The following is a 67,806-nucleotide window of genomic DNA, read 5'->3' on the forward strand; positions in this document are numbered from 1 at the left end:
GGATGGCTGCTTGTGGTTCTTTATTTCCTGGCTCCCGAAGGGAAATCAACCAGTTATGTGTAAAAGAAAAAGAAAAACAAAACAAAACAATCAAATGAAAGAAAGGAAGAAGAGGCGAGGGACACCCCCCCCCAAAAAAAGGGGTGGGGAACCAAGTCCGGCCAGGGGTTCGGGACTGGTGGGCTCTCGGAGCAGGCGGCTGTGGCGGCACACTCAGGACAGTCGCATTCCAAGACACAAAGACCCGGAAGAAGAGCAGTGTGGCAGGGATTTCGCCGGACCATAAACTGTAGAGATATCCCCTCCGCCCTCTAAAAGATAAGGTGCAGGCTCCAGAGCAGACCGGCCTGCCAGCCTCCTCTTCCCAGGCCAGGAGGAGAAAGTATTTATGACAGTCCCTGGTCATCCAGATGCTGGAAGCCCAGAGTCCGCCCGATCAGCTCAGCGCTGCAGAGCAGGCTCAGCGAAGGCAGGGCTGGAACCGAGGCTGGAGCGTGCTCACCCCTGTCTGTCCTCCACTCTCCTGGGCCCCGGGGAGACCACAGCCTTCCTCTGACCCTCCCCTCCCGCTGCCCCAGGGTCCTTGCTCTGGGCAGCCCGGACTCAGATGGGGGTGGGTTCTCTGGATTCAGAGAATAGAGGAAGCATCGCTTGTTTGGGCACCCATGAATCTCCTTGGAGAATTTGGCTGAGGGTGGCCTTTTCCCCAGCAATTATGAAGATAATAGAGGGATGGGGTGGGGAGGCTCATTCTCTCAGCGCCACCCGCCCCTGCACTGCCATTCCTCCCTCCCTGCCCAGAGCTGGCTTCCAGATGGGGAAGGAAAAGATCTGGTTTCCTACTGCCTCCTTCCTCCTTCAGGATGTGGAGGGCTCAGGATGTGGATGGAAAATAGGTGGCAAATTTGTCCGTGACGCAAAGAGCAAAGAGCTAAGGCTGCGTGTGTATTCGCCAGGTATTGTTTTCCTAAGCGCCTGGGTGTGCATGTGTGTGCACAGTATCTGTGGAGTGACAGGGGTGCTACAAGGCATGGTGGGAGGTAGCAGGTACAGTGTCTGTATATCCTCAGCGTACCTCAGTGCTGCCCTGTGTGCCACCACCTCACACCCTGTACAGGGAGAGGACCAGAAAAATCATTCTTCCTCTTGCTCATTTCTATGCACACAGCACACATCTCTGCAGCCCTCTCGCACTCTCCCTTTTCTCTCTGTGCTCAGCCCACATCACCGCGGAAAAAATGGCCAGAGAAAGGTGCTGATGAACTAAGGTTATTCATTAGGATTGACTTGAATGGACCCTGTCTTGGGGATGGGGGAAACCGCCCAGAGAAAGTGTGGGTAAATATTTAAAGAGTGTCTGTTGACAGTTCTCATCCACATCCTGGCCTGGGCAGCCTGCCTGGGGAAGTGGGGAGGGGGTGGAGCCAGGGGGTGCCCAGGGCAGGCTGGCACTTCTGGTGGTGGGGCAGGGTATGTGGGGACAAGAGAGAGGCCTGCTCCAGTCCCCACCAGCCTTGGGACAAGCAGCCTCCCAAGAAGAGACGCCCTGAATCACCCCAGCCAGCGGCCAGAGGTCCACCAGCTGCCCCCTCCTCTGTCCCCACTGTCTCCTCTGCTCGCAGAACCCCCAGCCAAGCTCCTGGCCATTGCCTGGCTTCGTGCCTCAGGCAGGAGCTGGTGTCTGAAGGGGCAGTGCAGCCCCACTGGGTCTATGCAGTGACCCCGCCTCTTCTCTACCCACAGCAGGCAGCAAGAGAGCCTTAAGGACCGAGGGAACAAGGGGCAGGGGAGGGGCGAGAGGCATGGAGATCTCTGATGCCTGAAGAATTTGGGGGAATAGGATGTGCTTGTTCCTTCTGCAAAGTCCCCAGACTTCAGGATCCCTTAGGATCCCGTTTTTTGGCTCAGGGAGCCTGCTCTCCCTCGCTGGCATTCATGCCCCTGGGGTCGTGTACCTGTTGAGGTAACCTGAGTTGACCTGCTGGCTCAGGTATCTCTCCAAGAGGAAGGAAGAGAGAAGAAGGGGGGAGAGGCACCTTCAGATCTGAATGCGCACCTTGGAAAAACTGGCCCCAGCCATTAGCTTGGGCTGGCTCACCACCCCCCCCCACACACACACACACACATATACACCACACCCCCATCCCTCCCCCTTCCTCTCCTCCCAGCACCAGGTCCCCCCCCCCCAGCTCTGAACCCCTCAACCCCCCCACCATCCCTTCCTCTCTCTCTCTCTCTCTCTCTCTCTCTCTCTCTCTCTCTCTCTCTCTCTCTCTCTCTCTCTCTCTCTCTCTCTCTCTCTCTCTCTCTCGCCTGTCTTCATGTCGTGGATTGATGAACGCGAATCGCGTGTAAGCGCCGCCACCGCCGGGAGTCTGAGGAATTCGCCTGGGCTGTTAAAGGAAAGAGCTAAGTGAGGGAGCGCGAGCTCTACCTACCGACAGTGAGGAGAGCCGCCGCGCCGCCGCCGCCGCCGCCGCCGCCCAGCCCGGGAGCTGCTGAGCCGGCCGGCCGGCCCCGGCCCCAGCGCCCGCCCAGCCCGGCCCAGCCCGGGGACCAGCCGGCCGGGGGTTCGCTCCCGGGGGGAGGGGAGTTTCGGGGGTCCCGGGCGGGGGAAGGCTCGAGCCAGAGGGGAGGGGGCGGCGGGTTTTCATGTGCCCAGCATGAGCTCCTACTTCGTCAACCCCCTGTTCTCCAAGTACAAAGGCGGCGAGTCCCTGGAGCCGGCCTACTACGACTGCCGGTTCCCCCAGAGCGTGGGCAGGAGCCATGCGCTGGTGTACGGGCCCGGCGGCTCGGCGCCCGGCTTCCAGCACGCCTCGCACCACGTCCAGGACTTCTTCCACCACGGCACCTCCGGCATCTCCAACTCGGGCTACCAGCAGAACCCGTGCTCGCTGAGCTGCCACGGAGACGCCTCCAAATTCTATGGCTACGAGGCGCTCCCCAGACAGTCCCTTTATGGGGCTCAGCAAGAGGCGAGCGTGGTGCAATATCCCGACTGTAAATCCTCCGCCAACACTAACAGTAGCGAAGGACAAGGCCACTTAAATCAAAACTCGTCTCCCAGCCTCATGTTTCCATGGATGAGACCCCACGGTGAGAAGCCTTTTCTCTTTCCCCCTCCTCGGTCTCCCGCGCTCCGGGGTCCTCCCCCTCCCTCGCCTCCTTTTTGTCTGTCCCCGGCTTTCCCTCCCGGCGGTGGGGTCTCCCCCGGCCCCACCTAGGTGCCTGAGTGGGTTTCTGGAGGTGGGGAGGTCCAGCTTTGGGGGGTGAGGCACGGGGCTTGCCTGGGATGTTGGGGGGACTGGGGGGAAGGGGGAGAGGTGGTGCCTGGGTGCAAAGGGTTAAAAAACCATCGTTTTCTCACCTCTGTCTGTCTGTCCGTCTCTCTCCCTCTTACCATCTCTAAGATCAAAGTTGGTGACGTGGCTGGGAAGGGGCCTGAGGACCCTGAGGTGATGGCCTTTGGGGGCAAATCAGTGTCTCCATAAGGCACAGAGCCTTAGTCCAGGCTTTCTTGGGGTGAAGAGAGACCCCTGTTTCCCTCCCCTAGCTGGGTCAGAGGGCGGTAAGACCCCAAGAACAGGTGCTCTGGCTCTCTGGGGGCACCGAGCACCTCCTGTCAGGGAGCTGGCCTTAGGGCCACTGCCCCAACTTTGCAGTACTTCCCTCCATTGAAGAGAAGAGAGGAAGCCAGAGAGGAGAGGGGAAAAAGGAGAGAGAGAGACCATACAGATTAGAGGGCTCTGAGGTCCTGCAGCTCCTAGCCAACCTACCCCCTCCCAAAGGCTGGCTGGGTCTCCTGGAGACCCTCAGAGCGACTCAGGTCATGTGCCCTCCAGGGGTGGCCCCTCCTGGCCCAATTTCGAAGTAAAAGGGGAAGCAAGAAAGCGACAAGTTCCAGCGGGGATGGCCCGTGATTTATTTGCTGGTCTCTAGTTAGCCATCAGGCCAAGCGGTGATACATTCCAGGAGATCAATTATTTTTTTCTTCCTGGCAAAGCAACTCCTCATCAACAGTGAGCAAAGCCCCTCGTCTTTACCCCAGACCTTTTTTCCTTTTTGGGGGGGAAGCAGGCTGTCCCCAGCCCTGCTCACCAAATGCCACTCTGTACTTGTAAACAAAGCTGCGAGGGCCCTTTTCCTGGGACTGCAGGCCCTGCAGTGATCCCTGCAGCGATGCCCAGCCGCTGCCATCCCCGGGTTCCAGACAGACCCCGTCCAGCCCCCACCTCCCAAGGTGAAGCAAACCAAAACCAGCGCCCAAACTTTCCTGCCCTTGCCTGCTCTCCCCCTCTGCCCTTGCCTGTCTGCGGGAGGAAGGGGACAGGGAGACCAGGAGGAGGACTTTAGGGGAGAAAGGATGGCAGGGGGAAGCTGAGCCCCCACCCAAACATAACAAGCCTGGGGTTCTGTTCTGTCCAGCTCCCGGGCGGCGCAGCGGAAGGCAAACTTACAGCCGGTATCAGACCTTGGAACTAGAAAAGGAGTTTCTCTTTAATCCTTATTTGACACGAAAGCGCCGGATTGAAGTCTCACACGCCCTGGGACTGACTGAGAGACAAGTGAAGATCTGGTTCCAAAACCGAAGGATGAAGTGGAAAAAGGAGAACAACAAGGATAAACTGCCCGGAGCCAGAGATGAGGAGAAGGTGGAGGAAGAAGGAAACGAGGAAGAGGAGAAAGAAGAGGAGGAAAAGGAAGAAAACAAGGACTAAGCAAAAAAAGAGAGACCCCCCCCCCAACCCCTTTAGCAACTCCCTTGAAGTTTCGTTTTATGGTAGCGGATAAATTGAGAAGTTTACGACTGTCATTTGCTTTTATAGAGAATAGAATGACACTCACAACTCTAACTACCTGTCAGATACTTGCAGTTCTGGTTTTATTACCTTTGGACTTCCCCCATCTTTATTTGTTGGGGTTGGGGGGAGACCGAGACACAGCGAAAAGTTCGGAGTCTCTGTCTCAGTCTTTGCCCCGACACACACATACCCTGGTCCCTACCCCCACCCTTCAGAGACCAGCCAGGATTTTAAGGTCTGAGACCTCCCTCTTTGCCCCCTCTCTCGCCCCTTTTTGCCACACTCCCCCCTCCCTGCTCCTTTGGTATTTATTTTAGAGGGGAGCCCCCCTGAAAATGAAGAAGACTCATGGCTTTGTGTTTATGCTAGGATTAGGTTATTAGATTTACTTCTTTTCAAAGGAAAAGAAAGAAAAGAAGGAAGGAAAGGAAAGGAGAAATGTTGAAAGAAATAAAAAGGCGATAGTAAGGAATATTCCTTCTCCCTTTTGGGGGCTCCCCCCCTCCATTAGAGAGACCATCCCCCTACCCCCACCCTTTCCAGAGGGTAGACAGGAACCTGCAGTTGCTGAAAATGCTACCTAGCCATCCCATGGTCACCCAGGCCCATGCCTCCCTCCCCTTCGCTCTCTGATTTCTGTTGTTGGGCCTAGCTTCCCTTGAGCTGCATTAGTGTTAGTGCTCAGAAATCACCATAATCATGAAAATGATAATACTGATAATAATAATACTGATAATAATGATACTGATATCTTTAACATACTACCTAAAGGGAACCTGCAATAATCTTGAAAAATAAAAAAAGACATTTTTAGAAATCCTCATATGGGAGAAAAAAAAAAAGAGAAAAATTTTAAAATGAAAAAAAAAATAAACCTCCAACGTATTTTATCACTACCTATAGAGAGAAATCCTGCTTTGAGAGTATTCGTAATGCGGTTTTGTTGTCGTTTGTTGCTGCTTATTTCACTAAGAAAACCCAACAACTGAGACTGCCTAGCTCGCCGGTCCTGTGCGCTTTTATTGTGCTTCTAACCCCAGTAGAGTAGAACTAAATTGCACTGAATGTATAGTTAACTCTGTCTTGAATTCTCTGTTTATGCAATGTGCTCGAAAGGAAAAAAAAAACACGTTAAAAATATATCTATAATAATAATTTTTGGTCATTTGTCTTTATGTCCAGCTATGAATGTAGATTTTGTGTCCCGGCAGCCCTGTTCCTGGTCCAAGTACTTTGTATTGTATACGTGAGTCATAATAAAATAAAAAAAAGGAGAAAAATATTTGAATCTGGAATGACTTGCTTCTTTCTCCAAAACCCCCTCCCTAGAATCTGTCCCTTCCCTGTCCTCATCCCCTTTTCTCAATCCTCTGGCAAAGGTCTCTTCCACGGACCTGGCTTTGGGGTGGAGGGGTGTGGAACTCATGTAGAGTTGAGAAGGCAGGCTGGGCTGGGAGGGCAGGTGAAAGGAGGGAGGCGAAGAGGAGGAGGAAGAGCACTATGCTCTGGGGAAAACCCTGGCTCCAGACACAGTGGGTTTCTGGGAGCCAGGATCCCAAATGGGGAAAATGGGGGGAAAGCACCTCCCCGCTTATCCACCTTACTCCTCCTCGGCCCTGGGCTGGGCCTAGACAAAGAATCTGCCCCATGCCCTTCCAAGGCTAGGCCTTTTATTTCCAGGGCTGGGGCTGAGGATGAGGCCTCGAGGTTCTTTCTGATGGCCACATGCCCCTCCTGGCCAGCTGTGGGCAGCCAGCACCCACCACCAGAGCAGTGAACACGACGGGGAAAATATGAGGTGCAAGGCAGCCTGGAGGACTTGGCTGGGAGGTAGCTATGGATGAGGAGGCTTATGCCTTGGGGTGAAGGCCAGAAGAAGGGGCGAGTGAGTGAGCTGGCACACCCAGCAGAGTGGGACCCATTCATAAATTCAAATTCAGTCAGCAGAGCCATCACTCACTTAACCCACTTGCTCCCACTCCAGCCTCTGTTCTAGCTGTTTCACACCCAGTCCAGGCTTCACCTTGGCATTTGGGCAGCCTGCCCTGCCCTCATGGTGTAGGCCATTGGCCTGGGGAGAAGGGATAGGCCTGCTGAGTGGACAGTCCCTCTACTCCAGCCACAGTAGGGTAAGGAGAGTCTTCATTGGACTCCTCATTCTCCAAAATAAAGGGTCAAAGGCTAAGGGACTCAGGGGGGCAAAGCGGTCTCTCACTTCCTTGTGGGGGGGGCAGTCTTAGAGAAATCTGTTTATGCCAGTAAGATTCTGGTCAAATAATACCAAATTCCAGAGATAAAAGTCAGTCATCTGGTTCAGTCAGGAGAGGAGGAAAGGGGAGGGGATGAGATCTTCTGGTCTTAAAAACCAGATTCCCAAAGACTGAAACATTTTGAGGCCAGATTCTCCCTCTCTCTCTCTCTCTCTCTCTCTCTCTCTCTCTCTCTCTCTCTCTCTCTCTCTCTCTCTCTCTCTCTCAATGATTTTCCCAGACTTAGGCTCAGGCCAACTTTTGTTTTCTGTAATTCCACTCTGTGTCCTGGCTCCCACCAAAGTGATTCTGAAAACAGGGTTGAGTCGGGGATGGTGGATAGGGAACCACTGCAGCGGGAGACTGGGTGCGAGAGGGTACCATTTGAAAGCCCACGCTGGGGGCAGCCGGGAAGAGCTTTGAGCAGCTTTGGGGGAAATCTTTCGGAACCTGGGGTCCCCACGGAGGGCTACAGAGCCAGCCAGGTAACCCGGTTTGCTGCGCGAGACACTACCCGCGACACTACCCGCCGGGAAAGTCCTAACAGACAGCGTTTAGCTCCCACCGCAGGCCTTCCCACGCGCGGCGCGTCCTCTCCCGCCTCCCAGCCTGGCAGAGGCTGTTTCGTTTTTAAATGTGGAGTTATGAATGCTATTCATAAAAACTGCTGGTCCAGGAGTGGAGGGGGTTGAACCCTACACTAAGTGGCTGGGAAGGATCTCACCTCATTTCCCCCCAATGTCCCATTCATCCCTGGCCCTGCTCGGCAATGCCCGTGGCCCCAAGCCGGGCGTCGGAGGGCGGGCCGGGTGCATCTGGAGCGGGTGTCGCTTGAGACGTGGGCCAAACTCAGAGATCTCTGGCCGCCCCCTCTGGCGGCACCCGCTCCCCCACCCCTCCTGCCCATCGCCTCCGTTTTCTCGTTTGGAGAGAAAAGAAGGTAAAACCCGTTTTATGGGGGAATTTAATTGCGAGCAGGATGCGCTCTTTTTAGAAACGCGCGTCTCCCAAACGCTCCCGCCGTCCCATTACGGGAATGGGGACCATTCGGCTGAGGCAGTTAGAACTCTCTCCCATTCTTTACTTTTTTATTAGCCAATCAAAGTGGCTTCCGAAAGCGATTTGTGATTTGTGAAAAATAGTATCTTTTAAAATGCTGAGTGGAAGCATCTCCCTCATTTTGCCGTGAATTTATTATTCTAATCTCAACCGTGGAGACGAGATAATGCAGCTATTAAGTTGGGGGGCAAATTCGTTTCTGTGGATTTAAAAAATCCCTCATCATTTTCTCTCTCTTCCGCTTCACTGCCGAAGCCAGGGGAGGTGCAGGCCTGCGGGGAATGGGGAAGGAGGGAGGCGGGGTGGGCACTGGATGTCCTAAAAGGCTCCTTGAGGACCCTAGGACGGGAGTGTGGATTGGCCTCTCCATCCTCATCTTTTCCAAATGAGATGCCCCCGCGGCTGGGAGCGGCTGGAGCGGTCACCGCGCCCCAATTAGAGCGAACTCGGGACAGGTTGTGTCACAGACGAGAAGGAAAATTTCCGGCGAGCTGCCTGCCGCAGTACCGTCCCATTCTCCCTGTGGCCCATTGTGAAAAGCTGGGCCAGCGCTTCCTTGTTGTAATTTTTAACTACCTGTTATAAAATTTATGGGTGGGTTTGTAAAAGAAACGAGTCCCTGCATCCGGCGGAGGGAACTGCTTCGCTGATGTGGAGGAAGCTTGGGGAGGGGACCAGGGACCCCTGTCGGTTGGGGTAGGGCGCCCAGCCCTGAGAGTCCCCAAGCCAGCCCCCTGCGGTGCAGGGGGAGAGCTTTGGGCCTTCAAACCTCCAGCCGGTGGGAAGGGTGACTGGGCGATGACTGATGGGCAAGCAGTCTCTATGGGGGCTTTATTCCGAGCTCCCCCACACTGGACACATCGCCAAAATTTGGGGTCTGGAGAAGTGTGGGGGTGCCTCGGGTGCTCAGAGTTTAGTAAGAAAGGCGGAATTTAGGGAGGGATAAGGTTCTGTATTCCGTGCCTCCAAGGTGTGTCTCAGCTGCCCGGATGCGGGAGATTTTTCTGAATAAAGGCGGCCGGGTGTGGGCTACCAGACGGGACAGAAAGGGCTTCAAACTGCCTTGCACCTAAAGGAGAAAGAAGTGGGAACCAAGGTTTGGGGCCTTAGTTTTATTTTGAATTCTAAAAAGATTGAGAGTAACTGCCATCTCGACCTTGGAATTGAGAAGACTGGACAGTAGGGGTGGTTTGGGGGGGAATGTATTTTCTCTGAAAAAGGAACCTGGGGGTGAGAGGTGCTTTGGAGGTTCTAGAAGCCGCTCCCAGTGCCCATCCTGTCCTGCTGTCTGTGCAGGACTGCCCAGACCAGCCTCAGCCCTCCCTGCTCTGCAGACCACGGCCAGTGCAGGCTTGCCAGAGGTTTCCAGGGGCCTGCCCCTCCCATTCCTGTTTGGGGTGCAGTGGGGGGCTGCCCAGACACCCCATTGGGAAGGATATTGTTCACTTACCAGGAGGAAAAAAAAAGGCAGGGGTGAGGAGCGCACCCTTTCTCAGTCCCTTCCCCCCGCCAGCCCTCACTGCCCCAATGTCACAAACCTTTGCCAGGCTTCAGTTCCCCCAGATCCAACCCTAAAAACTTATTTATTAAGGAAAATATTTTAAAATCGCCATGGCAAAGGGAGGCAGCCGGCTCAGCGCCCGAATCCATCCTTACCTCCTCTCGCATCCCCCTTGCCCTGTCTGCGCGGCCGAGGCGCGGGCCCTGGGGGAGCGGGCGGTGGGTGGGGGTGCGCGGGGAGTCGGGGGCTGCTCCCTCTCAGAGAGAATTGGGTAAACATGGCGACCGCGGCGCCCATTTGCACACGCTACACAAATGCATCGCATTCCCGGTTGTTTGCAGAAAATTTACAGCTGAGTAATAAAAGTTTACGATCGACTCACAAGTTGGATTGGCCACAAGAAGTCATGTGGATTCCATCCATGAACGTGAACTTTTTATTGTGGTTTGTCCGTTCGGAGCGCTCCTCAGAACAGTCCTCCCCGTAAGAGCCTAACCATTGCCAGGGAAACCTGCGCAGGGCGCTCCCTTCATTATCAGTATTTTTTTTTATTAATCTGATTAATAATTATTTTCTCCCCCCCCCATTTAATTTTCCCCCCCTCCCAGGTGGAGTCGCCGGAAGCTGGGGGCACCTGGGGCGGGGGGCGGGGGAGAGGCAGGAGTGGGGGGCACCCCTCTCCCTCCCTCCCGGCCCCCCCCCCCGGCCCCCCAGGGGCGGAGGACTGCGGCGGGGAGTTGAGGTAGTAGCTGCAGCCGCCTCCCCTCCCCTCTCCCGGGCGCTCCCGCCTGCCCCCTTCTTGCAACGCTCCTTAATTTTTTATTTGGGTTTTCGGTTATTAGGGTTCATTTATTTTTTTAAAAATGTCTGTAAAGTATAGATGCGTGTGTGGAGCTGAGGCAGGCTCGGCGGCGGCACGGGATGAGGACAGACGAGGAGGAGAGGGAGAGGGAGAGAGAGGGAGCGAGGGAGAGGGAGAGTGACAGCAGCGCCCGGTAAGTGTTTCCTTATTGGTTCAAATATGTAACTAATGGTCCGTAGCTGGGTGGCGGTTTGGAGATAAGGACGGCCGCGGCTGGCCTCGGTTAGGGAGGAGAGGGGGTGCGAGGGGGTGGGCGCGTGGGCACTTATGGGGAGGAAACGTGGAGGGGGGCGAAATCGGGTTAAACTGGGATATTAGGTAGTATGTGTATGTGTCCTGATGTCACTGATGTCACTGTGCGCCGAAGTTGGGGGTGCGGGGTGCGGGCCGGAGGCTGCGCCCTTGGGGCTCAAGGCCGGGTCTAGGGCGCCGCCCGCCGCCCGCCGGCGCTCACCGCGGCCTTACCTGCTGTTTGACTGTGCGGCCTCTGGACTAACGGGGCCGGGGCCGAGGGGGCCCAGAGGCACACTCTCCGGGGCGCAGGAGGGAACCTGTAGGCTGTAGCCGTCGCCCCGGAGCACCATCGGCCCCCCAACCCCCAAACAAACTTTCGCGCGCCCCTCCCCGCCGCGCGCCCCCTCCCTCCCGGAGCGCGCGGCCGCCGGGCTCGCACATGCGCAGTGCGGGCCCAGGGCCGGGCGCGGAGCAGGAAGCGCGCGCCGCCGGGCGGGCGGGCGGCGGGGCCTGTTAATTGGCAATTACGGGGGGTTTGGGGGTTGGGGGGGAGCGAGGCTGGTGGCTGGTGAGCGTCAGCGGAGGGCAGAGCGTCTGCGCACCCCCAGCTCCCGCTCCCATTCGAGCGGCTGGGAGGATGGGAGGTGCCCGGCGCCGCGGGCAGATGGGTGGGGGTGGGGGCCTCCTGCTCCTCCGGCGCTGGGAGCACAGGGGCCTGTTCGTCTGCTCTGCCCCGGAGCGCGCCCCCCGCCCCCAACAGCGGCCACCCCACCCGGGATCCGTGCCGGACAGCCTAACCCGCCTCGGCCTGGCCGCTCTGGGCGAGGAGCGGCCCAGCCTGGGCGGACGTGGGCATTGGGGAGGCCCCAGCCTGGGTGCACAGCCCAGGCCTCGCCGGCTGGCGGGCCTCCGTCCGGGGTGAGTGGAGGCACTGAGGCTCCAGGCGTGGCCGGCTCCCGGGGTCCGAACGTCAGCCTCGGGCGGCCCCGGAGGGTTTGGGGCGCCCGGGCTCTTCCTAATAATTGGTGCTAATGGCGTGTTGTATAGTCCTAACCCGACACATATGGTTTCATAACACAGTGGCTTAATTTCTTCCAAATGTACGTGGCCCTGAATGTGTTGTCATGTGATATATGACCCGCCCTGCTCCCTGGCCTGGGTCCGAGGCGGCCCCTGTATGTGTGGTGAGCTTCTGTTTATAAAGGGCAACGCGCACGCAGGCGCCTGCACACCCAGGCGGACACACCCCAGGGCTGGGAGAGGGGGCGCCTGCTCCTCCAGAGGGCGTTGAGCCTGGGGGCCAGACTCACCTCCAGTCCGAGGCAGGAGCCGCCCCCGCTAACCCCCCAGAGGCCCGACCGGCCTCCACCAGCCCGAGTGGGGGAGGGGATCGCTCCTCGATTTCCTGTTTAAACCCTGACCCGTCGCCTGGGGGCGGGGGTGGGGGGGGGGGAGGAAGAGAACCTGTTTTTATCAAATTCCTAAAAAATATAGTTCGACTGCGTTCAAATCAAACCCCTTGGGCTCGGGTTGACGGTGAATCTTCCCTCCCCTCCCCCCCGCAATCCCCTTCCCTTCTTCTCCTGCCCCCCCAAAATTCCCCTTTCGCAGACGACATAAAGGCCTCTGAGGTATTCTCCCGGGGGAAGCAATGGCACTTTCTCCCCCCCTTCCCTCCACCCCCCCAATAGGGCTGTGTGTGTCGGCAGAGGCGTCTGCCGAGGGGCTAATTTCGCGTTCCTTGTTTACGATCGCGGAAAGCGCTCGGCTCTCCCCAAATGGGCCCAGCCCGCCGCCGGCTCCGGCTGCCGCGCGCTCTCCCGCCGCTCGGGCGCGGCCTCCGGGAGCCAGGCCGCGGCCACCGAGATCCCCGAGTCTGAGAGGCCTGGAAAGGGCAAGGGGAGGCCAGTGGGCCCGTGGAGGGGCCCCCCGGAGGCCTGAACATGGGAGCTTTCCTCCTGTCGTAATGTGGGAACCCGCCGACCGGTGAGGCCTCTATTTCTCTCTTTTGCCTGTATTTTATCCGCCCCCGCCCCTGCAGATGGCCATACCCTCTGGAGGGGGGGGGGGGGCTCACGAGCTCCTTTGTTTGTCCCTGGGGAAAGGGTTTCTAAAGAAGGCCACTGGGGCCGTGGGGATACTAGAGGGTCCGGTCCCTTCCCTTTGGAGCGGTGGGCCTGGGCGAGGCGGGGTATTTCTCTAGGCTGCAGGGGGGTCTCACAGAATGTGCTGCTGGTGAGGTTTCAGGGTGTTAGGGTTCCAGTTGACGGGTGAATAGCACCATCCTGAGATGTCCTTGTATAATATTTTTATCAATTGATTTTCTGTCTCTTCTCTGACGAGGGTCCTATGGGCGCCCAAACCCTTCATCCCTAGACTCCTGATGAGCAGAAAACGCCATGGGGACTGGCCTTGGTTTTCCAGTTCTCTAGTCTGGCCAGGGGATAAAGACAGCCCCAAACGCCAGCCCCTTCCTTCCCTCCTTACTTTCGATTTTCACTCCCTTCCTTCTTCCCCTCTCTGGCGCTCAAACAGAGGCACACGAGGGGCTACCAGTGGCAGCTCTCAACCGCCTCGCAGGCCAGATCCTCGGTGCAGGCGAGTTCTGCAGCGATTATCTAATAATAGCCTGGGCTGCTGAGAATAGAAGCTGGCTCAGGGACTCTGCTCACCAGGGGCTCGGGGCTGGGCAGAGGCACTGAACCTGTGTGCTCCCGCCTGGCGATGCTGATACAAGCCCCCAGGATTTAGCTCTGAGTCCACTCTCTGGGCACGCCAGGCCTGCCCCTCACAGGCTCTGTCAGCCCTGGCACGGGCTGTATTTCATGCACCAGCTCCTAGCGAGGGAGAACTGGGCAGAGCAAACCCTTTCTCTCCCCGATCTGACAGTTGTGATCCCCGTGAAGAATGCGACCTTGTTTGGAGAAGGCGGCCTTGTTGGGTTGGCTGTTGTGTTCGAAAACCAGGCTTGGTAGCTTTGTACACATGTATAGGGGCTCAAGTGTACAGACTCGGACTTTTGCGTGAATATGCACAGACTCGTATTTCCTCATTGGTTTGATTGTATGTTACCATGCCTGTATTCGCTCAGACACCGTTTTATGTGCATGCAAAATTTTATTAGCCCTCCCGAGGTGGGCAAGGGCTCCAGGGGACACTGGGTGCACGAAGAAGGCTCTCTGTGCGTGCTCGATGGAAATGTGTACAATTGTATGTGCTGCCATTGGAGTATGCAGGTTCCAGTCAACACTACAAAAGCTTTCTCGGACCTTAATACCCTGGCTGTCCCAGCAGCTGGGCTGGGGAAATACTGATCTGTTCTGTTTTCTCTCCACACCTCCCCCCAAACTTCCCCAACTCAGAGACTGTTTTACCCAGCAGTGTTGTGAGTTTTGTGGGAAAACCTTCTGTAGGGTTCTGTGTGCCTTGCTTGGAGCAGTGGGCTGGGCCCTCGTGCTTACAGCCTTGCTGGGGCAGCGAAGGTGATTTGGTGGCCTCTGGGCCGTGGCCTGGGGCAGTTGTGGGCTTGGGCCCTCGGACAGGCCTGCCTGAACGGGTAGGAGTGCGGTGAACACCTACCCTCCAGCCTTGCTCACTCTGTCCGTTTACCGGGTCCAAGATTTGCCTGCGTTCGTTGTCATTGTCTCTGGGACGGATTAGGGGTTCTCTTAAGTTCCCCAAATTCCGATATCTGGTTACAAATGAGACTTTGTTTGAATCCAGTCCGCCCCATAAGCTATGAGAAGGCTGATGGGGCAATGCCAGAAGGTCTGGCCCCTGTGGGCCTGGAGCATTGAGTATGGGCCAGGGCAGGCAATTAACCAGCCTCCTTTCCTAGCCTTTCTCCCTTCTGGGGCCACAAAAAGACAGAGCACGGGGAAATAAAAATGTCCTTAAAAAAAAAAAACCCTCATAAAAGAAAGTAAGGACAGGAGAGGGGCTGGTGGCGTTTTCCTCTGCTCCTAGGCGATCAGGTTCCTACCGAGACTCTCCTGTCCAGACATGCTGTGGGCGCAGAGGCACGCTGCTTTCTCCCACCTTCTCTCCGTTGGCACCAAGAGCGGCCTTGGGTTTTCAGGCCTTGGACACCCCTGGGTGCCGGTGTGACATTACCCCCCAATTGTGCCCCTCTCCTGGCCCACGGCCTCTGCCACGGCGGCGGCGGTGCAGCTGCCCGGTTTATTGTGTCTGTGAGGAGTTGTTTACTTGTTTTGTCTGCTGCCACCCTGCGTCTGAAACCCGCCAAACCAGCAAACTCACCCGGGAGAACAAAGTGCAGTGCTATCCTGACTCCCTCCCCTTTCCAGCACCGCGGCCCGGGGCCCTTCCAGCCCTCACCTCCTCCCTCACCCTCTCTTTCTGAAGGGAGGAAGCAGAAATTGTACTAAAATAGGGCAGCTGTTTATAGGGTTGGGGGATTATGGGGACACCATAAACCTTCGGTGTCCTGGTGGTAGAGAGACTTGGAGCAGCCCTCCCCTCGCCTCCAGCTTTTCTTCCTTTCCCCTGGCAACTGCCTGGTTAAGGGGGCCACAGTCATTGAGAAAGCTGAGCCCCCCTCATTCCTCTCCCCCACTCCTTTCTGCAGGAGTTTTCCCTGAGACACAGGTTGTTGGGTTTTAAATCAGGGTAATGTTGGCAGATTCGTAAAGCTAGATAAAGCATGGCGCTCACCTTCCCTTCTCCTCGGCCCCCCAAAATAGCAGTGAATTTAAGCAAATCCTACAAAATTAAATTGCCCCTTCGCTAAAGATCCTATAAATTTCCAATCCCGCCAGGTGTAGAGTCAGAGAGGCGGCTCGGCTTGCCTCTAATTTTGCTCCTGGCTATCAAATCTAAAAGAGTATCATTGAAGTAAGTAATATTCTCCTTTCTGAAATTAATTCCCCCCTCCCCATCTCTCTCCCTCTTTTCGCCAGCACAGATTAAATGGTTCTTTCAAATCTGCAAACAATAAAGGATAAAATTATTTATAGGGAAATGAGGACTATGTTTCATTGTTGGCTTATTGTTCCAGAACATAATAACATTTTATTTTCAAGTGGGAGAACTTACATAAGGGGAAGAAGGGGAAAAGAAAAACCAAGTCAGGGAAGGCATGGCACCCACACACAAAAAGCTCCTGTTGTATATAACTTTTATGACATTTACAATTTCCTCATGACAACTCACTGTGACGTCATAAATGCCATGTTCTTAGATTTTATAATTCTCATAAACCTCCAAAATTGGTCTAAGCAGCACTTGCTCAGTGTGGAGGGTCAGAAGAGAAGCCAGGAGGTCCGGAATCCTTTGGCCTCATTCTGGGGGCCAAAAAATTCTGAATATTTTGGATTTTCATTTCTTCCTCCTGGACCAAGCAAACCACTCGCTTTGCCACCCATCCCCTTCCCCGAAAGCTCTCCTATGCCCCCTCCTCAGCCCATAATCAGTTGCTTGAGACAGAGGTAGCACGCTTGGGGGCCAGGCCACAAAAGCCAGAGATGATTTCTTCCAGAGAGAACCCACAAGACTGAGTATGAGGGAACATATACTTGGGACCTATTTTATTTTTTAACCTTAAGCCAGAGAAGTGAATTGAGAAGCCAAGCACACACCAGAGTGGGAGTTGATGCTTGCTGATGGTAGCAGCATTAAGTGGAGTTGTAGTAATGAAAGGTCAGGCAGGAACCTGGAAAGAGAGAGGGAGGAGAGAAAATATGATGTGAGTTAGCAGAGCCCCTCCAGGTACCTTTCTTCTCTGCTTAATGACAAATAAAACAAAAGCAGCTTGGGCAGCCTCTAAACCTCTTAAAACCTCTTAACTCGAAAGAGGAATCACCAGCCCAGGCCTCCGAGGTGTTTGAAGCAGTTCTCAGGCACTTGACATGCCCCATCTGGCCTCTTCCTTTCCCCCTCCCTCCCTGTGGACCCCCAATTTTATTCAGCTGGCCAACTTGGGCCTTCTCCTATAATATCAGCACCCCCTGATGGAATCCATTTCCGGGTTGGGTGTGTCAAATTTCACTTTTCTCCAAGTGTCTCCCCGCCTGAACTTTGAAAGGAGAAGGAGCATGTTTGGGAAGGCAGTGTGTATGTGGGGAGTTATGTTCTCAGACAACTTCTCCCACATATCCGTGAAAAACGGGGGGCTCTCAGAGAGAGCTGTTCTTTGATGTCTCCAAGCAGACCCAGCTCCCTGCGTTCAGGTTATTTGGTGGACTGAGCGATTCTGCAATCCTTTCATTCTGGATTCTGTGGAGATCAAAGGAGTTCATGCACAAAACACTGGGCATTTAGAGTAGGATTTAATTTCTTTTAAAATACAAAAGCTAATCATAGACCAGGTCGGGGCCAAGTGAATAGTCAGTCACTTTAGAACAGCAAAGTCTTAACCAAACAGTGCGATTGTGAAGTGAGCTGAACAAGTACTGAAACTCTGAGTTCTCTGCAAGAGGGATTTCAGCCCTTGCCCAGTGGCACAAAAGGGGCCGGTGGGGGAACAGCTCCTACCAGCTCTGGAAATTAAGAATTGGCGGGTGGGCCAGGCAGCTGCCGTGGCTTCCAGGCAGCCAAACGCCGGCCCAGCTGAGGCCGAGCGCCGAGGACTGCGGATCCAGTGTCGGTCGGTCCCTGAGCAGCCTTCGGAGGCGCCGAGCTGTAGCTGGTGGCGCAGGCAGCCAGGCAGCCAGGAAAGGAGTGTGTGCATCTGTATGCGAGACTGGGTGGGTCACAGACATCCACACGCAGACTTGGGGGATCTGGGGAGACAGAGAGAGAACTGGCAGGACACAAACTAAAGCAGGACCTCTGATTGCTCCCAAATAAAAATTCCAGATCTCAGCCCTCTCACTTCAGATACCTTCCCTAAGAAATTAATATATTTCCCAGAGCAGAATGGAAAGCAAAGGCAAGCGAGGTGAGGCCTGACTACGAATCCCAAATTCCTTCTGGGCCAGAGCCCACCCAGATCCACCCACCCTCTTCTCCCTTCAGAGGCCCCCAGACCCCTAGGCCTGGAGCAGGGTGAGACTCCCGAAAGGAGTGTTCTACTCGCCTTGGGAAACCCTCAAGCCCCCAGCTGCCAATTAGACCCTTAGCCTTGGGGACTCCTGCCCCCCACTCAGGCCCAGGGCAGGCCTGCAGTGAGTTCCTCTCCTATAATTAGTGCTTGCGAGAAGCATGTGTTTTGGATTGGGGAGGGGGCTGGAGCAGCAAGCGGCAACTTTCCCCCTTTATTCCTGTTCTGTGTTTTTTTGAATTCTGTGTTTGAATCCGCTAATTACAGCTCCCAAAGCAAAAAGTCTGCTCTCGCTGCCAAACCCCCTCGGAATGCCTGATTCCGAGGCCGAAAGGGCAGAGCAACTCGGAGACCTGCGGGCCTGCTGGGGGTGCTCTCTGCTTCTCCCGCTTGTTTTATAGAAACAAAGAACAAGTTATCCCTCCCCTTCCGAGGACATGTGCATATTTACAGAGCTCAACTGCAGTTTTAATAAAACATCTGTTCTTGCTTCTGTTGATGAGTTTCCATAATTGTTTTCAGACAAATTTAACAGGAAAATATAAATATATTTAGAAAAACCCAAGTCCCAGCTTTCTCCCCATAGACAGTCGTTCTTTTGCCAAAATAAAAAGAGAGAGAGAGAAAGAAAGAAACATAAAATGAGAAAAGGAAAATGTAATCCAAGGGAGGGAAGCTTGGGCTCCTCTGACCTGCTCTCCCCCCTTGGAGCGAATCCTTCCAGCAGATTTCAGCTGCTTAATTAAAGATCTCACCGAGAGGAGGGCGCTTCTGTCCTCAGGAACGGAAGGTGATGGGGGAGAATGTGGTGGGAATTAATTTGGCTGAAAGTCTTTAAGCTTTGGGGGAAATTATTTGTGTTTCTGCTTCCCCTTCTCTCCCCCTCCCAGCATCTCTGCCTCCCCCCGCCCGCCCCCCAGCAGCTGGTTTCTGTTCATTATAAATCGGCAGACCTTTCAGTCTCTGCCCTCTGTTTAGGGATGTAATAAAACACTTAACTTTCTGGGGCTGAGACTTTCCTCAGGTCGTAGTCGTGTCCCCCCCCCCCACACACACACACTGCCTTTAGGCCCAAAGGAGACTCTCCCCAACTTTGGGACCCTCTTCCCCTCTAGACTTGGTGTGGGAGGGGCTCAGGGGAACTCTGGCATCCTTGCTGGAGAGCTGAGTATGTGTTTCCCCTTTTTTCTTCCAAGGACCTTCCTCCCCCCTGCCCATCCATAAAAGAGATTTAAAAACACATAGAAAATCAACACTCACTGAAAGCAAAACTTCATTAAGATGTCCTATCTTCTATCATTCAATTTGTTGTACATTGCAACAATTTAATATCTTGCAGGAAATATCACTGACATGATTTATCCCTCTAGCAATCTCTTTCTGAAATGGGGGGTGGTGGTGGTGGTGGTGGAATTTACTCTTTCTTTGGCCTGTTCTACGCCTTACCCGGCTCCCCTCAGGGAGAGAGGCGTCTGTGAACTCTGAGAGCGGCTACTTGTGTCCAGGGGTGCACTGACTTGTTCCTTAGCTCAGCCCCCTGGGTCTCCCCGCCCCTAGTTCTCCCTCTCTCTCCCTTTTGCCCTCCAGGGGGCCTGGAGCCCCAGCCAGCTGTTGGAAACCTCTGTTCAGGCATGCCATGAGTTGGAGGACAACTGGATTCTGAGAGGGGAAAGCGATTCACGCTAGTGTCTGTGTTTTGTGAACCTGCCACGTCACCCCAAAAATGAGATGATGCATCTAAAAATTTCTTCTTAATTTAAGAATCCTCCCCTGCCCTTTCACCTTCAGCTTCTTAGGGAAAGGAAAGCATGGTCCAAGAGGAAGAATCTTTGTAATGACAGGGATCTTTCCCCCGCCCTTCTAAATAACAGCACATGTCCTTCTCTGAGGGACTGAGCCTGTGACTTTAAAAGCCAACACAAACTATTGGGCAGAGAGACTCTTCAGCCCGGTAAGGAGCTTCATGTATTAACTAGCATGTTGTCGCCACCAGTTCCTACACACTGTCTGCTTTTGGGTTCAAAAACTTTATTTTTCCCCCCTAGCGACACTCCAGGGAAACCTTAACGTTACAGAAGATGAATAAACGAGTTTTTTCCCAGCATAGTCCCGTTTATGGCTTTATTGCTACCCATTGATTACTCTGCTTTGTTACACAGAAGGAAAAGATCATAAAATCTGGCGACATCCGGGTCCTTGTTATAGCCAGTCCTCCCCCCCCCAAAAAAAAAATGATGAGGGGAAAATATGGGCTTCCATTGCCCTCTTCCCTTACCCACCACCCCTTCTTTGTCAACTCAAAGCCCTCCTAGCCTATGCCATGATAGCAAATTAAGTTTGGATTAATCAGGAGCGGAAACCCCATCTGCACACCTTCGGCTGCTTCAGTTCGCCCACTGCGGCTCCCTCAGAAACCTCGGACTCATCTGCCTTCTCTTCCTTTTTTTCTCAGCTTCAAGGTGGAAAGAAATGGGGGGTAAGGGCTGCTGAGAGGCTGGGCCCCACCAGGTATGGCTGACCCTCCTAGGGAGTACTTTGCTGGAATTTCCAAGCCCCAGAGCCCAGGTCCAAGGGTGCCTCCTTTAGCAGGGAAGAGAGGGGGCAGGGGCTTCTAACATGTGCAAGGGCTTGAGCTTGCAAGATGCTAAAAGCCCATCAGAGTCCCCCGCCCCCAGCCTTCTCTTTCTGGCTGGATCTTATGTGAGTTACCCCACCGGCCCTCAATGGCTCCAAATCATAAATTCTCACCAACATAAACAGGAGTTGATGTGTCTAGAAAGACTCTGAGTTCTTTCTCCTTCCTTTCTCTCTCTCTTTCTCTTTCACCTTTTGCTTCTTTCCCTCCCTTTCCTATAGCATTTTTTAAAAATTCTCCCTTTTAGGCAAAAATGCTGCCAGAGTTTCCCCCAAAAGGGGGTGCTGAGGAAGAGGCAGGGGGAGCTGGGGAAGAGGAAAGCAGTCGCCTGGCCCCTCTGCCCACCTCAGATCTGCCACTGCCCTGAAGTCTCACCCTCACCCCTCGAGACCCATTTGCTCCCCTACATCCAAGACTCTCAGCCACACCCTCCTTCCTCTGAGCACCCTGTTTACGAATTTCTTCTTACTCTTGATTTTTTAAAAAATTGTTGGGGGGGAAAATGCTGGTTTGGTGATGAGGAATCACTTCGTGGGATATCAAACCAGGATTTCCTGTAGGATTTCTGGGGATCCCCCCTGAGCTGGGAGGGAGCTCCTCCCAGGGAGAAATCAGGATGTAATTTTAGAAGAGAGCGGATATAAAAGATGAAATCAGATTGAAAATACAGAGATTCTCCAGCCCTGGCTCTGGCCACTGCACAGCAAAGTTAGCTGGGGCTGAGCTCTCCTCCCCTGGGCCCCACGGCCCTGCTCGCGGACATTCACCCTTCCCTCACCTCCACACCAGCTCCCTTCCGCGCATATATATTTTAAAAAACCCAAGTCTTACTTTCAAAGCACACACTTAGTCTCAACTAGGGAATCAACAGAAGCAGAAGCGATTTTTTTCCCCCTTCTTGACATCTGGCTTGCGATTGGCTGGAAGGGGGTCAGCTGACTTTGTCATTTTGTCTGTCCTGGATTGGAGCCGTCCCTATAACCATCTAGTTCCGAGTACAAACTGGAGACAGAAATAAATATTAAAGAAATCATAGCCCGACCAGGTAAAGGCAAAGGGATGAATTCCTACTTCACTAACCCTTCCTTATCCTGCCACCTCGCCGGGGGCCAGGACGTCCTCCCCAACGTCGCCCTCAATTCCACCGCCTATGATCCAGTGAGGCATTTCTCGACCTATGGAGCGGCCGTTGCCCAGAACCGGATCTACTCGACTCCCTTTTATTCGCCACAGGAGAATGTCGTGTTCAGCTCCAGCCGGGGGCCGTATGACTATGGATCTAATTCCTTTTACCAGGAGAAAGACATGCTCTCAAACTGCAGACAAAACACCTTAGGACATAACACACAGACCTCAATCGCTCAGGATTTTAGTTCTGAGCAGGGCAGGACTGCGCCCCAGGACCAGAAAGCCAGTATCCAGATTTACCCCTGGATGCAGCGAATGAATTCGCACAGTGGTGAGTTTTACGGCTCCGAGATATAAATTAAATAAACTGAACTGGCTTTATGACCGGCTTCCCTAGAAGAACGGGCGGAGAGAGTTTTTTATGGCCCCATAAAAACAATCACGCTCGTCTCCTCGCCGACGCCGAGACAGGGCCCCCTCTTCTGCCCCCTCTGCTCGCCTCCCGCTCGCTGGCAGGGGCCTGGCCCCCTCGGCCCCTGACCGATGGGAGGGCTCCGAGGCGAGCTGGGGAGGGGGGGGCAGAAACAGGGCAGGGAGTGAGGGGAGAAGGCAGGGGTGGGGGAACCCCCAAAGTTGAGTCAGTCTGAGAAGGGAGGGGGAAAGGAGGGGGCAGAAAGTGGGGGGTGGGGGAGAGAAGTTTCCCAGGAGCTAGGGTGCTTGGGGAGGTGGGGGAGTGCAATCGTTGAGACATAGGGCCCTCAGCCCCAGTGTTTAGGGTTTTTCAAAAAACAGCTTTTAGATGTACAGCTTTCTGCCTGGTTCTTGCCCCCAGCCCTCCCACCATTCTGGTGGGACACACACCTACCAACCTATAGGATGTGTGTGTGTGGGGGGGGGACTGAAGTTGGGATCCTGGCTGTACCCCTAAGTGGGGGTGGGGCAGGGCAAGGGGGAGAAGGCTGGAGGGGCCCTGAGCTGCTGCTGGTCAAGCTGGGAGGGTGAGGAGCGGGCTGGGCTGACCGGTGTGCGGAGGACGCCTGGCTGATTGTGTTCGGTGTGTTTTGTGCCCGGGTCTCTAGGGGTTGGCTACGGCGCGGACCGGAGGCGCGGCCGCCAGATCTACTCGCGGTACCAGACCCTGGAGCTGGAGAAGGAATTCCACTTCAACCGCTACCTAACGCGGCGCCGGCGCATCGAGATCGCCAACGCGCTCTGCCTGACCGAGCGGCAGATCAAGATCTGGTTCCAGAACCGCCGGATGAAGTGGAAAAAGGAGTCCAACCTCACGTCCACGCTCTCGGGGGGCGGCGGCGGGGCCGCGGCCGACAGCCTGGGCGGGAAGGAGGAGAAGCGGGAAGAGACAGAAGAGGAGAAGCAGAAGGAGTGACCGGACTGCCCCTCCACCCCTCTCCTCTCCTCCTCCGCTCCCCCGGCGCCCTCCTGACCACACGCTCTGTATTTATCACTGGCACAATTGGTGTGTCTCGACGCCCTGAGAAAAATTAGGGAGTCAGATATGGACCTGAAAGTAAACTCTGGACCCCCGCCCTCACCGCACAAACTCTCTCTCACTCCGCGCCGCCGCCTCCTCCTCCTCCTCCTCCTCCTCCTTCACTTCCTCCTCCTTCTCTTCCTCCTCCCTCGCTAGCTCGTTCTCGGCTTGTCTGCAGGCCCCTTCCCCCGCCCAGGCCTTGGGGGCTCCGTCCCTGAACCTCGCTTCAGACCCCACTCTTCTCCTTTACATGAGGACTGGGCCTCCCACCCGCTCGGCACCCCCTCCCGCCCCGCGCACAGAGCCGGCGCCCCGGGCCCGGGGCCTCCACCCCGGGGCCTTGGGGCCCGGCTGGCGGCGGGGAGGGCAGGAGGCCCGAGGAGGGCGCGTCTGGGCCCCATAGCCGCCCCCAGGGCCTCCCCGCAGCCCCTGCCCGGCCCTTCCGCCCCAGCAAATGCCCAGCCCCGGCGAATTGTATTTAAAGAATCCTGGGGGTCATTATGGCATATTACAAACTGTGACCGTTTCTGTGTGAATATTTTTAGCTGTATTTGTGGTCTCTGTATTTATATTTATGTTTAGCACCGTCCGTGTTCTGATCCCGTCTTAACAAGGGAAAGAAAGGAAAAGAAAAAAAAAAGAAGAGAGGGAAAATCACAAAAAGAGAAAAAAAAAAGTGAATGACGTTTGTTTAGCCCGTAGGAGAAAAAAAATAATAAATTCTAAAAAATCCCCTCGTGTTACCCTCCTGTATAAATCCGACCTCTGGATCCGTCCCCGAATATTTAATAAAACTGATATTATTTTTAAAAGTTTACATCGGGGATTTCTGTGACTTCGCTCGCCGGCCTGGCCTGGGGGTGAAGGTTGGGGCAGGCTCCCTCCCCGGAGCCCCGCGCCGGCCTGCAGCCTGCGAGCCTCCCGCCTCTCCACCCGCCTTTCCCGATCAGGCGCCGGCCTGTCCTCCCCCCTCCGTGGGGCTGGGGGGCCTCTCCTGGCTCCCGGGCTCCCTACACACTCACCCTGAAAAAATAAAAATAAAAAAAAGCGGCTTGGGATTTGGATGGGGGTAAGGGAAAAGCCGGGGTTGGTCGCTTGGTTGGTCTCCAGCCCCACACAGGCCTTCCTTTCCTGCCTGTGATTGTCTGGGGTCCGTCTTCTGACCCACCAGCCCTCCAAAGGAGCATGATCCGGGGCTCCGGGCTCCCCCGCCCACTCTTGGGGTGAGGAGGGGGCGCCCTGCGAGCAGCCCCCTGTCGGCGCCTGGCCGACAGACAGTTGCGAAACGTGGCGGAGGCGGAGAGAGGAGGGGAAAGGAAGACCGCGGGACCGGAGCCCTGCGCCGGGACTGAGCGATTCAAGGACATCTCGAAAAAGAAAGCCTGGAAACGGAGCTCTCGCCTGCCCTGGGACTCCTGACGTGGCTGGGACAGGATTTCTTCCTCCTCACAGCCCCAGCCCAGTCTGGCTCCTCACTCCTCCTTCCCCCCTCACACTCCGCGGGTGAGGAGCCAGCTAGGCCTTGCCCTCTCCCGGGCTCCGGCCTTCTCTCCCTGAGCCCAGCCAGAGAAACCCGAGCGGACCCAGAGGGTGAGGTAGTGAGGGGGTCTCCCAGAGGGGAAAAAACCCGTCAGAGTTTTCTAGACCTTCCAGATCCCCGCCAGCGCCCCCGCCAGCGCCTCCGCCTGCGGGGGGGGGGGGGGGGGGCAGGGGCGGAGATTTCCTGGGGAGAGGCAGGCAGGAAAGAATAAGACTTGGAGCTTGGGGAGGGGGGTCGGAAAGGGGCCGAAGGGATGTACAGCCCCTGACCGTGGGCTTGAAGGCTGCCCAGGCGCCTGCTCTGCCCACCCCCTTCTCCTACCCCCAGTCAGATTCTTCCTGCACCCCCATCTAGCTCAGAAATGCCTCTCCCGTGGACCTCCTGGATGTAAGTCCCTGGTCCAGAGGCCTGTCCGCCATAGGGCACTAAATAGGTCTTGTCCTCTGCCCTGCCCATATATCCGTGGAGGCTGGAATCTTGCTTTTCCATGCCCTCAGTCAACGTCTATTTTATATCCGAAATATCGGACATAGGTATCACATGAGGGTCAGACACAGGGATGTAGAGCAGTCTGCCAGGCCATTGTGTCTGGTTACACACACACACACACACACACACGTTGGAAATGACCTTGTTGCTACTCTGGGGTCGCTGGCATGGTGAGGAGGTCTACTCAGCCACTGTGGCTCCTCACCTTCAGGCTCACCCCAGAGTCCCCAGTACTCTCAGCCTCATGACCCCACCCCACCCCCATCTAGTTCTGCCCACCCAGGATCACTTCTCCTGGGCATCCTGTCTACCTCTCCAGAGGCTTGGTTCACTTTTCCATGCTGACAAGCAACTTCCCAGCAATAGCAGTGCTTGAGGACATCCAAGGAGAGGGACCTCCAACCTGAGATAAGCCCCCTCTACATCCAACCTGGGCAGGCCCCCTCCCCCACTTAAGTCCCCTTCCCTCAGCCATTTTTGAAGATTGGAAGGCCCTGGGGTTGAAGAGGACAGGTCTATCAGTAACCCCCCCCCCCAAAAAAAAAAAACCTCAGGGCATCCTAAACGAGGGCTCCTCTTCCCTTAAAAATTAAATACAATTTCAAAGGCCATTTCAGGGGTTTGTTGCAGCAACAACCAGCATCTCCTCTACGGGGTAGAAAATCCATCCGTCTGAAAAGGCGAGCCGGCGCGCCAAGCTGCAATTTCTCCAAGTGGGCACCAGGTGTCGCTGTGGGCTCGTTGTCCCGGCTACCCCCAATTCAAAAGAACCATTTTTTTTCCCTCCCCCTTCTCTCTGTTTCCCTCATTCCCTCTCCCCTTTGGTTAGGCTTTGCCAACATATCAAGATGCGTTTCGCCGGCTTCCATCACTAACCTCCCGGAGGTCATCAAACCAAATTTATGAGTGGCCGCCGGAGTCACGTGACTCTATTTAAGGCTCCCTTATTTGGGAAGAGCGCATAGGATAAAGAAAGAGATATCTCCACCTATAAATTGTGCACTTTGGAGAACAAAAACCCCCTCAACTTCAAAGAGTCACAAATCACCCTTCATCAAAAAGGGTGCAGAAATTTTTTTTGGGCCCTCCCCGCCATGAGCTCCTACGTAGCCAATTCATTCTATAAGCAGAGCCCCAATATCCCTGCCTATAACATGCAAACTTGTGGGAACTATGGATCGGCCTCAGAGGTGCAGGCACCCAGGTACTGCTACGGCGGATTGGACTTAAGCATCACTTTCCCACCGCCTGCGCCTTCCAACTCTCTCCACGGGGTAGACATGGCTGCCAACCCGCGGGCGCACCCCGACCGCCCCGCCTGCAGCGCCGCGGCCGCTCCGGGACACGCTCTGGGCAGAGACGAAGCGGCTCCTCTGAACCCCGGGATGTACAGTCAGAAGGCGGCTCGCCCGGCGCCGGAGGAGCGAGCTAAGAGCAGTGGGGAGATCAAAGAGGAGCAGGCGCAGACAGGGCAGCCCGCCGGACTGAGCCAGCCACCGGCCCCGCCACAGATTTACCCGTGGATGACCAAACTGCACATGAGCCACGGTAAACTTTAGGACTTCATTTTGCGCGCTCGGGTCCGCCTGGGTTTTATAGGCCATGCGGGGCAAATAAAGAAAAAAAACCCGCGGCCATAAATTTTACGATCCAGGCATCAATGGCTCGTAAAACTGTCCACTAAAAGGCTTAGAGGCTGTGTGCGCCCAAATTTACGACGACATAATTGGATCATAGGAACAAAACGTGTATAAAAGGCAATATTCAATTTTTGGGGGAGAGGGAGGGAGTTAAAAAAATAGAGGGACCTAAAGGGCGAGGCGCGCGGGGCTCGGGCGCGGGGATCCCCCCGCGGCTCCCTCCTCCCCCGCGGAGCCGGCTCGGCCCGCGCTCGCCGCTCCGGAGGACGCCAGCGACTTGGGAGGGGCGGGAGGGGGGTCCCCGGTGCTCGGATCTGGAGGGTGCTTATGGTTCGGTCCGAGCCTGGGTCTCCCTCTCCCCCCAGCCCTCAGCGCCTCTGGCCGCGGAGTGAAGGCTGCGGCGGCGGAAAGTTTCCTGCCGGGGCGGAGGCGCCTCTCCCGGGGCCGGGCCGGGCCTGCCTCGCCTCCGGTGCCTCCGCCGCGGGTCGGGGCCTGGGGCGCGGGGGGGACGCTGAGGCGCTGCACGCTATTCACCCCTTCCTGGCTTGGGGGGGCTTATGTTCCAGAGACAGACGGCAAGCGGTCCCGAACCAGCTACACGCGCTACCAGACTCTGGAACTGGAAAAAGAATTCCACTTTAACCGCTACCTCACCCGCCGCAGGCGCATAGAGATCGCCAACAACTTGTGTCTCAACGAGAGACAGATCAAGATCTGGTTCCAGAACCGCAGGATGAAGTGGAAGAAAGATTCCAAAATGAAAAGCAAAGAGGCTCTTTAGGAGGCGAGCGGGGAGGCCCGGCAGGCGCACCCTGAGCTCCTTTCACCCCCCTCGCCTTTGCCTTTCCTTCTCGGTTTTCCTCTCTCTGTTTTAGGGCCAGGGCGGTGGCAGGGGGACCGCTCCCAGGCCTCAAAGACAAAAACGCTCTCCCCGGCTTTCCCCGTCTCCACCTACCCCCGGTTCCCGCGGGGCTGGCCATGCTGTGCTGATTCCCCTCAGTTCTGCTCAGCCCTGGGGCGCCCCGGGCCAGCTCCGTGGGGTTCCAGGGGCTTTACTTGGGCTGCCCAGGCTGGCGCGCCCCGACCGACCGGCCTGGGCCGCCTCTCAAGGCTCCCAGCCCCAGCCAGACCCACCAGAGCTAAGGTGGGCCGTGTGGTCGCTGCAGGCCGGGCGCCCCGACCCTCCAAGCCTGGCTCTCTCCTTTGTTTCCCGGTTTAGGCTGGCCAGGCCGCTTCGATCTGGCGAGAGAGAGTGGTTGTGCCTGGGGGAGCCTGGCGCCAGATTTGGGGTGCCTCGTGGTAGTGACTTACACTCAAGTTGTTCTTTTAAAAATAATTTGCATCATAAAAGGGGAGCCGATGGAAGTCTGCCTGGGGCTCCTTGGGTTGTCCTCTGCTCTCTAAACCTTTCTCCCAACCCCAAACCCGGGAACCTCTCCAGCCTGCGCCCTCTGCATGCCTTCAGGCCCCCAGCCTCAGACCACTAGCTAGCTCAAATAGTGAGGTTCCCTGCCACGGACCCCAGCAGCGGTCCGAGAGGCTCCTGGCTGCTAGCATCCTTGCTGCGACTTTCTGTGCCCGCCTGCCCCATCGCTGTCGTACGACTATTTATTGACTCCAGGTCTTTCCTGAAACTATATTTTGTCATATTAAATAAAGACAAAGAGAGAACAGGACTAAAAACATGCAGTGGCTCCTCTCTGTTTGGGGCACGTATTGGGCAAAAATGTCTAAATGGGCTGTGAGGTGCAGGGGGAGGCCCACGGCCTTCAAACCTCCCCTTTAAAGGAGTTTTTAGGAGCTTCTTGGGCTCGTGAGACAAGGCAGGTGAACTGAGCTCCCGTCCTGACCCCTGGCCCCAAGAAGGGCCTAGGGGAAGGGGAGGACCCGGTGCCTGTCCTATGCTGTGGCCATCCAAGGCATTTAGGCACCCCCTTCCCTCCTTGGCTGGGTGGATCTGGGGCCTCTAGACTGGCAGCGGCCCTCACTGCAGGCCAGAACGGATCTGCAGGGACTGGTGGCCCTGTGGTACTCACACTCGGCCCCCTGAAGATCTCTCCGGGGTTAAGGGGTCCCCCGGGGGCCTAGGTGGACATAGAGACAGAGGGCTGAGCCTAGGGTCCCATTTGGTCTCAGAAGGATCCCCAGATTGGGTGCTGCTTGGTAAAGGGGTACTGGGGAAGTTGGAGGAGGTGTGTGTCAGCTCTCTCAGAAACTGGCCGAGGGGGAGGAGGGAGGGCAGTCAGCAGGGTGTCCCTGCCTGGCAGGGATCTTCAGACTGTCTCCCCACCTTCTAGGGCCTAGGGCTATGCAGGACAATTAACTGGAAAGGAGCTGCGTAGACCAGTGCCTGAGTTTCATCTGTTTGCCATCATTTATCTCTGCTGGCTGGGATTTTGTGTAGGGGGGGGTTAGGCAAAAGAGAAGGGGGAAAGGCAGATAATTCAGGTGGTGCCTGCGACTGGCTTAGGCCCACGCTCTGCTCTGATTGAGACTCTTGGGATGGGAAGGGGGAGGAAGTACTTTATAGGAGAAACAAATGTGGGAAGGGTCCATAAAACTTTACTGCGTTTCCTCTCCCGCCTCCCACAATGGGGTGATTTCCTGGAGCCAAGCCTAGGCCCCCCACACTGGGTGGTGGTGTGGGGGGAGGAGAGGGGTTCAGGAGCTGGGCTAGAAGGTTTCTCCAGCAGCCAAGAGGGAAAGGGAGCAGGGAGGCTCTGGGGAGGGGTGAGGGGAATATTTATGATTATTAATGCTGATGCTCCTTGGATTTATTATAAGGACTGACTTCTCTGCATCCTATTGCCTAAGCCACCTGTCATTTTTTTAAAAGACCCAAGAGCCTTTCCTCAGGCCATGTCAGCAAGTAGGAGGTCCCACCAAATGTTTATTGAGGGGCACCCATTGCTGCACCCTTCTTCACCCTGCACTCACTCAGGACACACTAGGCCTCCAGAGGTGTCTCTCCGCCACGGCACACAGCAGACAGCCCAGCGCCAGCTTGCCTTCTGCTCGCGCTCTCTCTCTCTCTCTCTCTCTCTCTCTCTCTCTCTCTCTCTCTCTCTCTGTCTCTCTCCTCCCTCCCTCACTTTCTCAAATAAAATGTGTAATTTTTCGTCAGGGAGTTACTTTAATTTTTCCTCCATGCTGAGTAAAACTATTGGGGGAGCAGTGAAGCATGGAGAAGCACTGACGCTACCAGTGGGTAACCGTTAACTAAGGAAGAGGCCCTGTCCCTGCCTTCACCTGCCCCAGCCTCCCTGCCTGCCGAGACCCCGGGCTCCCTCCTCAGGGGATGCACCGCCTCAGGGGGAGAACCACAGGCTCTGCCAGGGGTGGGGGCAAAGCTGCTCAGACCCGCTGGGCAGGCGCTCCAGCCCCAGCTTGCACGGACTGCCTCCTCCCCGAAGGAAGGGTCTGGGCCTCTCTTTCTCGGGAAGAGCTGGGCAGGCGTGGGGAGGTGCAGCCATGCCTGCCCGGGCCCCCTCCTGTCACAGTCCGCAGGTCTGCGCCCAGGCCCCGGCCTCTGCTTCAGCAGCATCAGCAGCCACAGCCCTGCGCTGGGAGTGGGGACAGCCCAGGCCCTTGCTTTTCGCCCTAAACAGAGGCTTCTGCTTTGCAGTCTGAGGTGGGTCCCCCACCGGCCAGCCCCCTGGAACAATCTCCACGGACCAGGGTTTACTCGCTCTGGGGTAGTTCGAGGAGGGGCGCCTGGGTCCCAAACAGAGACAATGGAGCCTGCCTCTTCCCTTTGCCCTGAAACCCACCCCCTCTGTCATTCTCGAGAAAGAAGGGGAAGAAGCGTGACTTACCTTCCCGGGGGAGTGGGGAGAGGGGGATACGGCCCACTCTGAGCAATTAGAGGAGAGAGGAGGAAAAAAATAGGAGGAAAAAAATATCAACACGACCTCGAAGGCGACAGGTCCTTATGGAAATAAGTAAGTAAATAAATAAGGATCCACCCTCTCCCCCCTCCCCACCCTACAAGGGGGGGTGTGGGGGTGGGGCAGAGGAGCAGCACGAGGTCTTTTTGGTGTAACTGAGCATTAGAGAAACACCCACGGCTTCTATGTGAATTTAGGAGTTTGAAACTTTTGGAGGTTATTTATGTGAATGGCCCGAAGGCAAGCCCGTGAGTGGCTCTTGGGGGACCACGTGATGTCATTAAACCAAGTTTTATGGTGTAGGGAGAGCTGACAAACCCACAATATATTTACATCATATATAATCTTAACTGTCCAGCCACGCAGCTGCTGGTAGGTTTAATGCTAGGACAGAGGGCCTGGCAGTTAGAGGGGATTACGGCGCTGGGGATGATGGTGAGAGAGGTTACTTCTTCGCAAATGAATCCCAGGCGAATGCTGTAAGTTAATTTTCTCTCGCTGACCCTTTCTCCCGGTTACCTAATCTTCCCACTTCGTGAGAGAAGGCCGTCCCTGCTCATTAAGGGGAAGGGAAGAGGGCCTTCCCAGGAGAAGAGAAGCCGCTGGGAGGTAGGAGGATGGGGAGCCTTTCGCCCCAGACTAGCCCTCTTCTCCCTGCCCTTGTTCCCTCCAGTGAGGAGTCAACTGGGGTAAAGAGAGGCCTGGGCTCTTCAGAGCTCTGCCAGGTCTCCCTGACCCCCTCTCCCTCCTCAGTGGGGAAGAAAGACAGCGGCCAGCCACCTCTGGGTGTTTGGTGGGTGTTTGCAGGAGTGTGGGAACTGTAGGTGCAGGCGCAAAAATGCGTCTGGTCCAGGGAAGGGCCAGTGTGGCCCTTGGCCAGTGGCCCAGCGTCCAGGCTGGGTGGGCAGCTGGGGAAGGAGGGCTTCGGGGCTTTTGAACCCACGGGCTTTGAGCTGAAATGGCAGAAGCATCTTAAAGGGGGGCCAACTGAACCGCAGGGCTCCTCACGCACCCCCTCCTTCATCAGTAAGCCTGGGTGGGCAGCTGTCTCAGCGTCAGGGGGTTTGGGGTTCTAGTCTGTCTGTGGCCAGTGTGGTCTCACGCCTCCCCCCCCCTCTAGCTGCTGGGGTCTTTCCTGGCACCCCAGCCCCTGCCATCCGTGAAACTGGGCCTGGAAGGTCTAGAAGTGACTGCTATGAGCAGAGCATAAGTGGGTGGGGGAATGGAGGCAACTGTCTTTATGAGCTGGCCGAGCAAGGCCTCAGCCCTCAGGAGGGATGGGCTCTGGCGGATGGGGCCTGGCGCCCTGGCCCAGTCTCAGGCTGGGCTCCCTTCGGGTTTGTAGGAAGGAGCAGCACGTGTCCCCGCACCTGTGAGTGGTACCCCACCCCCGCGTCACCCGGAGCTGAGCCAGAGAAGCGGCAACACGTGAACTCGGGCTCCTGGAAGGGCCCCACCGGAGTCTCCAGGGATTCCGAAGCAGGGGGAAGGCGGCCCCAAGGAGGGCAACTTGGGAAAGAGGAGAGGGAAGAGGGGCGAGCCAGGTCTACACCTTTCCAGAATAGTGGGGGACTGCCTGGGAGAATGAGGGGGTCTAGGCACCGCTTTGTGAAGAGGTGCATTTGGGGAACGGGGAGAGGAGGCTGCGAGCTTGCCCCCTACTGCCCTAGAGACTGAGGAAGAAGCAGGGATGAAGCAGCCACAGGGAGCCCAGGCAGCCTCTGGAACGGTGAAGGGGGACAAGACCCAAATGCAGCGTGTCTGAGCTGGAGCCCAGCCCCCACCCTGGCAGTCGGTGGTTGGTGTGAGGACCGCAGGCGCTGGGACTGGGGAAATCCTATGCCTCCCCTGCCGCCTCGGTTGGTTTCTAGGTTAGCCTCGGCCTCCCCACCCTCCTCCCTAGTTCTTTATTTCCTGGGGGGCGTCGGGGGCATTCGGATCCCCGAGGATTCCCCTCAGCAGCCCATTTGAAAAGTTAGCTCTCAGGTTCTCCCTTCCTCACTTCTGGCCCTCCTCCACTCCCCCTCCCCACCAGTCTGTGCTTTTGAGGGTTTCTGAAAACTTTCCATCCAGGCAGTGGAGAGATGAGAGTTTGCCTTGGTCTATCATTCTTCCCCTCAATCCGGCCTTCTCAAGGCCTTAAGAAGCGAGTCTCGTGGTCTTTAATCAAGATTTGAGCCGGGCAAAGACACGCACCCTGGCCCGACTCTCAGCCTCCCCGACTCCTGGCCAAATCTCTTCCATTCCCTCGGCTCCGTGTGGGGCCGTGTACTCGGGTTATACAGCGTCTTTTAGGGGGCTATGACTTCCTTGTCCCGTTTTCTGTTTCTTAATCTCAAAAATGTCCCTCCTTATTATCCCAATAATAATAGACCGTCCTTCCCCTCCAATAATTTACCTGGGCCAGTTTTTTTGTTTGTTTGTTTTTTGTTTTTGCTGTTTTGTAGTGGGGATGAATGGAAGTAGGACTAATACAAACCGGGCATGAGGTTCTTGGTTTTCCCACCCCCAACTTCGTGCTCGAATTGAAGGGGTCCACTGGAGAAGGGGGTGGGGGGGCAGCAATCAGGTGCCCCAGCCAACCCGGAAAGCTTTGAATTTCGTTCCTAGGTCTTTAACCCTAGAAGGGTCAAGCAACCAATCAGGAATGCTCTAAGTAGGGTCACATGGCCCTTGCCAACCAATCAGCCCAAAGTACTTGGGTCTCTTGTCTGGCCTCACCCTACCTCCACCTCCACTCCCTCCCTCCCCACCTCTCCCTATAGCTCCTGTGTTAGCCCTATTTGAGGTGGGGAGTGGGGCACACTGCTGAGACTATTCTAGCCTCTGTCCCTGAACCAGCTGTGGAGAGCCCTTGGCGTCTATTCTAACGAAGTTGTACCTGGAGGTCAATCTCAATTGTGCAGGGATCAGAAGTTGTGAGGGTGTCCTCTGGATTACTCCCATCTTGGCCTGTGTGGTCCTACCCAATTCTCTAGGTTTTATAGATGTGGGCTCTAGATTAGGCTGTGCAGCAGGTGTGGATATGAGCTCGAACCCTGAATTCAAGTTCTGAGTATGGTTATTCCCTATGTACTCACCTCGTACAAGTTATCATTTCCTTCCAATCTTCTTGGGGGCAGGTGTGATGATTAGAAGAGGCCTCTTTTGATTTGTGTTTCTGGAAATGTTCCAGGAGTCATTAGCTTTATCTACAGGATGATCCTGTGTCCTGGTCAAAGGACACAGTCACTGAAGGTGTGGATTTCAATGTTTGTGTATACATGAGTCAGTCAGAACAAGCCATAGGTGGAGAAACTATTTCCGAGCGAGGGCATTTGATGACACAGAGAGTGTGCATGTATGACAGAAGTGTGTGTTCCCTAAACATTTGGGGCTGGGCCCTGACCCAGCCACCTCATGAGTGCAGACCAGGTACTCCTCATGCCCCACTCCTCTCCAGGACTTTGTTCCAGCGTTAATTTTTCTGGTTGAATTCTCCACCTCTCCCCTTCTTCTGATCTCTGGTCCTCTTGAGCTGACCGAGGGGAGGGAGTTCTGATGGGCTGTGCCCCTGGGAACTCTAAGCCCTCCTCTGAGGAGCCTCAGGGGTGCAGGATAGGAGGGGTAACCCAGTGTGAGCTGGGCTTTGTCAGCACCCTCCTGTTTGTTTGTCTTCTGGGTAGGGCTGATGCCACAGGTGGGAAGGATTAGAAAGAGAAGCCAGAGGGAAGGCAGCTCTTCTGGAAACTATTGAGCCCTCACTCTCCACATCACCTTCATCATACTGCTCCATTGACTCTTTCATGGGTTCGGAATGAAAGCACACACATTCTTTTTCCCTGGTAGATGGTGTGGTAGTCTTGCCTGAGACCAACCCTCACCTCCAGTGTGGATTTCTCACACTAGAGTTTCCAGATCCCATAAAGCTGGGGAAAGACAAGGGGGTCTTGGTTGTCTAAGCAGGCACTGGGAAGAGAGATTTTATTGCTTATTCCCTCCTAATATCCATGTAAACTTTTTATTTCTCTTTGACTCTCCCTCTCTGTGTGTAGTTGCTTTGGGCTGGGTTTCAATTCTGTATTTTCTTTTGCTGAGGAGACAAGCACCACTCTGAGCCTCCTCCTCAGTGGGTCTGGAGACCTTGGAGCCCTTTGAGGTGGAAAAGGGGGGAAATCAGGACCCCAAGTTAGTGGTCTTTGAGTTAGAGATTCAATATAAGGAAGAAATGAAGCTGCTAGAGGGCCAAGAAAATCACACCCCCCTTTAATGGGTCCTGGTAACCCAGAATGGTGTGTCTGTTCTAATAATATCTCCTTAATGGGCTTTGATGGGGCCCCAGGAGCCAAAGGAATTTGGAAGGCTGAACTGGGATGATAGAGATCTCTTGGCCCATGAGTCCTGCAGAACCCTGGAATTTATCTCCCTCTCCCATTCCTAAGGCTCACTAAAAGGGCAAAAGGGAACAGCAACACCCAGGAGAAATCACTGTGTAGGGGGACCAGGGGATAAGATTTGGGACTTGGGGAAGTTACACTAGGTAATCCAGCACCTTGTTCATTCTCTGATGGCCAGGCCTTAGAAGCTACAATGAGAGGCTCTGGGCATGCTGGGGAGCCAGTGCAGGTGGAGGCTACTTCTTCACACCTGATAAAAGTACAGAGATGTTTCTCCCACCATCTGGAGCCCTGCATGGGCGCGATGGAATGTGTAGGCTCAGTTCCCTCGGATCCTTCAGTACTGTGCACGCCACAGCTCTCAGAGGGGTAGAGAAAACCAGGTCTTCCCTAGAAAGATCCCTGTTTCTCCCAGTCCCTAGCCCCAAACACCACACATGAAGAGGAAGTATATACAGAAGTATATTCAGTGAACACACAGAAGTATATACATGTGCCCAAGGATGGTATGAAAGAGGGCATCTGAGGTTTTGCTTTGTAAATCACTCTCCCCCAATCTGGCCAGGTCTGAAGACAGTAAACCAGTCTTGAGCCAACTTCCAAGTCCTTGCCCTGCCCCATTCTTCCCACCCACCCAGCCTGGAGACCATTTGTCCTGCCCTCCCCACCTCTGCCCTCAAGCCCTGGGCAACTGTCCAGTTTCCTTCCTTCTTCCTCTCTGGAAAACCAAACCCTGGAGCAGCCCCCAGAGATGGTGGCAGCCAGGCTCTTGGTGACCGTTAGTCTTCTGTTGGCCTGTGGGTTGTGGAGAGTTGGAAGATAATAAGGGACTATGAAGCCAGACCCTCATCTGATCAAATCACCCTTACTCTCTGCTCCAGGCTCAAATTCCAAATCTCTCATGGCTGATTTTTTTGCTCCTGCAGTAGAAAAAAATCTAGTAAATACTTTTTTTAAAAGTCACCTAGAAAGCCCAGTGTGTGTGTGTGTGTGTGTGTGTGTGTGTGTGTGTGTGAAGTAAGTAAGGGTCAGGTCTCATTTTAGATTTTGTCTCTCCCCCTCCTCTGGATAGAGGGTGAAGGCGTGGGCCTGGGTTTTATTGAGGGTGCTTTTCCTGTTGGGAGTAGAGACTGGGTCATAAAAGCCTAGAGGAGCTGTTTTGATCTGGTGACTTCTCAGGAAGTAGCATCTGAAGTTTTGCTTTGTAAATCACTCTCCCCCAATCTGGCCAGCAAGATTGGATTGCACTTCCCCAAGCCCACCCGGGGCCCCTCTATACCTCCCTTTCCCCAGTAAACCAAAGAAGGAAACTGAAAGGGAATCCATGGCTCCCAAAAATTTCCACCTCCAATAAGAAAAGAGCTTATTGGAGATTCCCCTCCTCAAAATTCCAGATTTAAAAAGCAGCCGAGGGACCTTTCATTTTCTTTTGTCCACACAGACCTTGTTCCCCCAACCCCTCAACTAAAAAGGAACCAACATCCAAGCAATCAGCTTCTGAGCCTGGTGGTAGATACCATGACTCCTCGGGGCTCTGCTCTCCCTGTGACCCCTTGCCTAAGCCCCAAACTCCTTCTTGACAAGGTGGAACAAGGTGTTCAGGGGAGAACTTACGAAGAGGGGATGGGAGTGAAGCATACAGAAGTCCCCAGCTAGCACCATATGAATGGAGGAAATTCTGCAGTGCTGTGGAGCCTGGTTTTATGTAATTAAGATGGGTGCAGGGGTGTGTGTGAAAGCTCACAGCCTTCCTATTTCTCTCTAACCCAGTTCTCTGCAGACAAAATCATATTTTACCTGCATGGCTCCATTCTGTAATGTTAATGACCCTTCCTCTCCTAAAGACACCACAATTTCCCATGGGTCTCCCCTGAGCCTGGAGCTAAGGAGCTGAAGGGAAAAGAAGTAAAGAGTCCTCTACCTCCGTCTCAGTTTGGGCTCAGTAAATCAGGACGTGTTCAGGCCCAGCCATCAGGGCTCCTAGCCACGGCCAGAGAAATGTCTCCACGCTGGGAATGAGGCCATAGATTACCTGAGTGCCTGGGCTCTCATAGCACTCGCATAGGCTCTAGTGAACCCTTGTTTATTTCCCGAGAACTCTGGGCCCGGGCATCCCAAACTCACAAGCATTAGAGAATTGCCCTCATTCCTAGGACTCCAAAAAAAAAACTCAAAAAAAAAAAAAATCCAGGTGTCTTTACAGGGAGCTGAACAATCCTATAGCTGCACACGTGAAAATGTATTTATAGACCGTTCTATGTCTCTATAACAGGATGTATGTTTTACATCGCTCTCTATTCCACATTTAAATATAGATTTATAGATCTCTAGATTTATAGATCCACAGTGAACATAACAGTCCTCTGTCGAATTCCTGCGTGCACATTACCAATCCTTCTATAGTGTTGGATGTATATGCTAGGATGTATTGGTACAGCTCTCTCTCTCTCTAAACATCTAGATGAATATTTGGTGTGGTTTTTTTTTTTCTCTCACTTGGAAAGAACTATAGATATGTTGCTCAATCTCTATTTTGAAAAATTTATCTTGATTTATGTAAAGGTCCCAACTCATAAAACAGCTATTTATTGAAGCAGAATATTTGGAGATATTTGTAGTCTTTGCAGAAACTTAAATATTAGAACATATGTTTAGAGATGGCTTCATAATGTACACATCTACATGTAGGAGCACAGCTCTCTGTCTGGAAGGATTGAAATGTGCTGTCTCTCTATCTCTGTGATCAATAAAGAGTGGGATAGGGAACCAATACCTTTTGGACATTTTGCTTATTAAAGCAAGTGATTCTGTTGCTATTTCCAAGGCTACCTTCACATCTAGTCCCACGGAATTACCTGTCCCCTGAAAACCCACTCGAGGGACCACAGCCTCTGTCCAGACTGGCCCTGTGACCTGCAGTTCCAGCCCAGGCCCCCAACCTGCAGCAGCTCCTCGGAGAGCCGGGAAGGAGCAGGGCGCTGGAGAAAGGGAAGAGTCCCGCAGCCCGGTCCCTCCTGGCTCCCAGGGTGAAGCTGACAGAGGCAGGAGTCCCCCCACTCCACCCACTGGGCCTTTGACATTGGGGGAAAGGGTGTTCCAGCCCCTAGCTATTTTTGTAGGGTGCCCAAATGGTGCCAAGGCCACTGCCCAACCCATAGGTGCCTCATCCCCAATTGTTCTGGGTGCCCAGGGCCCAATTAAGCAGCCGCCTCGCTCCCGGGCAGCCGCACTCTTATCGGCGGGATTGATGCCTCAGCGGCTCCTGTATATCATTTCCAAGATTTTTTCTGTCCAACTCCTCGGCTCCTTTGGCTTCTGCGGCTTTGACTAATGATTGCTACAGATGCCAACGTCTCCAGAATCCTAATAGCCAGGCGGGCGGACTCTTATTTACCCAGCAACATTGCTGCTGGGGAGGGAGGTTGGGGGACCAGAGGTTGGGGTGCTGTAGGTGGGGATGGGGTAAAGGGGGTGCAGGGAGAAGATTGCGACCCACTCAAGTTTCCCTGAACTTCTTCCCCAGTGAGAAAGCCATTCCCAACTCCCTCCGCTCCCCGAGGGGGGAAATGTAATCATAAAACACTGCTAATAGTAAGTCATCTCGCCCTCTTGGAAGGGATCAAAGGATGAGCAGACCGTGGGAGAGTCATCAGAGGGGTGTTTATTAGTTGTAAATAGACGAGACATTAAGCGGAACACCAGCGGTTTGGGGAGGACAGAGAGGGCTGGTTTTGTGTGTGTGTGTGTGTTTGGAGGCGAGAAGGGCTGCGGTGGGAGCCAGGGCTCCTTTTCTTTATTTCCAGTCTTCCCCTTCCACCCCCCACCCCACATCTCCTTTACTCGGAAATTAAAATCTCTCCCCTCTCTCCTGCCTCGGCCTCACCTTCCGCCCCTCGGATGCAGGGGCTGCGGCTGCTCCGGGACGGCGGTGCGGAGGCGGCCGCCACGGGCCTGAGTCCGGGGCTGGGGAGCGACCTCAGCCTGGACGGCCGAGGGCAGGTGGGGGGCTCCGAGCCCCAGCCCCGGGGTCCCGCCGGGGCGCGCGGTGGTGCACGGTTGTGGCCTGTTTGCTTCTCTGGGCGCCTCTGGGCCGAGGGCGCAGGGCCGGTCTCGGGGCCGGGGACCAGGCTGGGCTCCCCGCCGAGCCCGGAGCGGGCGCTGCGCCTCCGCGGGTCCCGGGCTGACCCCCGACACCCGCTTCTCGGGGCGAGGAGGAGGCCCGCGGGCAGCCGGCCCCGGCGGCGGTGATGCTCAGCGGCGCCTCCGCAGAGAATAAAGGAGCGAAGAGCTCGGAGGGCGGCTGGCAGCCCCGCGTCCTCGGAGCCCCGGGGGCGGGTGGCGCGGCCCGGGCCGGGGGACCATTTCGTAGGTGTGAAGAGCGAGGCCGCGGCCCGGGGCAGCCGGAGAATTACGCGCGGCGGGAGCGCTCGGAGAGACAAAAAGGGAACCGGGAGATTAAAACCAGGCGGAGGCAGAGGCGTCTCCAGGCAGCCAAAGCGAAAATCAATCACGTAATTAAAAACGGGGAGCGGGCGAGGCCCGAGGTTGGGGGTCTGGGGTTTGGAGGAAGCCACCGAGGTGCGGGCCGAGGAGGGCGAGCGTCCGGGGGAAGGGACTCGCAGGCCAGCGGAGGACAGATCGCTGCTATCCCTGCCCGGCTGGGCAGCGCGGTCCTGAGAGCCCAGGGCCCCTTCTGGGACTCGCCCATTTTTATGAGATTCCGGTTCAGGGCTGCTCCCCACCCCAGGGGTGCCATGGCGCTGCCTAGGAAAGTTGGTCCGAGAGCACAGGTGGCACCGAGGTGCTTGAGGGGAGAGAGGGAAGTGCCACCCTGGTTTCAGGTACTGACATATTGGCCTCGATTCCCCCAACCCAAAAATCAGTGCTTGCCTTTAGGATGACTCCCATCTATGGAACCCAGGCTCAGAAGGGGGTAGGAAGCGGGTGGAATATTATTAATATTCATAATAAGAAGAATTAAAGCTTACATCAAGGGAGAAAGGGGCATCCCAGTCCAAGTTTTAAAGGGGTTATAACCCAGCAGCCTTAAAGGGGAAACTTGGGGCTGAGCAAACTGGACCCCTTCCGGCAGGAAAAGAGAAGGAAGCAGGACAGGAGGCACCCAGGCAGCTGATTTGTGAGGGAATGATGCTCTTGTTATTATTGAGGTTAATAATGGTAACCTCTGGTATGGCTGGGTCAGCCTGGAGAGATGATTTCTAAGCAATCCTTTCTCGCAGAGGCTTCTCTAGAGAGAAGTCAAGGGTTCCCCAACTTGGTGATGATGGGGAGAATAAAATAAAGACCTTCCTCTCTCCCCCTTTCCTCTCCCACTCCTTGAGGATTCCAGCAAAAAGGGAACCTTATAAAATCTCCACGCCTCCCATCATCGTCCTCTGCTCTCGGTCAGTTCACTAAAACGCACTGTCTTTGGGTGCTGGGCTTTGTGGGGTGTCTTTTTTACGAAGTTCCGCAGACAGTCACCAGACCAAGTCCCCATGAATTCCATCTCTGACCCTGGAGGAGACCCGGGGTTCCCTTGCTTGCTCCATGGAGTTCTCTGTCTATCCTTAAACTTTGCAGTTTCCGCCTTCTTTGGTCCTGGGCGCCTGACCCCATGGGGTCTCTGGCAGCTCAGAGGCCACAAACAGATGAGGGCAGACGCCCTCATCCACCCCCGTAAGGGATCGCAGCTTCCCAGCATCACCTTCATTCTGAGAGCACCAGGCCAGGAGCCTTCCCTAAAAGACCCTAAAGCCAGCTTCACTCCTGAATCTTTCAAAACTGCATTTAAACTCCTTTAAAAATAAAAGTCCTTCCCCCACTAAATAGCAAAGCTCGGGTCACAAATCCCCAGGCGCGCAAGCTTCCTGCGCCCTTCCTCAGAATTTGGACAACAACAATATTCATAATAATAAGAATTAAAGCTTACATCTAGGGAAAAGGGATATCCCAGGCCAAGTTTTTAAAGGGGTTATAATCCAGCAGCCTTGGCCGGGAGTGGGGGTCAGTGAGGCCAGGATGAGCAAAGAAGGGGGTGGGGAACCCAGCCTCTCCTAACTAACAATTTCTCCAGCATAAAAATGAAACATCAAATTCGTTAGCCCAGGGCCTTCATTTTTCCCCTTCCACATTATAACTAGTTATTGAACTCACTGGAAGATCTAAAGGCCATTTGCGAAGAGACAAATTTCAATGGAGTTTCCCCATCAATAACCCCATGGCAGTGACCTATTGGAACAAGTCAAACACCCGAGGTGAAATGCAGGTCACTCTGTCTAACCAATATTAAAATGCGGCCACTTTTTAAAAAGCCACTTTAAACGAGATTTGAGGAAAATTGAATTCCAAGGAAGGCAAGGCAAGGAGGAGGAAATCCATGAGAGGACCTTGCCTATGGTCTAGGAACAAACAAGGGAAATTTATCTTTAATATTTTAAAGGGGGGCAAATTAACATTCCATGATTGCTTTTTCCCCCTCCAAGACTATAAGCGATTCCAGGAGAGAGAGAGAGAGAAAAAAAAAGGTTGAGTATTTTCTGGTGACACGTCCAGGTTATTAAAATCATTTTAGACCAATTCATTACTTTTACTGACAAGAGATTTAAGAAAAAATCAATTAAGCATTTGCATATTCTTTTGCATACATTAGCCCTGCCTGCTGGCATTAGAAAGGGACAAAACACACATATGTACATTCATACATACACAGGGGGAAATGGGATGGGAGTCTTGCTTTAGTTTGGGGTTTTGAGGTAGTTTGAGGAAAAAATAAAAATAAAATGAATGATCTGATTGCATACTATCTAAAAGCCAATTTATTTCAGGAAGAAGAAAGAGATAGGTTGCCGTTTTCAATCTCTAAAATAACAACAACAAAAAACCCACATACATACACTAAAAGCAAAACCCTGCACTTCTGTGAAAGGAATGACTCTCATTTTCCTTCTCTTTGCTTTCCAAATCCTACATGGTCCTCACATTTATTCTTCTCCCTAGGAAAATTCAGGGAGTCTAAGAGGCGGATTTTAATGCAGCACAGAATCTGTGGAGCCGCTGAGGTCTCTCAGCCGGCAGCGCGTTACTGGGGAGGGGAGGAATATGGGTTATCCAACGGTCAGTATGGTAATCCGGGCACAATAAGGCCTCGCACACAATGGACACATATTTTTCTTCAGCGGTGTCAGAAGGGAAGCGCTTTGTACTGAAACATGTTTCCAAAAGAGAAACCAGATCGAGATTTAGAAAGGATATAGGGTCGGGGGGTATTCGGAGAGTGTTTAGAAGCTGGCAAAAGGTAGTCAGAAAAAAAAATAAAAAATAAAATTGGGTCAGAGAGAGGTGGAGGGCAGAGCCAGTGGGAGAGTAGAGAGATCCTTGGGTTGGCAAGGCCGGATGCGGGAGGGTAATGCACAAAAGGAGGCAGGACAGAGACTAGGCAGGCGTCAGTGAGGAGAGCCACTGCTGTAGTGCCCCCCTCTTCCCCCTCTCCGCCCCTCCCCCATACACCCCCAATTAAGCCAGTGCTAAGTGCAGGGTTTGATTTCCGCACTGCTAACAAGTGAAAATGTTTGTATGTATGTGTGTGGTGCAGTCTGGCTTGCTATTTTCCTCGTGAGATAGGCAACTTCCTTGCTATTAAGCTATAGAAGCCAGAAGAGAGGTGTTTTTTGTTTTGTTTTGTTTTGTTTTTGGTAAGTGATATAGATAAATGTGGGCATATTTGGGGGAATCGCCCAGATTTCTCTTTATGAATGTGCATGTTGAATTAGCTGTGCAAGCCTGCAATGAGAACCACACATATATCTGTGGCTGCATAAGGATGTATTTAATATATTAATAAACATTAGTAGTGTATATATATATATATTTGTTAGCTGTAATAACCAAAGACAGATTTGACATTTAGTTGGAGGCATCTGAACTCTCTGTGTCTACTTACACATACTGGCCTGAAGTGGTTTCCTTCTCCCACTCCCTCTGGCCACCTGCAGGAGCTCAGAATCCTGGGGAGCAGGTTGGTAGGATGTGGGGTGGACAGTGCCTTGGGAAAGACCCCCTAACAAGCCCGAGAGGGTAAGGAGACAGAAGAGGTGAGGACTGAGGTGGAGGCAGAGCTGGCAGAAGCTGAGTGTGAGGGCTGGGGGAAGGGGAGCCAGGCCAAGACCTCACAGGTCAGGTGGGGAGAAGGTATCTGGGCCGGATTGGGGTGGGGCAGCCTGACCCAGGAGCTGGCCTGGAAGGGAGGTTGGGGTGGGGCTAGGAGGCTTTCAGTGCCTTTAGCGCCCCTACCCCCCACCTGAGACTCCCCAGCGCTTTGGCTCTCCCCTGGGGGCAGCGGTTCAGACTTTCCTGCAGGTCAGCATTCAGCTTTGGTTTCCTTTTGCCCCTCTTCTTGCTCTCACCCCACCGCCAATAATTACAAAAAAATAAAACCCTCACTCACTCCACACCACTATCAACCTTCCCCTCCTCAAAGTCTCACGTTCCTCTTCCAACCAAACCAGCCAGTCCTCACACTCAGAGGGTCCCGCACAGGAGTGGGGGGTCTGTGGACATTTGGGAATCTCCTCCAAGAGATGGCACACCCCCAGGAATTTCTGTTCCCTCACCCACCTGATGGCAGGGGGCAGAGCATCATCTACTTGGGAGGGTGTATCCAGGGACCCGCTCCCCAGGCACCTGGGTTGAGGGTGGGAGGCAGGAAGGAGGATCAGCCTTTGGACGTCAGCTGTGGCCCGGTGTGACCCGTGCCTTAGGGTGAGCCCTAATTTGGAAGTGGGGACCCTCTCTGGCCTCCCAGAGATGGTGAGAGACAGGCTGAGAATTTCCCGCCTTCCGCCTTCCTCTCACAAGGGCTTTATTTTTTTTTTTTCCTCTTCCCCTCCTCATTCCCTTAATTGCAGATGTTCTAATTAAACCCTCAAATAGTTGTTATGCCGTTTTAAAAGGTACTTATTCAAGTGTCAACCAGGCTGGGCTGGGAGGAGGCAGCGCAGGGCGGCGAATTAAAGGTAGATTGGCTAATCACGGCGGCGATCATAATAATAAAATCAGAGGGGGAAAAATCACATTACGACTTTTCGTGGAAAGGAGGGAGCAGGCAGCCAGCGGCCGCCAGCCCTGCGCCGCCGCCGCCGACACAAAGAGTGCGGGCGATTCCGCGAGACTGATTTATGACGTTTTACAGCCCTATAAAAGCTGTAGCGCCGAGGCGAGCGCTCCTACCACCGCTGGCAGATTTAGTCTAATAAATAAAACATAAACAGTTAACTTTATGTGTCACTTTTATTGTTATCAAGTAAAATATAGCCGGGCCCCGGCAAGCTATGATTTTAAACTATAATTGTTATCAAGTACAACAAGGGGACCAGGCTCCCTCCCTGGGCTCTCCCTTCTGCCGCCCCCCCCCCCCCAACTCTGTGTTATGGGATCAGTTCATTGGAATTGGTGGCATGACACGGCCATCCCTATCTGGGGGGGGGGGCGGTGAAAAGCAACCCTTCTTGCCCCTCCCCTTCCCCCCCCCCCCGTGGCCCTGCCACCCCGGGCACAAAGGTGTTCCTGAGGGCTGGAGACACCCCCCCCCCTTAGGTGTACCCAGCCTCCCCCTTGGTGAGCTCAACCCCTCAGCTTTTGGAAGGCAGCCTGGATATGGCCTCTGGGAATGTGTGTTTACATGTAAACACATGTGTTACATGGATACAATCCCTGGCCCGGAGCAAGCTCTCTCCACGCAGGCCTGCCTCCCGCTCAGCGAGGTCTGCCCTCTGTGGGGACGGAGAAGGAAGAGCGCCCAGGGCCTTGGCGGGCACAGCCCAGGCGGGCGCTGCTCCTGGCAGGTCCCGCTGCTCCCTGCCCGGCTCCAGGAAGCAGCCTGGAGGCGGGGGTCAGGGAGCTGCAGGCCCAGCCGCAGGGGGAGTGGGACTGGCAGTGGGAGAGGTCCCAGGGTCCTGGGCTGGGGCAGGGAGGCTCAGTGGGTGCTCGGGAGGGCAAGGCTTCTGAACACTGCTTTTGCCAACCACTTCCTGTCTCTCTTCAGCGGGGCTCAACCCCCCAGACCTCCAGAAATGACGTCAGAATCATTTGCATCCCACTGCCTCTACCTGCCAGGTCCAGCTGGGAGCCTGCCTCGCCGGCCCCTGGGCCAGAGGGTCGGGTGAGTGTGTACACACGGGAGGGGGCTGGGCTCTGGCACGCTTGAATGGGGGGCACCCCGGGCTCTTCAGCCTCCCCTGGGCTCAGCCCGGGCTCCTCCCCATCCAACCTCCACTCCAGCCCTCATTCAACTTCCTCTTCCTGCAAAAGAGGGGCGCTGCCTGGTGACCTCCACGGACAGACAGGATCACCAGGAATGGAAGCCTTTGGAAGAGCCCAGGAGCCGAGGCCCAAGGGGCCCTTGGAAAGCTCTAGGGGAGACTCCAGGAGGGGGCCGAGTCACAGCCTCCCCCAGCCCCTCCATGCCCAGGCTGGGGAGGATCGCTGGGGGCTTCCCCTCCTCTTACAGGGGAGGGCTGTCAGCCTGTGGGGTGCGCACCGAGACACCCCAGCCTCTGCCAGCCAACCCCCCATCACCACCACCACCACCACCCCAGCAGCAGCACCACCACCACCACACACACAAAAAAATTGGATACATTTTGAATAAAGCGATTCGGTTCCTTATCCGGGGACTGGGTTGCTCCGTGTGATTGGCCGGCGGAGTCACATGGTGAAAGTAACTTTACAGGGTCGCTAGCTAGTAGGAGGGCTTTATGGAGCAGAAAAACGACAAAGCGAGAAAAATTATTTTCCACTCCAGAAATTAATGATCATGAGCTCGTATTTGATGGACTCTAACTACATCGATCCGAAATTTCCTCCATGCGAAGAATATTCGCAAAATAGCTACATCCCTGAGCACAGTCCGGAATATTACGGCCGGACCAGGGAATCGGGATTCCAGCAGCATCACCACCAGGAGCTGTACCCACCGCCGCCTCCGCGCCCCAGCTACCCCGAGCGCCAGTACAGCTGCACCAGCCTCCAGGGCCCGGGCAGCGCGCGAGGCCACGGGCCTGGCCCGGCCGGCCACCACCTCCCCGAGAAGGCACAGCCGCTCTGCGAGCCGGCGCCTCTCTCGGGCGCCTCCGCCTCCCCGTCCCCAGCCCCGCCAGCCTGCAGCCAGCCAGCCCCCGACCATCCCTCCAGCACCGCCAGCAAGCAGCCCATAGTGTACCCATGGATGAAAAAAATCCACGTTAGCACGGGTAGGCAACTTTGCTTTTTGCTCTCCCCCCTCCCTCCCTCCCCTCTTCCCCGGCGCTCCCCACCCTCCCCGGCCCCCTCTCTCCGGCCCCCGTCCTCCTTTCTCTCCTTCCCCCCTCTCTCTCTCTCCAGGAGCTACTCTGGGTTAGCACAATTGAACTGGATTTACGAGCGAGAATGGGTAATTACATCCCCCATAAATTTTATGGCTTAGCTACTCTGGGCAGTCCGAGCCATGTGCTACGATCTGTTATGTATGTGTGAAAACTATGCTCGCTTTCTAAGGGCGCATAAATAATTCAGTGTCGTTACAATGAGGATTCCCCCTCTTATTACACTACAAAGTCTCCAGCTTCCTCCAACTTCTCTGTAAGCCATTTAGCTTGATGACCTGATTCCCCACCACCCCCTCCTCCCGGATCCACAGAGCTGAGGTCGGGGGTGAGGGTGGGGGCAGGGAGCTGCTGCCTCTGAACCCCACTGTTTGCTTTTCCCATCCCCCCCTCGCCCCCCTCAGTGAACCCCAATTATAACGGAGGGGAACCCAAGCGCTCGAGGACAGCCTACACCCGGCAGCAAGTCCTGGAATTAGAGAAAGAGTTTCATTACAATCGCTACCTGACCCGGAGGAGGAGGATCGAGATCGCCCACTCGCTGTGCCTCTCTGAGAGGCAGATCAAAATCTGGTTCCAGAACCGCCGCATGAAATGGAAGAAGGACCACCGACTCCCCAACACCAAAGTCAGGTCCGCGCCCCCGGCCGGCGCGGCGCCCAGCACCCTCTCGGCGGCCACCCCGGGCACTTCTGAGGACCACTCCCAGGGCGCCACGCCGCAGGAGCAGCAGCGGGCAGAGGACATCACCAGGTTATAAAACATAACCCGCACCCTGCCCCCGCCCCGCACCCCCCGCCTCCCCTCACACACAGATTGACTCTTATTTATAGAATTTAATATATATATATTTTGGTTCTTTTCTCTCTTCCTCCCACCTCATCCCTTGTCAGTTCCAAACAGACAGAAACAGATAAACAGACAAGCCCCCTAGCCCTTCTCTCCCTTCGTCTGTTAAGGACCCTTAAAGCATGTGATGTTGTCTTAGCATGGTACCTGCTGGGTTGTTTTTCTTTTTCTTAAGGCCATGTTGGGGGGGTTATTTATTTTTTAAGAAAAGAAAACTGCAAAAATTATATATCGTGCAAGGTGTGCTGGTCTGGTCTGGGTGAGTTTCAGGGGAAATGAGGAAAAGAAAAAAAAATGAAAGAGATTTTTAAAGCTAATTCTCATCCTTCTCCTCCTCCTCCCGCTCTCCCCCTCTTTCCTTAGGCCTTTTGCATTGAAAATGCACCAGGGGAGGTTAGGGAGAGGGAAGTCATTTTAAGGAGAACAAAGCTATGAAGTTCTTTTGTATTATTGTTGTGGGGGGAGGCTGGGAGGAGGTGGGGGAAGACAGCAGACAAAGCTAACTGCATCTGGAGAGCCTCTCAGAGCTGTTCAGTTTGAGGAGCCAAAAGAAAATAAAAATGAACTTTCAGTTCAGAGAGGCAGGCAGTCTATAGGTAGAATCTCCCCACCTCACCCCCCATCATGGTTATTGTGTTTTTGGACTGAATTTACTTGATTATTGTAAAACTTGCAATAAAGAATTTTAGTGTCGATGTGAAATGCCCCGTGATCAATAATAAACCAGTGGATGTGAATTAGTTTTACGTCAATGTCTGATGGTTTCTTTTTATCCCCCTCCTCTTTCTGGTCTGGTAACATCCCCCCTTCTCTATAGTTACCTAAGTTTACTCTGAGCAAACACACAAACCTTAACTCTCAACTCTAGTTTTGCAATATCCTTAAAAGAACCAGTGAGGGGGGTGGGACAGGGGACACTCTGAAGAGGGCATGTGGAAGGTTAGGGCTGATTTCTCCTGTCCCTTCCCTCTGACTCTGCAGGGGTCAGACTCTCTGGGGGTACTTACAGGGGAGCTGGGTGTGGGGGTCTCACTTTCCTATAGTTAGGCACAGAGCTTTCTTTTTTTTTTATTTCCCCTCTCCTCCCTTCTCCTTTCTCTATGCTGAGCAGGCCTGCCTAATTTCAGATGAGAAGGCAAGTTTAGGTAGGAGGGAAAAAATCTTTGATCTTTTAGGACTTTTTTGGGGTGTGTGTGGGGGGAGATGAGGCATTAAGAAAGATGCCCCTTCTACATGTATGATCTCCTTAAAAGAAGAAAGATTTTGAGCTGGTGATTCTGAGGCAGCAAAGTGACCTGTCAGGATGGCTTCTCTGTTTGTTTAGACTTGGAAAGAAGGGTGAAGTGGAGGCCAGAGGCCTGGGAGGCCCCTTGCATGGGTAGGCCTCAAAGCCTGATGCCTGGAGAGAGTGAAGAACTCTTATTTCTCCCCCCCTAACTTTTATCATGGACCTGCCAGGTGTTGAGAAAAGATACAGAGAGAGGCAGGGACCACCCTGTTTCAGCAGGTCCCGGCAAGGCTAAGGGAAGGCTCTCTGGCTCTGCAAAAAAAAAAAAAAAAAAAAAAAAAAGATTTGTTTTAAACTTATTTCCTTGGGGCTAAAAACTAAAAAGAAGCAAAATAAGAAAACTGGTCTGGATTACCTGAATAGTTGATTGAAGCCAAAGGTCCCCGAATAATTCTGGTTGATCAAGCTCTAAGCAAGACCTGCTCACATTTTTGCTTGTTTGTTAGGATGTGGGGGAGGCAGCTGGTGAGTTTCTCAGGCAATTTATCCAAATTTTAGGATGAAGCATTATCAGAAGTAGAAAAGAGAAGGAGGGGAGATCTGGGTGCGTAGAGGAGCCAGGGATACGCATTCCCTCTCTCCCCAAATCCTGGAGTGAAAGGCAGCAGGGGGACCAAGTTGTGAGGATCTGTTTGGCATGCTCTGGCTTTATTTCCTCTCGTACCACTTGCTGGCTGGCTGGTTCTTGGAGTGGGGGTGCGTGTGTGCGTGTGCGTGTGTGTGTGTGTGTATGTGTGTGTGTGTGTGTGTGTGTGTGTGTGTGTGTGTGTGGAGGGAAATCATTTGGTCCTGTAGGTCTACTTTCTCCTTTCTCAATGGTGCCCTGGAGACAGCAAAACATGCTGCCTACAGTGCAGGGAAGCAGGGCCAACAATTATCTGGAGTTATTTAACACAATCAAGTGAATTAGGGGCCAAATCTGACTGTAGCTGCTGTCATCTTGAGAGAGTTGACTTTGGGGCAGAAAGAGAGGGGCTGGCTGTGCTTGGGAAGAGGAAAGGGGGTCTGAGGGGTGGGCCTGCTGGTCCTCCCAGCCCTGTGAGGAAGCTGAGAGGGAAGAGAGGGGGGAGAAAGTAAAATTAGATCCGTAGTCCTTTCCCAACTTGGCTCGTTTGATTTGAGGGGCATTGACTCCCTCTCCTCCTGAAAAGGGAGAAGATGAAAGCAAAGATGGGGGGAACCACTGTCTTTTATCTCTTCAGCTTCTCCCTGAACTTGTTGAAGGAAAAGCAGATTAAAAGAATTGGACAGTCTTTTATTTCCCCTCGTTAGGGGCTCCAGTTCCTCCTTCCGCTCCTCACACATAGACGCATCATCGTTCCCTCCGTGTCTCTATCCCTCTTGCTCTGAAACATCAGAAACCCATAATTCTTGACCAATAAAATAAAGTTAAACCCCTTTACACTTGAGTTTTTAAGATTCCGGCCTCTGTTCTTCCCTCCAGCGGGCTCCATTCTCCCCTCTTTTCCCCAAAGATCCCTTTGCCTTGGACCTGACCACCCATATATAGGACCAGGCTGCTGGGGAGGGCTGGGGGAGACTGTGTGGGGCCACCCTGGGCCAGGGCCCTCGCTTTGGCAGACTTGGTCCCCTGAAGCTGTTGCTCCACCCGATGCTGCTCCTACAGCCTCCCAGGGCTGAGGGCTGGGGCTTTTTATTGAAGTTGGGTTGAGCAGTGGGGAAAGGCTGAGGGGGGAGAGGGGGGAACACAGCCCAGGTTCACGGGGAGGGCACAACATTTTCTCTCACATCGCCTTTATATTCGCCAGCGCCTCTGACCTTTCCCCCACCCCCACCCCCAACCCTCCCAAGCCAGCTCGGGCTCGGCCCCTGGTCTCCAGATAGGATGCCACTGCTTTTGTGGGGCTGGCGATTTCTTGCCCAGAGTAATGGGGAGAGGCAAGGCGCATGAATCCCTGCCAGCACATTGTATCTCTCTCTCTCCAATGGACGAGTAAAAAGAAGACAGGGTGAAACGACGACACCAATTTTCCAAGGTCCTTCTCTCCAAGCACCAAGAGATCCCCACAGGTCAAAAAATGCCCCTGACATGTAAGTAGTTAGCCCTCGATCCGCTCTGGGGGCGAGATGCATAGCAGTTTCAATTCTGTCTGTTTGCCATTCCATTTTTTGTCTCAGCTCTGGTCTTGGGGAGGGAAGGCGGGAAATCTCATCCTGAACCCACGACTTCTACTTGGGGGAAATGGAGTTTCTGCGCTGACGCTGACGGGTGTGCTTGAGTGAAACAACTTGGCCTGAAAAGCGGGAGAGAGCTGGGAAAGGGAGCCTGGGGGAGAGGCCAGGGCAACTGTGTTTCTCTGAAGGCTCCGCAGGGCTGTCTGTATGAACTTTCCTACAAAGTTCTTTCTGCAATCTGTGCACCCGCTTTCTTCATGGTGGTTTGCAATCTAGAGAGCATGTGTGTGTATGTGGGGGAGTGGTAAGGAAGATAAAACAATTAAAGGTTCTCCAGAGCTTGGGGCCAGGGCAGCCCCTGCTGGGCATGGTTTGTCTGCTTTTCTAAGATTGTAGGGCAGTGACTACCCGGGGAATCCCTGAGGCTGAGGGTGGTGATGGGAGGAGCAGTGGGCTGGGGCAGTCTTAGGAACCTTTTCTCTGCCTTTTGCCCCGTCCTGCGAGAGTTTGCCCTCACAAAGCCACTTCTCGTGGTTTCCACGGCTTCTCTCTGGCCCCCCACCTTTGGAGAGCTGATTCTAATGGAAAGTTCCCCCCTTCAATACGCCATTCTCAAGCTGGGAAAGAGAGAGGGAGGATCCCCTAACTCCAGCGGGCACCAGAGCAGAGGGAATATTTATTGCCTCTCTGGATATCATTACCAAGGAATACAATTTTATGAACTTCCTAATCTGTTAGCTTGATTTATCTGGATGGGCAGGAGCCCAAAATAAACATTGGGGGAAAGTCTTTGCCTCTGACCAATCTTTCTGCTAAAACTGACCACCCCGTTGGCCTGCTTTTTCTGCACCCCGATCACTAGCCACATTTCAATTTTTCTCTCGGTCCCGAGTTTTAGCTGCCTCTGGAGAGTGAAGACCGGTAGGGTGCATTGTTTGAACCAGAGACCCGAAGAGGTCCCTCGGGCACCTTACAACCTGTGCAGCTGAAGGCGCTCAGGTCCCTTTTGGATGTGGGGAGCGGGGAAGAAACCAAGGTTTGTTCCCTACCCTCCTGAGCCAGGCGCCTCTTTTCAGAACTGGCTCTCCCGCCATTCCTCGGGATTTTTCTAATTTTCCCTCTGGTGTCAGCTCTGTGGCTTCTTTGAACGCAGGGTCCATCCAGAAGCTGAGCCCACATCCATGCAAGGAGGGGTAAGGCGTCTGCAGCCCCACCTTCCTGCTTTCAGTTCTGAGGTCCGGCTGACACATAGGAGGCCTGGGAAGCGAGGATGGATAGGGAGGGCCTGGGAGTGCGCTGGCTGGTGAACAGGGTTACAGAGTCTAATAATGCGAAGGGACGATTTTAAGTGTCCAGTCCCCGTCAGCAGCTGCCGGATTCTGGAAGATCAGGCTTCTCTGGGGTCTGCTCTGCCAGCCGGGATAGGTATGGGCCAAGCCCAAAGAAGCGTCACCTCTGCTCACCCCTCCTTTCCGGCCCTCCCTTCTCAGCGTGGGAGATGGCGAAAGCAAAGTACATGTGAACTTCTGGGCAGAGAAATCCTGACACGGAGCCTGGAGGCAGGCACTGCCCAAGAGCCCAACCCTAGGTTCCCGCTCTGGTCTCTGGCTTCCCGGAAACCCGCATCAGAGAGCAGGGCACAAAGCGGCCTGCCTTCATGCCGGGATATTGGGGATCGCCAGCCGCCCCGCAAAGGCTGGCGGTGGCCTGGCTCCTCCTCTGGGTTCCACGCCGAGTCGGCCCGGGGACGCGGTGTCGCCTTCAACTGGGTCACGACCCCGGGCTTGGGCGGAGGACAATAAGGCGCTGGGCTGGGAGGCGGGCGGGGGAGCGGGCTGCGCGGCCGCCTGGGCGGGGGTTCCCTGCGCGATGAACCCGGTCCGCACCCCTGGGGTGTCGCCCTTTAGCGCCCAGGCTCCTTGTTCTTTGCCCTATTCCACCTCCCATTTTATCACAGGAAATTGAGTGTAGTCTCAATGAATTGCTCTCCGACTGACCAATACACCAGTGTTACCATTACCAAATAAGATTTCCTTTCTCTTTACAAATGAAAGGATAGTTTTCTGAATTACAAGAGCAGGAAATGGGACCCTCTCGGGATCTGGGCAGGGGTGGAGGGTGTGTGTGTACCAGGGTGGAGATGGGAGAGCTGGTGAGTCCTGGCAGCATTCCCTCACAGGGCCCTGGCTGGACTGAAGAATCCCAGGCCCTCACACCAGCAGACTCTTCCCTCGGAGGAATTCCAGGCCCAGAATGGTCCTCCCCCCACCACCACCCCCAAATCTGAGGAAGGATCGCCTTCCTCTTCTTCTAGCCTTTGTCTCTGGAGGCCAGGTTAGGATCAGGGCTCTTAGAAAAAGGGAAACACATTCTCAGATCTGATGGGCAGGGCCAAGGCTGGGCTATCCATGGGGATTGGTGTGTGTGTGTGTGTGCTGGGGTTGAGTGAGTCACTTGGAAAATTTCTCCTAACCGGTTTGTTCTTGTTGGGAAGAGCTCTCCTCACCCCATGGCTCTCATTTGTGACTTCCCTTGGGCAGGAGCACGGTATTTGTTACTTTGTACATGTGGCTCTTCCCATTCAGCTGGAATGGACTTTGGAAAACAAGGCTACAGAATAGGGGTTGAGTCCTAGATGGAGCGGGGAAAGGCAGACCATTTGAGGAGAGGAGAAAAATGGGGGAGGTATGGAATATTCCTCTTGTATATTTGCTCATGCCTTTTAGCTGCCTTCCTCCAGCCCCTCACCTCAACCTCACCCGACGGAGGGACTCCAGGTGAGGTGGGGAGATGTGGGCCTCTCAGCAAGAAACCTTTCTTCTTAAACTTAAGTTTCTCTGATGATTTTGAACTGTCTTAGAATGTGACTGCCTCCAGCTCTGTCTGTCTGTGGTCTGTCTGTTTTGTCTTTGCTCGGCTGTTCCAAGGTCTCTGCACAACATCCCTGCTGCTTTCTGGGCTCCGTATTCCTCACGTCCTCGCTCCTCAGCCCCTCTCATCCCGCAGTAATCCTCCCGGACCTTCTCCAGCCTGTGCTGCGCCTGGAACTCCCCTCCAACTGAGAAAGAGGAGGAAGAGGAACCAAAAGGGGGAGGGGGGGTGTGCAACGGCAATCTGGGAGGGAAAACTGAGGTTCAAAGGTTCCTTGAAGAGCTTCCAGTCCAGGCCGCTTCAGGGGCTGAGCTGACAGCTCCAGAGTGGCCCTTGGGCCAGAGCGAAAGGAACAGGTTTATAGCTTGGGGCAGATGTTGGTTTAGCTATCTCACCCGGATTCCCCTTTATCTCTTCTCCACCCAAGAGGCTTCAATCCCCATTCTACCTTTGTTCTCTTTCCTTTCCCCCCTCCTCCCCCTCCTCTTCCTCCGTTTGATCCTTCCTGCTCTCCCCCTCAAATTATTTCTTTAGATCTGGAAGCATCTGTTCCTGCCTGCCCCTCCCCCAACACCCTCCTTTTCGGCCCCCCTCCCCTCCCTTCACCTCTAGCAGTCAAAGAAGTCCCCAAATGAAGGGCCTCTGTCCTCTAGCCAGCTCTGTTACCCTAGGGCCCAGAGACTTTTGGACCCAAACTTTGAGACCACTCCCCAACCCCCAGTCACTCTCATTTTTTTTCTCCCAGCTGGAGGGGGTGCTGGAATTGCACAGTTTGAGTCTTGGCCTACCAGGGACAAGTATCTTCTCTTGGGAACAATTATCCATTAAATTCATCAAGGAATCTGAAGTCAGAGGAATTTGTGCTGAATTATTTAAATAACTTGTCCCAGTTCTCTGCTGGACTCCAGATTTTGACCCTATCTTCAGTTCTGACATAGAAGCGAGGTGGCCTTTTCTAACCTCTTTACCTGGTCATTATCACCTTCTCTCACATTTTTTGAGCAATGAAAATACCCGTCGGTCCCTTCCAGAATTCCCTAATGTAAACCAAGACAGTGCATATCGGAGAGCCTTTCTTCTCATCTTCCAAAAAAATAAAAAAGAACCAAAAAGTGAGTCCCTCACATCCTCCTTTCTCCACTCAGATCCAGGAACGTGTGGTCTCCAAAGCTTGAAGGAGAGGGTTATAAACCCAACCAGACAGACAATAGCCGGTCTTTTCCTCTCAGTCAATCCAGTTGAATCTATCTCCAGTTAATTTCAGACCCAAGACTATTGAACTCTAGTTGGTAGACCTTTCTTTAGCAATAACCCATCTTACATCCCAGAGCACCACACTAGACTATCCCAAGGCCCTTGTCCTACTGCCCACATTTGAAAACTGCTAGAGAACGTAAGTCCTCCTTCCACCCTTCCCTCCAGCCCTACCTGGGATCCTGGCCCTTCTCTCCTTGAAAACTGGTAGTTGCCCAAAAGCCCCGGATTTGTACTCCCCATGGCTCTGCCATTCAGTTTCCACAGTGATGAGAGGCAACTGAACTACAATACATCCTCCCCTTCCCTACCCCACTAGTTGGATAGACCTAGACCAGCCACAGTGTTCTCTGGAGGAACCTGATCTAAGAAAGATTCAGGAGATCAGAGCTTATAATTTTGTCATAGCATCTTTGGTAATTAATTAGAATGGAAGGGAAGCCTGGGGAGAGAGTCCCTCCCTCTAGTCTATAATTTCACAGAGTCCTTTCTCTCTGTACACATGTTTACCTAGAGGCACACCCTCAAAACACGAATAACACATACATGCAAGGACCTCAACACATTCATTTCTCCTGTTCATATATGCATGAGTAGGTGACTTTGCTAAAGATAAAGTGTGTGTGTGTGTGTGTGTGTGGAGTTGATGACTGACAGAGAATAACATTCCAACTAGAGCACCTATGAAGTAGGTTTATTGATTTATCACTGATGTCACTTCACAGTATGTCCCCCGTTTCCCAAAGGCCTGCTCCTCTGTTGAAGACCAGTGGCATAAGAACTCATTCTTGATTCTGCAATTTGTTTCCTTAGATCTGGGTGGCTAAAGAAGCAGCAGGTGGAAATTAAAGGCTTCTAGAAGATCAGATTCCTCACAGTGTTCTTGCTTCTATGTCAAAGTTAAATCAAAACCAGAAACATTTATCTAACCCTCCAATCTACACTATCATGCTCATAGGGCAGGACCTAGGAAACAACCAAAACCACCACAAGAGCCACAGCAAATACAGTAACTATGTCCTGGGGTTGTTAACAGCGTTACAGTGACACTATAGGATTGAGTGGATTCATGTATGAAAAGCACTTATATGAGCATTTGGCTTGCAGTGATCTTTCAGTCAGTGCTGTTTATTAATATTAACAACAATAGGCATTTCTTATGTGCTTATTAGTACCAGACATTGTGCTAAACTCATTCTCTCACTGGAGCCCTGTAACACTGTAAGGAGCATACTCCTTTTACAAAAGGGGAAGCTACTTGAGGCCCCGGAGGCTGGTAGAGCCCGGACTCCAACAGGACTTACCTGACACCAGAGTGGACGCTCCACTTCTCTGTTCATGATGGCCATGGGCACCGGCTGTTAGGATGGGACTGAGATTGGCAGGGAGCACTAGTGAGGGTAGCACCAGATTTAGGGCGATAAGCCTAGAGCAAGCTGGGTTTTACTACCTGGCTTGGTTTTGCCTTAGCAGGTTCTTGACCTCATCGACGACAGGCTCTAACCCAGTGGCTCGCAAACTTTTGGGTCTCAGGATCCCTTTACACACTTAAAAATTATTAGAATCTCAAAGAGCTTTTTGGTATGGCTAATACCTATCAATTTTGCCTTTTAGAAATTAAAACTGAAACCTTTCAAAAATATTCTAATTAATAATAATAATAATAAATATATTACATGTTAACATAACTAACTTACTGTGAAAAATAACAATTTAACGAGAAGAATGCCATTGTTTTATATTTAGGCAAATCCCTTTAATGTCTAGCTTAATAGAAGATGATTGGATTCTCATATCTATTTCTGCATTCAATTTGTTGCAATACATTGTTTTGGTTGAAGTATACAAAGTACAAAGCCTCATGCAGATGTGAAGTTGGGAGAGAAAGAACCTCACAGAGCTCCTGAAAGGCTCTTTGGACCACACTCTAAGAACCACTAATCTAACCAGCTGAGATAAGCAGCAGAAGTAACTCCATAACAATTATATTGGGCAACTTTTTAGCTCTTTAGTGGTACTTTTAACTCCAAAACTTGCCATCATTTCACTATTCTATGCTATTTTCAATTTGTGTTATTTTATGAAGTTACTCGGTCTTTCTACCCTATAGATAGATAGATAGATAGATAGATAGATAGATAGATTGCTATGTATGTTATAGGTACGTATTCATTATTTTTAGTATAAATATGTAGAGTAAAATATGGATTTATAGATAAAATAGCTTTTATATGTTTAGCATTATTTGACCTGGACAGTTGAGCTATTAATATCAGTATTATTTTTCAGAAGGGGAAACTGAGCCGAAGAGGGCTGATGTCACTTGCTGAAGATGACATGCTCAGCAAGTGGTGGACATTAGACTAGACCTCCTGTCCTCTGACTCCTAGAACTAGGCTCACCTGCTATAATCCCTCTCTCTAAAGACATGGCTGCATAACATGCATATGAAAGATGGACTCACTATTTATGAAAGGATATGGATTGTTTTTAAGTGGGACATACCTATGTATTCGAGGAGCTGCCAAAGCTTTTCCTTCCTTACCAAACTCCAAGTGTCTGTGATCCAGGGCTTGATCTATCCATTGTCTTGGTGAGAACATACCTTTTCCTTTCAGGTTCCCTGTTGGTATGTTCTCACCAAGAATATGATAGCCCAGCTCTTCACATGAACATACAGAACAGGTGCACTTAGAAATAACAATCTGATCCCCTTCTCTTTTTTCCTATATATAATGTCTAATATACCTTTTCAAAACAAGTGATCTACCAGTGTACAACCTAGGAAAGCATAGCTGTTGAACTGAGGTGTGTATGTGTCTCTGCAGATGCAAACGTGGAACCCTTGGGTGCCCATAGACTTGTTTAGGCACATCCCATGCAAATGCATGAACAACTGGAGTCTCAGTTCTTTCGTTAATCAGATAGGTATTTACTCACAAGTCCTATATCTCATGGCTGTATGAGGCTCATGTTTATGCACGATGCAATGGGAAGAACCCTCGGTGGGAAGTCAGGCTGCCTCAATTCTAGTCAGAGCTTTCCACTCCCGGTTGCCTTAAACAAATCACTACTGTGAGAGCCACCACTTTCTTATCCCCATCACGGGGGGAAATCATTATGGTCTCAGCTATATCTCCAGATGAGGAGTGTGGTGGGAAACAGTAGGGAATGCCTGAGTGAATGTGATTCTTTTCTAGTAGGGAAAAGTCAACCAAAATAGTAGAGAGAATAGTATAATCAAACACTCAGGTACCCATCACCTCACTTTAACAGTGATTGACTCACGGCCAATCTAGTTAATCTAAATTGCACCCAACCCTACCTCATATATTGAGGGTATTTTGAACCAAATCCTAGACATCATATAATTTCTTCTGTGAACAGTTCAATCAATATCGCTATAAGAAAAAAACAGCCGAAACCGGTTTGGCTCAGTGGTAAAGCATCGGTCTGCGGACTGAAAGGTCCCAGGTTTGATTCCAGTCAAGGGCATGTACATTGGTTGTGGGCACATCCCCGGTAGGGGATGTGAAGAGGCAGCTGGTCGATGTTTCTCTCTCATCGACGTTTCTAGCTCTCTATCCCTCTCTCCTCTTCTCTGTAAAAAATCAATAAAATATATTTAAAAAATACATACAAAGTTAAATTAAAAAAATAAAATAAAAATAAACATTACTTATTAAAAAAAAACACACATTTTTACAACATAACCACAATATGATTATCATACCTACTTAAAGAATTTAGCAAAATTATTTAGCTTTTAAAGTGTATAAAAGACCTAAAAAATGCAGAGTAGGAAAATGAGGATAATGGGGAAGAAAGGATGAAGTTTCCTTTTTTATTTCTATCTTAAAGTCCCAGTTCACTTCCAGAATTTCCTCTCTACTCATTAGGCACATTAAAAATGGTGTGTGCAGGGACTCTGGAGGTCTAGGTATGGTAGAGGCAGATAGAATAGGTCCTTGGGAGACACTGCAAACCTCATCTTGAAAGACAATCATTTTTTGAGCCAGAGGGGTCTAAGCAGAGGGACTGTCCAACCATTCTCCAGTATCAGATTTCACCCTTGGCTTGCCTGGGATTTGAGAGACATCTGAAGTCTTACGGAGTTACTGATCTCCACATACGGTACATGCAGATACATGTAATAGCATCCTCTTATAGAAACTCAAATGAGATATGCACAGAGGCCCAGGCAAATCTACCTGCTCACACACTGGTTATACAAACACATGCACACATTCAGAGACAGATGCAAATGTACAACTATATATCAGCAAACTCAGGCATGTGGGAAAACAGGCACAAAACCAAATACTCAGACATATATGAATATGCAGGGATACAAACATACAGGTCTAAGAAAAAAATATATAAAAATCAAATACAAAAGCCCAGAGATATGCAAATAAACATTGGGCCATTTTTACTAATGACCAGTTATCATGGCCAACCCCCATTTCAGTTGACTCCTTCTCTCCCATCCCATCAAATGAAGGAATTATTGGCCAAAGCTCCAATCTGAGTCACAATCATGCAAATGTGCACCTGAGGTAAGTCATCCCAAGGTCTTCTCACTGCCCCTACCAGCACAAGTTTTCTATCCCCAAATCTTCCCTCTCCTCAAAAGATAAAACTAAGAGTAGTGTGGCATGGTAATTATGTGTGTATGTGTCCATATAAACACATATCTTTCTCTTAACAAGACAATTCAGTGAGGAGTGGGTAGACACTGGCCATGTACAGATTTTTGAGTCATCTCAGGCTGACAAGGGAACATTGCTTTGCCTACACTGTGTTATAGCTGTAGGTTAGACTGATTTTTTCACTAAATTGATTGACCAAAATGAGTGTTTTGGCATCTTGTAGACATGACCTGAGAATATATTCTCTGGGTCTGAGTGAAGCTATGTCAATTGTCTGGGCTGATTCTTTTGAGTGAACTTACCAATCAATTCAAATAACGGTGATGGAATTGACTAGGCCTTCCATGGCTATAGAGTGATTCTGAGTCAAAAAATATGGACAGAATCTGACAGTTTAAAAACAAGATCCATCAATTAAATAGAGATAAAACAGTGGGGCTATTTGGCACTATGTTCACCAAAACCAGCCAATTGACTAAAAATGTTCTCGTTTCAACCACTTTTTGTGAAATGCAGCATCTGAGACTCTGGGGACCCAATGTGTTTGCATTGCAAGTTGGATCTACACTGGCATTTAGAGGAAGGAAAGGCTAGTGTAAGTGGCTGTATACTTAGAAGGATAATGTGGTGATTCAAAGCTGTGTAGGTGATTGTATGAGTACATGTATCTAGAAATGTGTCCACTTAAAACTAACACCATTGGCAGGAAAGGCAATGTTGTATAGTGTAACTGGGACTGTCCTTTTATATAGAATCACAGAATGTTAGGGTTTGTTTTTTCTTTCTTTTTTTATTGAATTTATGGAGGTGACATTGGTTATAAAATTATATAGGTTTCAAGTGTACAATTCTATAATACATCATATGTATATTGTATCGTGTGTTTACCCTAAGTCTCCTTCCATCACCATTTATCCTCCCATACCCTCTTCTACCCACAATGTTAGGTATTGAAAGGCCCCAAGAACTCATGTGGAAACTGAAGCTTGGAGAGTTTTAAATGACTTGTCCAAGGTCACACAGCAAGTGAATGGCTAAAACACACCTAGACAACATATTTCTTTGCTAGGGCTGCCGTAGCAAAGTACATACTAGGTAGTTTAATTTATTATTTTTTCACAGTTTTGGAAGCTAGAAATCCAAGATCAAGGTGTTGGTATGGTTCTTCTGAGGCCTCTCCTCTTGGCTTGTAGGTAGTCTTCTGCACATGGTCTTCCTTCTGTGTCCGTCTGTGTCTTAATCTCCTCTCCTTATAAGGACACTAGTCATATTGGATTAGGGTCTACCCATGTGACCAAATTTTACCTTAATTACCTCTCTGTAAAGGCCATGCCTCTCAGTACAGTCACATTCTGTGGTGCTGGGGGTTAGAACTTCAGCATATGAATTTGGGGGGACATACTTCAGCCTCTAACAGACTGCAAGGCTCTGGACTCCTGAGTCTAATGCTACCAAGCCCACAGATAGGTGAACTGGTGTATTATTTTTTTTCTGAATTGCTTCAATTATGTTTTGTTTCTTAGGGGTAGAGAAGTTGTTATTTAGGACGTCGTAAAATTAAAAAAAATTTTCAGAGTCAAGTCCTGATGGGAAAATGAGTGAGCACTGTTTAAGGAATCTAAGATTAGACAGACCAACAAACACGAGAAAAAGACATTTCTAACCAGAGTATTTGGACTAGAAGGAACCATGTGAAGTTGACTGTCTAGACAGGGGTTAGGGTGAAAACTTACCTGGTGTGTTCAGAGTGCACAGATGTCCAACAACTCTCATGACCCCAAGTTCTTCCTTATATATAATCAGCATCTTGGTGCTAAACTCAACCCCCTTCCCTTGCATTCAGTCCTCAACTTTGAACAATAAGAAAGGTTTTTTCCTTTGAAGCTTGATGAAGGCATGACAATATACTCAGGACAGCCAACTTCCTCTTTCTCTCCTCATTTGAGGCTGAGAGTATAAAGACAGAGGCCATAAAAGAAAAAGAAAAACAGCGTTCTTACCCTTTTACTCTCTGTCCCCGGACATTAAGCCCCTCTCTAGGACCTGGTTAGCTCTAGGGAGTGGATTGAGGTGATTTGGCATGTAATGTGGTACAGAAACAGGGAAGAGAGAGGCCCTCTAATTTTACAGGAGTCACAGATGGGCTACAGTGGGAGCAGGATGTGGGTATGCTGAGGCGCGTGCCAAAAGAGTGGCCACAACCAGGCAGGAGGGCCCATATTACTATGATGGTTGGTGCCTGTGTTCTCTGCCATCAAAAACAAGCTTGGATTCTGGGGTTTCAATTCCAATAATAGACAGCTGAAATGGTAAGAGACCCAGATGCAGTGTGGTGGGAGGAAGAATACTGGTTTGAGGACCAGAACACCTGGATTCTGGTCTCTGTCTGAGCCTCAGTTTCCCTTCCTTCACAATGAAGTGGTTCAATTAGGTTATCACTAAGATCCTTCCAGCTCTGAGACTCGAAGCAAAAACTAGAGGGTGCTGGGGGGCAGGGAAGGAATACTCTTTGCAGCAAATCAAATGATGGACTGTGTGTGTCTCCGTGAACCAAACCAGGCACAGAAAACCCTCCATCTTCATTCCAGAGTTGGTGGGGGGTGGGGAGTGGGGATGTTAGCTGTGGTGTCTCCTCATTTGACAACTCAACCTTTTCCACCAGCCTCCTGCAGACACACGGTGGGGAGCTGTTTCCCTTAAGCACCCTGCCCTGAGGGAAGAGAGGCCAAGACAAGATGGGGCAAAACAGTGGGAGGGGTGTCTGCATGATGCCAGTCGCCAGGTAAAAACAGAGAAATCAGCCCACTATCTGCTTAGTTTCAAATATCGAAATAAAGGGGTCCAATGTTATAGCTTTCATCTGAAGTTAATGGATAATGAGACGCAGGATCGGCCTGATGCAGCGATGCAGGTTACAGCCTCCAGAAGGCTGTTCCCTGCTCCCCAATTATCTTGCCACCGAAATGCCTTCAGTTCCACCAACAGAGCACATGGTATTAAGCTCAGTCCTACCAGATCACATCCTTTAAAATACAGAAGCACCATGGGGATACTTTGTCAAACAAGGATAGAACGGAAAAGTAGTGCTTAGAGGGGAAGCTCAGGGAGATGAGGGGCTCCGAAGATTTATCTCTAGATACCTCTCAGCTCAACACTGGCTGGCCCTGTGAGGAAGCTAGACTCTGCCTGGGGACGTGGGAATCAAGGATTCTCCTAGAAACCAGATGCCCGAGCTAAGGGGATATCTCTAGTCTTGGGAAAGAGGTGGGTGGTTATCATGCCGAAAAACCACAGGTGCTGCTGGTAGAACTGGGAGATGAAAGTCAGGGAGATGAAAACTCTGACAGTGCGCAATGCACTTGGATCCGCCACTGTAGACGTCAGAGTAGAAGTGCCTTGTGGAGCCCCGTCTACATGACCAGAGGATGTAAAACTATTTCAGAAAAATATTTCTCCCCATTTCTGTGATTATTTGCTGTTTATCTAATGCAGGAGACACGATTAGGAGGTGTAAAAACCTAGCAGATGAGGAAATATACCGCCAGGGTTCAAACCTGGCTGTGTGACCTTGGGCAGGTGACTTAACCTTTCTGAGATTACATTTCCTCATGAAATTCAGCAGAAAGCACCTGGCACATAGTAATCCCCTATAAATGGAAGCTATTTTAGTTATGAGTACTGAGGGGGCTTCAGGACACTACCCTTGAATTGGAACCAAGCCATCAAATGAATGACTACCATGTTCTCAAATCATAAGCTAGACCCTGAGAATTCATGCATGATCATCTTACCCAGAGAATTTCAGTCTTTTTCCAACTTCATGCTACCTCTCAAGATCTAGTTATAAAAGAAGCAGAAAGAGTTCTGAATCCTTCTGAGCAGCCTAGAAACCTTAGGTTTGGGACAAGGATGGCCTTACCCACAAACAGGATGGGTGGCTATCTCCATGATTTGGTTAAAAAAAAAAATAGCCAGCCAACCTCACACAAATGTATATCATGCCACCTGCCATGGTTCTGAAATGCCATCATGATAGCTATTTCCTTCCATCTGGGCAATGGCTTCCAAACACCACTGCAAGAAACACCCCATTTTCTGGGAGAAAGTACATTTCCACACATTGGTGAAGGTCCTAACCTGGCATCCTGGCCCAGCAGAGATAGGGCTGGTACACAAGATGAGTAAATCTTGACAGGATTGAGGAGATGAAAGTGCCAGAGGCATACAGTGGAAAGCATGGGTAGCAGAAAGACATGAGGACCAGGACCATGGGAAGGGGAAAAGATACCAAATGGCTTATAGGACCCCTGAGAATGTCACTCTGCCACCTGTGGTTTAGGGAGCTAAAAAGTACATTCAATTCTAACTTTTCCAGTTCATCTTCATATTGACTCTACTTGGCTCTTATACCCTCTAGTTCAGACTTGCTTCCTCCCAGGAGCAATTGCATGCTTGGGCAGAGAGGTGGAGTGCTGGCCTCAGGGACTAGGTAGTTTGAGCAGCAACACCCAGGAGCTCAATGGCAGGCCAAGCAGCCTTGTCTCTGGCCAGGGCTGCAATGACATCAGCTGCAGTTCTCCATCCTGGGTTGGGACCAGGAAAATGAGTACCTAAGAGTACGCTCCGCAGATAGCTGGGACTCTAGGGGGCCTTTGAGGTGGTCCAAGAGCCCACCCAGAATCCATCATCCAAAATCATGTGTCTGGTTTGTGTTTTAATTAGAGTCTCTGAGAAGATATGAATTTATATTTAAAAGTATAAAGAAGTGGATATTTTTACAAGTATAACCAGTTTCATGGTTATTCACTTAAAAAATATGTGTGAATATTATATACACATTCTTCTTTTCTTTCCATTGCCAAAGGAGGCCAATGGGATGTGTGGGGTCTGGCATCTCTGAGTTCTATCTGGCCTGAACAATCTGAAGGCCACTAATGTGGCCGTTATGTTTGCAGGACTGGCCACACTCCTAAACTTGACTCATGCTTTGGCATATGGCTGCATGAGTCCTCTGTCTAACCTGGTCTGCCTCTTAGCCATGTGCAGGCAGTTTCTGCCCCCCAACGAGCAGAGAAGTAAGAATTTGGTTCCTTCCCTCCACCCCCCCTCGGTGCTCCCTTCCCCCCCATACACACATTATCCTAAATATTTCTGTGATGTCAGGGAAACAGTATTACTACCTACCTCTCTCTGGGCCTCAGCTACTACCCTTCCCAACCTTTCCTCCTCCAAATTATGTGGAAACTTCCATAATTACGATAAAAAGCGGGGGGGGGGGGGGGGGGGGATGGAAAGGAGATTTAGGAATGGGGAGACTGTGTTGGGCAAATGTAAAACACAGGGAGGGCCTCTCAATGCTGCATCTCTGAGAGGGTGTCTTTGTGGATGGGAGGAGAAGGAGCTGAAGGGTGGTAATTAGCTTATTATTGTTTCCCCTGAGTGTTGTGAGAATTCCTTAGGAGACACTTGTAAAAAAGCCCAGGGAAGACAGTAAATACACATCTAATGATATGCTAAATAAATTATTATTGTTATTATTATGATTATTATAGCAATTGCAACTTGCTCCTTGCACTCAAGTTTCCACTAGAGATGGGAGTTGGTCCCCTTATAGCCTGGCCTCCTCTGCTGTCAATATGCCCCAGACTCCCCCCACCCTCCGGAACTGGTGGAGTAATTGGGTAGTGTGGACCAGCCTTTGGTTAACAGACAGTCCCGGTTTCTTCAGAAGGGGATCGCATAAGGAGCTTCGCACAAGCACGCAAGGCCTCTGCCTGGTGCTGCTCTGGTAAAGCTGAGCAGCAGGAAAAGTGCTTTGCCGAGAATGGCCGGGTTCATACCCGGAGAGGAACTTCTTGACTCCCAAGCAAGGGGACTCAGGAAGGGCAAAAGCAAAATCAGACAACTGGGCGCGGGTCACAGAAAGAAAGGGAAAACTATACAAATTAGGGGTACTCAACCCAGATGTCTGGTGCTTCTCGGGGAATCCCAGTCACCGTGAACAATGCTGAGCGTGTGCGTTTTGCAGTGGGGAGAGCAGATTGTTTTTATCAGTTCTCAAAGGGGTCTGGAATCCAGAAACAGCTAAGAGTCGTTTGGCCGGGTAAAGGAACCCCAAATCTCTAGGCTCAAAATGTATGGCAGCGTCTCTTCATTTCCTGCCTTTGGCTAAGGACGATTGTTACCTGACCCCCAAAGGAGGTTAGAAGGTCGGTTGGAAGGTGCAAAGGTTTACAGCATCCCCTACTCCTCCTCCTCAGCCTCCCCTCCCCCAGGAGCTGACACCTGCCTAAGTCCCACTTAAGCAAACATATGTAAATGCTGGCCCCACAGTTCCCCACCCTACATTTCCTTAGGGAAAGCATCCACGGTCCCTGTGGGCGTTAGGTGTTGGGGAGGGGGGTAAAAAGAGTTGGGTGTCTGAGGAGGAAGCTCAAAGGCTGGGGGACCAGAAATGAGACCCACATTTAACCCAGCTCCCTCTTTGCACCTCAGTCCCTCACCCAGGCACAGGGTAGGTCGTCTCAGAGGGTCCTTAGGGGAAAATTTGGGAAGGTTCAAAGCCTTGTGGGAAAGGGGAAGGGGAAACTCAGAACCTGTCACTGACTGTGACCGCCTGTCCCCAAACTCCTGGAAGGAACCCCTCTCCTGGGCCCAAAGGGTAGGGGGCAGAGATGAGGAGGATAAAAAAAAAAAAAAAAAAAACTCTATGAAACAATCTAGTTCAGGGGTGTGACTAGATTAGAAAATGTGTGAGCTTTTTAACGTTAAAAAAATTTAAACATTAATTCTGCTTCATTTGGTAGTATCCCTGGAGCAGAGCAGGCCCGAGAGAGAGGCCTTTTCCTACAGCCAGGCTGCCTGACTCTGCTAATATATTTGTATTTGTGTGCTCTTTAATGGACCAAATAGGGGTTCCCCTTTGGGCCCCGCAGGCCTACTGAGGGCTCCTTCCCAGCCCAAGTCTGGGCTCTGGTTTGGTTTTCATATACCTGAGAGTCTGGAGAGCGGGGAGACTGGGGGCAGCGCTTGCCTTGCCTCCTCTCCCATTTCCTGGCTCCTGGCACCTCCCTCCACCAGCCGTCTCAGGCCAGGCCAGCTCCAGGCCTGCAGAGCCCGCACAGCCCGCCGCCATGTTACCCAGCCTGGCTCCGGCCCTGGGCCGGGGTGCCTGCCACCCCGCTGTGGCTGAGGAGGGCGAGACTCTCTGCCAAAAGCTTTTGAATCCATTGCCATTCAGTTTGCTTCAACAAGTATGTATTGGGCGTCTTCTCTGTGCCAGACGGCAGAGAGGGCCCCTGGCCTGGAGGGCCAGTCCTGTGGGCAGAGGCGGGTGGAGGGCGGCCCTGGGCATCCCTTCCCCAGCATCCGGGAGATCCTGAAGCCGCAGAGAGTGAGTGCAGGAAACCGTTCGCACGGCCCATTCGGCTAAGATACCTGTGACTCCTGGTTTTTTAAAAAAACAATAATGAACTGGGGTTGGGTGTGTCATCCTCCTCCGGTGGTGGGTGGCCAGGAAGGATTGCGGAGCCTTAGCCTGGAAGAGGGCTGCTGGGAGAGAGCCGGGAGGTGTGAGTGAGAGAGGAGAAGGCTAGAGGTCCAGGTCCATGCTCCCTGCTCTACAGAGTCAAGTTCACCCCATAAAAGCCCAGGGCAGACATGTTAGGGAGCTGGAGGAGCCCAATGCACCCAGAGGGGAGGGAACCCCAGTTTCAGGAGCAACAGAGAAGTGGCCCATGGAGCAGGATTAGGCCCCTTTGAGGAAGGCCTCCTGAAACCCCAGTACTAGAAAATTTACCCCTCAATCCGCCAGCTCCAGGCCCAGCCCACAGCCGCCAGAGGCCCAGGTGAAAGCAAGTTTCATTTGGCAGCACCGCCTCGGGCGTTTGGGCTGTGCGATCAGAGGGCAGCAGTGGCGAAAGTGCACCCTGCCCCTGCCTTCCCCTCCTAAATCTCTTCACCTCTGAAGCCCACTCTTTAAGACCCTAAATTGGGGTTCAAGAAAAATGCACAAGGAATGCTGGAGGGGCTAGGGGATAGCTGCATTCAGTGCATTAAAAGCCAGCTGGAGGCCGCTCCTCTGTCCCTCTGTGGGGGTCTCCTTGGGTTATAGGACCTTTCACGCCTCCCCTTCCCTAAGACCGCACCCACTCCCTTTGGCCACCAGCCCCGGACAAAACCGGTTTGGGCCTCCGCCTCCAGTGGGTGTTTCCCAGGTGCTTCCCCTTCCCTCCCTGTCCATCGGTTCCTGCTGGGCCCGCACTCTCCATTCCCCTCCTCTCCTCGCGGCTTCCTGTGCTCTGTTTACTCTTGTGTAACTCCATCCCTCCTTTAGTCAGAACTCTGTGAGCTGCTCTCCTAGGCGGCCCATGCAGCTCTCCAGCTGGCCCTCTGCAAACACTTCCGTGCATAAGTCTCTCCCAGCCCCTCATATAAATATGTCTGTTCAGAGATAGACTGGCCTAAGCCCCAATTTACACACATCACGAGATAATTACA

The 67,806-nt window shown here is 52.6% G+C and overlaps 4 protein-coding genes and 1 long non-coding RNA gene across 9 annotated transcripts in view; 4 read left to right on the forward strand and 1 right to left on the reverse strand.

Annotated features, from left to right (window-relative positions):
• LOC118728775 overlaps window positions 1–2,183 on the reverse strand; it is a 3,560-nt gene extending 1,377 nt beyond the window's left edge. Inside the window, exon 1 of the long non-coding RNA XR_004990994.2 lies at window positions 1–2,183. This exon is cut by the window's left edge and continues 249 nt beyond it. This is a non-coding gene — a long non-coding RNA (uncharacterized LOC118728775).
• Window positions 2,184–2,462: 279 nt separating this feature from the next.
• HOXC8 (homeobox C8) lies at window positions 2,463–6,085 on the forward strand. Its single transcript, XM_036455612.2, has 2 exons — window positions 2,463–3,099; window positions 4,429–6,085. The coding sequence occupies exons 1-2, from the start codon at window positions 2,664–2,666 to the stop codon at window positions 4,719–4,721; spliced, it is 729 nt and encodes a 242-aa protein (XP_036311505.1). The 5' UTR covers window positions 2,463–2,663; the 3' UTR covers window positions 4,722–6,085.
• A 4,399-nt stretch (window positions 6,086–10,484) lies between these two features.
• Window positions 10,485–23,782, forward strand: HOXC6 (homeobox C6). Of its 3 annotated transcripts, none has more exons than XM_036455611.2 (3): window positions 10,485–10,609; window positions 21,459–21,804; window positions 22,553–23,782. In XM_036455611.2, the coding sequence occupies exons 2-3, from the start codon at window positions 21,651–21,653 to the stop codon at window positions 22,858–22,860; spliced, it is 462 nt and encodes a 153-aa protein (XP_036311504.1). In that variant the 5' UTR covers window positions 10,485–10,609; window positions 21,459–21,650; the 3' UTR covers window positions 22,861–23,782. The 3 variants fall into 3 exon arrangements, with proteins under 3 accessions (XP_036311504.1, XP_045444003.1, XP_036311503.1); XM_045588047.1 differs by lacking the exon at window positions 10,485–10,609 and adding an exon at window positions 10,805–12,696; XM_036455610.2 differs by lacking the exon at window positions 10,485–10,609 and having other exon boundaries at window positions 12,757–21,804.
• HOXC4 (homeobox C4) lies at window positions 10,499–47,852 on the forward strand. Of its 3 annotated transcripts, XM_045588044.1 has the most exons (4): window positions 39,292–39,408; window positions 44,940–45,056; window positions 45,699–46,146; window positions 46,662–47,852. In XM_045588044.1, exons 3-4 carry the CDS (start codon window positions 45,705–45,707, stop codon window positions 47,015–47,017), a joined length of 798 nt encoding a protein of 265 aa, XP_045444000.1. In that variant the 5' UTR covers window positions 39,292–39,408; window positions 44,940–45,056; window positions 45,699–45,704; the 3' UTR covers window positions 47,018–47,852. The 3 variants fall into 3 exon arrangements, with proteins under 3 accessions (XP_045444002.1, XP_045444000.1, XP_045444001.1); XM_045588046.1 differs by lacking the exon at window positions 39,292–39,408 and adding an exon at window positions 10,499–10,609 and having other exon boundaries at window positions 44,940–46,146; XM_045588045.1 differs by lacking the exons at window positions 39,292–39,408; window positions 45,699–46,146; window positions 46,662–47,852 and adding an exon at window positions 45,206–45,698 and having other exon boundaries at window positions 39,467–45,056.
• On the forward strand, window positions 24,685–38,613 carry HOXC5 (homeobox C5). Its single transcript, XM_036455613.2, has 2 exons — window positions 24,685–26,542; window positions 27,201–38,613. The coding sequence occupies exons 1-2, from the start codon at window positions 26,089–26,091 to the stop codon at window positions 27,413–27,415; spliced, it is 669 nt and encodes a 222-aa protein (XP_036311506.1). The 5' UTR covers window positions 24,685–26,088; the 3' UTR covers window positions 27,416–38,613.
• Window positions 47,853–67,806: the final 19,954 nt, after the last annotated feature.

This window comes from Pipistrellus kuhlii, unplaced genomic scaffold, assembly GCF_014108245.1.
Source record: "Pipistrellus kuhlii isolate mPipKuh1 unplaced genomic scaffold, mPipKuh1.p scaffold_m20_p_3, whole genome shotgun sequence".
Lineage (NCBI taxonomy): Eukaryota > Metazoa > Chordata > Mammalia > Chiroptera > Vespertilionidae > Pipistrellus > Pipistrellus kuhlii.

What these genes read in the sequence shown, in the direction of transcription:
- HOXC8 (XM_036455612.2), top strand. Translation starts at nt 2,664, where the DNA reads ATGAGCTCCTACTTCGTCAACCCCCTGTTCTCCAAGTACAAAGGCGGC. An exon ending in TCCATGGATGAGACCCCACG is followed by an intron (nt 3,100 to 4,428) that starts GTGAGAAGCCTT and finishes TGTTCTGTCCAG; the next exon opens with CTCCCGGGCGGCGCAGCGGA.
- HOXC6 (XM_036455610.2), top strand. Translation starts at nt 21,405, where the DNA reads ATGAATTCCTACTTCACTAACCCTTCCTTATCCTGCCACCTCGCCGGG. An exon ending in GCGAATGAATTCGCACAGTG is followed by an intron (nt 21,805 to 22,552) that starts GTGAGTTTTACG and finishes CCGGGTCTCTAG; the next exon opens with GGGTTGGCTACGGCGCGGAC.
- HOXC5 (XM_036455613.2), top strand. Translation starts at nt 26,089, where the DNA reads ATGAGCTCCTACGTAGCCAATTCATTCTATAAGCAGAGCCCCAATATC. An exon ending in CAAACTGCACATGAGCCACG is followed by an intron (nt 26,543 to 27,200) that starts GTAAACTTTAGG and finishes CTTATGTTCCAG; the next exon opens with AGACAGACGGCAAGCGGTCC.
- HOXC4 (XM_045588045.1), top strand. Translation starts at nt 44,227, where the DNA reads ATGATTTTAAACTATAATTGTTATCAAGTACAACAAGGGGACCAGGCT. An exon ending in CCCCTGGGCCAGAGGGTCGG is followed by an intron (nt 45,057 to 45,205) that starts GTGAGTGTGTAC and finishes TTCCTGCAAAAG; the next exon opens with AGGGGCGCTGCCTGGTGACC.